At 38.7% G+C, this 72,089-nt stretch overlaps 3 protein-coding genes and 1 long non-coding RNA gene across 5 annotated transcripts; 2 read left to right on the top strand and 2 right to left on the bottom strand.

The window, feature by feature from the left end:
- Window positions 1-336: 336 nt before the first annotated feature.
- Window positions 337-1,801, bottom strand: LOC148101413 (homeobox protein NANOG-like). The gene is made up of 4 exons (XM_087845503.1): window positions 1,771-1,801; window positions 921-1,279; window positions 734-817; window positions 337-594 (listed from the first exon to the last, which is right to left on the bottom strand). Exons 1-4 carry the CDS (start codon window positions 1,799-1,801, stop codon window positions 337-339), a joined length of 732 nt encoding a protein of 243 aa, XP_087701629.1.
- A 24,205-nt stretch (window positions 1,802-26,006) lies between these two features.
- Window positions 26,007-27,486, top strand: LOC148101412 (homeobox protein NANOG-like). The gene is made up of 4 exons (XM_087845502.1): window positions 26,007-26,037; window positions 26,529-26,887; window positions 27,006-27,089; window positions 27,229-27,486. The coding sequence occupies exons 1-4, from the start codon at window positions 26,007-26,009 to the stop codon at window positions 27,484-27,486; spliced, it is 732 nt and encodes a 243-aa protein (XP_087701628.1).
- Window positions 27,487-36,386: 8,900 nt separating this feature from the next.
- LOC148101411 (uncharacterized) lies at window positions 36,387-39,450 on the bottom strand. Of its 2 annotated transcripts, none has more exons than XR_015719562.1 (3): window positions 39,362-39,450; window positions 37,821-37,923; window positions 36,387-36,732 (listed from the first exon to the last, which is right to left on the bottom strand). It is a non-coding gene; the product is annotated as an uncharacterized LOC148101411 (long non-coding RNA). The 2 variants fall into 2 exon arrangements; XR_015719561.1 differs by having other exon boundaries at window positions 39,373-39,445.
- Window positions 39,451-51,315: 11,865 nt separating this feature from the next.
- Window positions 51,316-61,087, top strand: LOC148101410 (homeobox protein NANOG-like). Its single transcript, XM_087845501.1, has 4 exons — window positions 51,316-51,319; window positions 60,016-60,374; window positions 60,465-60,548; window positions 60,833-61,087. The coding sequence occupies exons 1-4, from the start codon at window positions 51,316-51,318 to the stop codon at window positions 61,085-61,087; spliced, it is 702 nt and encodes a 233-aa protein (XP_087701627.1).
- The last annotated feature ends 11,002 nt before the right edge of the window (window positions 61,088-72,089 follow it).

The raw sequence follows: 72,089 nt of genomic DNA, 5'->3' as shown, positions 1-72,089 counted from the left end.
TGAACTGGTGTTCAAATCAAATTTTATTAGTCAAATACACAGTCATACAAAGTACAACATGCAGTGAAATTCCTGTGTCCTGGGGCTGCGGATGTAGCCGCACCAGGAAGCAACCAAAAAAACAAAAAGACAGTGAAAATACGTACATCAGGGACAAGAGGAAAAAAAGGTAACAGGTATGCAGGGGAGAGACGATGTTTGGGTTTGGTGCCTCCAATTTCACAGACAGTCTAAATGTCTGTCACTCGTCACCAGGTCTGTCAATTTTTTGTTGAAGAGACGTGAGCTTCTCCATGATCGTATACATCTTGTGTTCAATGAGAACAGTCTGAGTACTCACAGCCCCATTGCATCGATCATAGTGGCCATTTTTGCTGGGTTTTGAACAGCTGTGTCGTATTCGTGATGCCCGTTGCCTGGTGGAATTGACCAGCCAAACATCTGAGGGGAGTCGGGGAGGGTCCATTGAGGTCCAGTCGCAGAATTGCCCACAGCATGAGAATAGTGGGCCTGATTATTTGCACCCATTCTCATTGAATTTACCTGGTGCTGGGTGTACTGCTCCCTGAACGGGGGCTGTCTCTCTCCCTGAAACTGAAGGGGACAAGGGGACTGTCAGTAAAACGAGAATAGTTGTTTTAAATTATTGGCATTACACTTTTTTAAATACAGTCAATTCCCCAGATAATGACAGAATCATAAACAATTCTGTTTAATAATAGGAGATACTTACATGAAGTGAGACATCCTGATTCACATACTGAGAATGTGAACTCCTCCTAAACTTACTCCGTTTGTTTTGGAACCAGGTTTTTACCTATAGATAGAAGAAAACAGAAAACATTGAATGAATACAATGGACCCAAAATTCAATTTATGATACTTTATACTTATGTTGTAGTAAATTGAAAAACACTCACCTGTTTGTAGGTCAGTCCTGTCATCTCTGCCAGCTGTTTCATCTCCCCTGGCTCATGGTAATGTTTCACATTAAAGTGATGGACAAGAATATCCAACTGTCTCTCTGTGAACACCACCCGGGCCTTTCCTTTAGGTTTCTCTGGAGCAGTGCTAGGATGGTGCAGAGTGGCAGTAGTGTTGCCATCCTGGCTTCTTGGGACAGCAAAATCTTGTTTCTGCTCTGAGACTGAGATGGAAACAGCCTCAGAGGTATCAATAGTCTTTTTGTTAATCTCCATTTTTAGAGCAGTCTCTGCCCATGTAGAGAGTTCTTCCAAGGAAAGACTCCCTTCAGGGCCGCTGCCTGAACTCCACGAGTCTGTGAGGGTAAAGAGACAAGAGGACAAGTAAGAACCAGTCTATATGGTCCACACGGGTCAGTTGCTGATATGTTTTTGCACGACTGACTTTCTAACAGAAAAAATAAACAAAGGTTAAATTGATGAGTCTTAAATCCCAAAAGGTCTCAGACTGAAGAAGTCACAAAACATTTCTCCCATTGAAAACATTACATCCAGGTGAACTGAATCAACCTTCAGGGATTTACTTACCTGATGACTGAGCATCAACACAATGAATCTTAAACACAAAAGTTTCCCACAAAGTAGAAAAAAAAGAAGTCGGATATTTGTACATTCTTTAAAACCAAAAAGGATTTAAAGTGGACTCTGTTCAGCTGTGGAGGGAGAAATGGTGACTTCTGCCATCAGGACTCACAACACAGAGTAAAAGAGTATTTTTGCAAGTTGTCTTAGAGGTTAGCCAACTCTATTCATATTAGCTCACTACGCAACAATGCTGAGTACATACCTGGAGAAAAGTGCATCCCATAATTTTCCATCTTTGAAATCCCAGTGATTGAAACAGGAAAGCTGGAGAAAGTATCTCTGATGAAAGAGCTCCAAACCAAGCAGGAAGGTGAATTAAGACTTAAGAGCAATTCTCCTGGGCTTTTAAGGACGTTTGTGGGTGTGGGCAGGAATGTGGGGTGTTGAGCTTCATCTTTTGTGAGTCTCTTTACAACCAGTCAGGCTGTTTCTACCAACTGGCATCATTTACATTTGTTTAAAATGCTGTTTCTCAGGTCTGAAAAAAGAAAGTACAGTTAGAAAGCAGCCATAAAAAATGAGCTTTACCAAATCCTTTCAGCTCACACTTTATGAAATATGAAACACTTAATGCACTTAATACACTTAAATCAATTAAATAAACACATCTTTACTCATGTGTTTGAAATACATGATGGACTATATAATGTGAACAATTCTCATTTTGTAAAGAAAGCCAAACCTGTTGAGTTGCTGACTGACAGCTGCAGCTGGTGTAAATCATGATTTTATGGATATTTCTCACTGGTGAGTTGAGAACAGTTTAGCTTGTTCTGCTTTCATGTCAACTAGATCTGTGTTAGATGATTTTGATTTAACTTCCTGCTCTGGTTGTTTCAGACAAGCAACCAGTTTGATCTTTGCACCAATGTTTAATTTACTTTCTATTATCAGAAGATTTGTGCACATAGTTTATAATTTCAAATGTATCAGAGCAAATACAGCTGCTCTTTAAATATATTTTTGCATACGTTCTGTATTATTTCATTGAGTATTGAAAACTGATGTTCAAAATGTTTTAAAATAAGCCAAATCATACCAATATTACACACAAATAATGAATTACACCTCTAATTTAGAAATTTTTGATCATGTGGAGAACATTTGGAGTTTATAAGATAGCAAATGGTAGCTTTCACCTTCTTTGAAATTCACCTCTACATTGTAAAAGTCTCTGACACTAAAACACCCACATAAGTCAATGTCAACAAAAGCAAGGCTAACGATCCACATCGACGCTCGTCATAAACCCACAGACACATGCATCTGGCCCCCTCTGGCTCATTCAGAATTAGAGACGCACCCAGTTCAGTCAGTGACCACTAAACATACGCTAATGTGTCTTTTAGAGTTCCTGTATCACACCCTGCTACCTCTGATTAATTATCAAGTCAATGCAGACAGATGGCACCAGGGCCATGAGAGATAAATGAGGGTAAAGGTGTTTGTGTCAACATGTCTTAATTTGAAGTAATTTTAAAGGCACAGAAGTCATATTGTTTGCAGATGACACAAAGTTATTGTGGAAGTAACTTGGAACAACTTCTGAATGAACTAGAAAATAAATTTAGGGCTTGGTTTTTCTATAATAAACTAACACTGGACATGAGCAAAACAAAACTCATACTATTTGGGAGTTGTACAAATTATATCATTGATAAACTGATGATAAATAACAGACTTAAGATCATAAATAAAACCACTTCAACAGAACCACCAAACCCACTTTTCTGCCTTTTTATTAAATACTCTTAAATTTAAAGACGTGGTTGACCTCAGAACTCTACACGTAATTTATAAAGCAACAAACAAATCTTTGACCCACAACATTTAGGACTTGATCAGGGCATGCTTGTGTGGAACCTTCTTTAAATCTCAGTGATTCACCGAGATAGAAAACAACTTGAAAGAGTGAGTGGTGAATCAAAGAGAAGAAATTAAATAAACTTAATGCAAACTGCACAAAAGAATGTAAAACTCAGCGATACATCCAGTGAGCAGCACTTCTCTGGATGAAACAAGCTTCTTGATGTCAGAGGTCAGAGCAAAAAGACTAGACGGCTTCATGCTGATAGGAAAGCAGCAGAGACTAAAAATAACTACTCATTAAAAGCAAACTATACAGAAGACCATCACTGAGAGCACAACATGTCAGAATTTGAAGCACATGGACTAGAAGCAGCAGAAGACCACACTGGCTACAACAGCTGTCAGCTAAGAACAGCAAACTGAGGAAACAGACTCACAAATATTAGACAATAAGAGATTGGAGAAATGTTTCCTGGTTTGATGAGTCTCCATTTCTGCTGTGACATTCTGGGTCAGAGGCTAAACACAAGATTTCATGACTTTCACTTTTTAACATCCTATCAAATATTGTAAATTATGATGTTAGAGACTCAATGAAAGCAAAACAAAAATGCAGACAGTATTTAATCATAGCAAAGTCGTCATTTGTTGGAAGAAAATGGATGGCACTGACTGCAACATTTACAATATATTTAAAAAGTTGACTTTATCAGTCTCCTACTCGAGCCTTCATCTGCCCCACCAACTCTGGGGAAAAGAAGGGAAAAAAAGATGAACATTACATGTTAATGTTTTTCTTATTGTTTTATTTTAACTGAGATTCTCTGAGTCTTATCAAAGCAGCCTCTGTTTTATATTTAAATGGCAAGAAGATAAAATCTACAAGAAATAAAACAGTTAAACAGGATAAAACATGCATGTAGCTTCCATGTTGAAAAACTGTAGATGGTATTGAAGTCTTTTAAATCTTTGTGAAAACCACCAGCATGTGGTTTGGCAAGACCAAGATGGAAGAAATCCTCATCTGAAGCTTTGCTGAACATAAGGATTTCTCTCAGGTCATCACGATTTGGTCTTTATCCTGATCAAGTTTTAAATGTTGTGGGCCAAAGATTTTTTTGTTGCTTTATAAATTATGTGTAGAGTTCTGAGGTCAACAAAGTCTTTAAATTTAAGAGTATTTAATAAAAAGGCTAAAAAGTAAGTAGATTTTAATTTTGAGATTGGACTATCACTTTTATAAAACTTGTGTGTACTGCCAAGCACTGTTTTAATATATAAATATATTAAAACAGTGCTTGGCAGTACACACAAGTTTTATAAAAGTGAGAGACATCTGAAGAGAGTTCTTAGCGCAGGTTATTAGGGGACACACTCGTCACAAAAGCGTACTCTGACCTGGAAGTCTTGGTTGAATTCATTGACAACCAGTTGCAGTACTCTGTTAGCTTCACGCGTACCGATGGATATATGCTAAATGCAGAGAACATTGACTACGCATGAGGAAAGAGGATGTGCGCTTGGTGTTGAATGAGCTGGATCCCTGAGGGGTGGCATTGAGGCACACAAGACGTCTCAGGCGAAGGCAAACTATTTTTCAAAAGGGCTGAACTTCATCTGGCACCTGTACTCCTACGGCAAACTGAAACCATATGGCATCTGAATCAATGAGAGTGTTGATGGTTTGTCGAGAACAATAATCTGTCTTAATGTATACACAACAACTGGTAATCTGAAATTGATCGGGGAGTGTTACGTAGAAGCGGTGTAGAGTTGCAAGAGGTGATCTTGGAACTGAAAATGGCCATGTTATAGGCTTTCAGTGTTTCCTTGTGCCCATGGCTCTTTACGACACCTTTGAGAGGTACCTGGAGGGAGGAAGTACTTCCAATGAAAGAATTGAATACTGGTGGCATTTTCTTCGTAGCCAGTGTCTGGAGTTCTGGTTATTCTTATTTGCAGACATTAGAGACAATGGGTACTTTGATGGTGGGTTTCCGGACAAAAACCTTTTTCAGTTTTTTTTTTGCATGGTTCTTATCCAGGTGAGCTAATAAATTATGTTTTCTGCATGCGTTTGTGAGTGAGAGATAAAGGGAACGGAGGAAGTGATAGAGAGGGAGTAGAAAAAGTATAGTGAGTGATGAGATGTGGACCAGATTGAGGGAATGGAGAGACTTGCAGGAAGAAAGAGACAAAAGAGGGAGAAGAGGTGGAAAGCAGCAGGGAGTAAATGAAATGAAAATTGTGTAAATACTATAATTTAGGCTTAAGAAATCAGCTACCTTAAAGAACAGTTTAACAACCAAGACTAGAGAAAGATCTATGTTCAAGATGTTGACGTGGCATATGTAAACTTCTTATCTATAATATTAACTCTTTACAATAAACGCTATCCCCTGGTGAATATAGCAAAGAAAACTGAAAACATGGCTAACAAACGCATGTAAGAAAAATAATCTGTTGTACAAGAAGAACAATAGATGCTGAACAAACTTATGAAACGTATAAGATAAATTTATAATAATTATGAGAATGAGTAAAATAAATTACTACAGTAAACTTTTAGATAAAAAAATATGAAAAGTGTGGACAGTACTAAATGATATTGTAAATAAAGGAACTAAAAGATTGGAATATCCCAATAACTTTCAAACACAAAATACACTGATCAGTGACATGAAACAATTTGCAAATGGTTTTAATTACTTTTTTTTTCTTGGTCCTGGCTTACCTAAAGAAATTGTAAAAACTGGACACCCTTCTAAAAATAAAACATTAACTATTACTGTAGCAAACTCAGCGGGAGTAGATGAGCCAAGCCAATGGTAAAGACTAATGTAAAATATCACAGCATTACAATCACAGGAGTTGGTGTGTGGAACACCTGTACGTATGAAATTAACAAAAGTAGGGGAGACCGGGGATAGTTGTAACATTTTTGACATTTCTGTCTGTAAATTGGAGCTCTTTTAAGGTAGTGGATTCAAAATGTAATGCAAAGTATTTACATGTCTCGGCTATTAAATAGTGCAGCTATTTTCTCTGCAGCACAATTAACCATTGCATGGTATGGTCTCAAACACAAAGAGTGAAATGTTACAATTAACCCCATAGTCTGGGTTAGTTGTAACATATCCTGGGGTGAAATGTAACACAATGAAATAAGGGTACTAACAAAACATTAACATGTAATCTTTGTTTATTCAACAGATGAATGCACTTAGAGCCATTTATGTAGCTATGTGTGTGTGTGACAGAATGCAGAAATCTAGCTTTTGAACATATGCCAACCCCCCAAAAAAGGCAAATTATGGAATTTTCTGCAACTGAATATTTCATTAATTTTGGTTGGTCTTCCTTGAGTTTGGCCTCATTGGCTCAGTGGGCATTATAACCTACAACTCTTGCACCAATGAACATAACAATGAAGCTGAAAAAATGTAGTTGTTCACCAGCATCGCAATTCCATTACTTTTTATTATGGCTTACCTTGGTGTGGTTTGCAAAGTGCTTCAGAAAGATGAGGAATGTTTCTCGCACCCATCCTGATTTATTTCCACTACCAGTACTTCCTACTGGTCCATCTCTGACACAGTGGTCTGCATAACGAATGTGTGGGAACACAAACAGTGGAGGAATTGTGTTGCCAATGGCATTAACCGCATATACAAAGGTGACCAGTGAACCTCTCTCTGCTGATTTCGTTGCCCAAACTTGTTTAATATAAGTTAAAGTAATAGTGTGGTAAGTTGTAACATCTGCATTATTGTTACAACTAACCCAGACTGTTGCTGTTACAACTGACCCAGACTCCTATAGCCATGAACTAGCTAACATTACAGCCAACGGCTAAAACATTAGCACTAAAGACCTACACAGAATATATCCGCGTAGACATACAAATAACATAATTTAAGTTTGATGAGTTTAACTGCAAAGCAGATAATGCTATTAGAAATTGAAATAAAGTAGAAAAACTTACTTTTTGGTATACAAATTACTTTTTTTCATGTTAAATTGTCTGTGTTTGACCAAATGTGCTGATTTTTCACATGTGATAGCAGAAATGAATTGGGCATGCACAGGATGAGTCACATCATTTGAAACTTAGCCCTGATTGGAGATATTGGAAGTGTTACAACTAAGCCACGTTACAACTATCCCCGGTCTCCCCTACATCAATACAAAAATTCATACGATTGTTTAAAAATAATAAATTGCACAACTATAGGAAATACAAGCTGACCACTAACCATACTTCTAGTCTAACAATCCCACGCCAACTGCTGCTCCACTGCCCTCTTAAGCAGAGCTCTTTTTATTAGCAGATCAGCAACAGGTGAGTGATTATCACAGGTGTAGCTGGCTCCAAGGCAGGGACTCTCCAGGCCTGGTGGGGCAGCACAACTGACACAGCAACACACACGGGGAAACAAGGAACCAGGAGAAGATCACACCACAACCATAAATGATTAAGAAAGATGAAGTGAATATTCTTATGGAAAAATGTCTAGACTTGGAGGGCCGGAGCCAAAGAGACAACATTGTAATTCTGAACTTAAAGGAAGGCACTGAAGGTCGTGAACCGGTGAAATTCCTCGAAGGCTGGCTACCAACTTTGCTGAGTATTCAAACTAAACAGGGGAAAATCAAAATCGACAGAGCCCATCGGTCCATTGGATTATCAAGACCTAATCAACCTCGTGCAATGATTATTAAGGTGCATTATCCGGTAGACAAGATTAGGATCCTCACTGCAGCTAAAGATAATGGCCCCCTGACTTATGATGGACAGATCATTCATATTCGACAAGATTTGGCAACAGGAGTATCCAGAAAAGTATGCGCTTATATATACGCTATCCTGCTATACTAAAGTTTTCCCACGGAGGGAAAAATTACTCCTTCTGTAAATCTGAAGATGCTCTTGCTTTTTTTGGACAATTTGAGTTAAATTGAACACCGACAGCAATTGATTGAATATGATTAGTTCTATTATGGCACTTAAATATTAGACATACTCTTAATTTAAGGATACCCAGCCCATGCTAAGGTGTATTGGAACTGGAAGTTGTACACTTATTAAGGAATGATTCAATTGTCCCGTCCCTTCTTATTTGTCTTTTCTTATGGACTTTATTAAGTAAAACATGTTTAACTTAGAAATATAAATGAGGTTGGCTGGTTCTCTCGGTGGCATGCGGGAGTTTGGAGGGGAATTTTTGTTTCTTTTTTCTTTTCTTTTTGCTTCTCTGTCAGTGACTCTTGCTCAGTTTCACGAGACCAAGTTTTCTTTTTTGATGGATCGCAGGATCGTTTTTTGAGGGGAGGGAAGCGGGGTTTTAGGGGTTGTCTTTCTCCTTTTTTATCATTAATATGCGTGGCTATTGTTTCTGTTGTTTATTTATTTATTTATTTTTTCATGTTTGTGTCTATATAATGTATCTAAAATTACCCGCATTCCCTTTTATGGAAACATCTGTTTGCTTATTTGCAGTAGCGCACTCCGAGAAATGGTTTCCCACACATCATGTTATAATAGAGGGGGAAAAGAAACTATAACAAAAAAGGTTGAGCTGATATGACTGACCTTAAAATAAGTTCTTTAAATGTTAAAGGGCTGAATAATGTTGTTAAAAGACAAAAACCTCTTTCATTCTTGAAAAAGGAAAAAACAAAAATTGCCTTACTTTCAGAAACTCATTTAAATGATTTGGATCACTCAAAACTAAAAAGAAGTTGGGTTGGCCAAGTTTTTTACTCATCATATAATACAAAAAGCAGAGGAGTAGACATCCTTATCCATCGTAATCTGCCTTTAACCATAGAAAAAGTCATAAAAGATAAGGAAGGATGCTACATTCTTATATCTGGTTTCTTATTTAGACAATCTATTTTTATAGGATGTGTTTATGGTCCGAATTCAGAAGATGTCTCTTTTTTTCCCAATCTCTTAACCCATGTTTCAGCCATAGGTTCCCCATATTTGGTTTTGGGGGGTGATTTTAATTGTGTTCCTGATCCTAGGGTTGATAAATCTCCACCAGGGGGTGAATTGTCGCCAAAAAGCATTAGGTTGATAGAGTTTTGTTCTGCTCTAGAAATTTTTGACTCCTGGCGAGTAGCTCACCCCACAGATAGGGATTTCACTTTTTTTTCTTGCCCCCATCAGAGTTTCTCAAGAATAGATTTGCTCCTGTCATCCAGGATGGTGATGGATAGGATGGAAGGCTGCTCAATAAGTTCTTGTCCATTATCTGATCATTCAGTAGTAAGTATAAATATTCACCCACCTTATTTTGAGCCACACACAGCGCAGAAAAAGGCGTCAATGAAAGAACAACTCGATTTAGAGCACATAATACAAAAACTAGAAGTGCAGTTTAAAATCTCCAGGTCCAAAACTATACTTAAGAAGTTAGAAGCAGCCCACTCAGCTTTAAATCAATTACTGACTAAAAATTATATGAATCTGGGAACAAACCTGGCCGTCTCTTAGCAAAAATAGCAAAAGGCAGGACCGATACAAACGTTATACCATCACTGTTTGATAATAAACATGTCAAGCATTATAAAACAACGGATATCAATCGAATTATGAAGCAGTTCTATATACACTTGTACTCATCAGAGTATAGTAATACAGATGGGAAGATGCGGGAATTTCTAGAGAAGGTGCCTGTTGTATCGTTATCAGAAAGTCACAGGAAAGAGTTAAATAACCCTGTGACAGAGGAGGAAGTGCGACTTGCTATTAACTCCCTTAAAGTAGGAAAAGCACCGGGGCCCGATGGTTTCTGCCCAGAGTTGTATAAAAAACTAAGTCACCTTCTTGTAGGACCATTGACTGATATGTTTTTAGACTCTTTTAAGAATGAACACCTGCCCTCAACACTCAGACAGGCTAATATTTTGTTAATTTTAAAGAAAAATAAATCCTCAGATAGGTGTGAATCATACAGACCGATCAGCCTCATCAATGTCGATGCTAAATTACTCTCCAAGCTATTAGTAAGGAGGCTTGAGGGCATTCTCCCACTGCTTATAAACCCCGATCAAACAGGCTTTATCCAAAATCGTTTCTCATCTACAAATATTAGATGACTATTAAATATTATACAATACTCGAATCAGACAAATCATAAAGCCTATGTTATATCTTTAGATGCTGAAAAGGCATTTGACAGAATCGAGTGGACATATCTATTTAATGTATTAGAGAGATTTGGCTTAGGTGAGGGTTTTATTGCATGGATTAAAACTATCTACAAACTTCCAGAAGCTTGTGTCATAACTAATGGTGTACAATCATCAGAGTTTCCACTGCAAAGAGGTACGAGGCAAGCCTGTCCCCTGTCCCCTCTCCTCTTTGCATTAGCACTTGAACCTCTAGCTGAGGCCATTCGCCAGCACCAAGATGTGCATGGTATAACAGTGGGTGGACCAAATCATAAGATAGCACTGTATGCTGACGATATTCTGCTGTTCTTATCAAAACCAGAACAATCAATACCAGCCATTATGTCTACTATACATGAGTTCAGCTCATTCCCTGGTTACAGAATTAATTTTGGGAAATCAGAAGTCATGCCGCTGGGTGATCAGATTAACTCTTTGCCAGATATTTCTAATCCCTTTCAATGGTCCCCCAGTGGCTTTACATACCTTGGGCTAAACATTCCACCAGTTCTTAAAGATTTATGGAAACTGAACTTATCACCAGTTATAATAAAAATCAAAAAAGATTTACATAGATGGAAAAAATTGCCGCTTTCCCTTATGGGGCGTGTGAACTTAATCAAAATGAGTATTCTCCCGCGTTTATTATATCCCCTACAAATGCTACCTTTACTGATCAACCAGAAAGTTTCTTGCGATATAGAAAAAGCTTTTTCAAAATTTATCTGGCGTGGCAAGAAACCTAGATTAAGGACTGGAACTCTACAACTGCCTACAGATAGGGGAGGCTTAGGCTTACCAAATGTAATTTTTTATCATTGGGCATGTCATAGCCGTGTCTTATGGGAGTGGCTACATGCTTATCTAAATTCTCACTCTCACCTAGACTCTTGGTCCACTTTACCTTATTCTCTTTGGAGCTTTGCTGTCTGTGACAAAAAAAAAACAATATTACAAATGGGGATTAAGAATAACCCAATCATTTATAATAATAAGGGTCTGGAGGGAAATGCGTAAAAGGTTGGGTAGAGAAGATTGCACTTCATTTTTGACTCCTTTACTGAGAAACAAAGACTTTGTTCCAGGAATGTCTCGCAGTATGTTCGATAAGCGGCACAAAAGGGATTAAGGGTAATTGGGATTTGTATCAAAACAACACACTGATGAACTTTGAGCAATTGCAGTCAAATTTTAATATTCCTAGAGACCGTTTTTTTTGGCTTTCTCCAGGTTCGTAACTTTGTTCATTCTAAAATTCCACAGTCTTCAGAAATAGTTTTGTATGATGATATTGCGACATTTCTTATTAAGCAAAAAGACAGAACTCATTTTATCTCAGCTTTTTATTCTCTCCTATATACTCTCAGTAGCAACAGATTGAGTGCTATTCATAAATGGGGGAGAGATCTTAATAATCAATATACCGAAGAGGAGTGGAAAGGAGCCATTAACATAGGTAGTTCCACTTTTACTTGCAACCGCTTGCGAGAAACCCAATACAAAATCATACATCGCCTTTATATAGCTCCTAATGTCTTGCATAAGATTGCACCTCATATTTCCCATTTTTGTAGTAAATGTCAAAAAGAAACTGGTACTTTTTTTCATTACTTTTGGGAATGTAAATTAATCAAAAGATTTTGGAGCTTCATATCTCAAGAACTAAGTAATATTTTTAACAATCTGATTCAAAGGGACCCTGGGTATTTTCTTCTTGGCCTACCCTCAAAAGAAGTAACATTGAATCACTTGCAGCGCAAATTGTGTGACAAACTATTGCTGGTAGCTAGGAAATGCATTCTCATTAATTGGGTTAAGGATAAACCTCCCTCTGTGACTTTGTGGTACAGAGAATTATTTAAAGTTATTCCTCACGAAAGAACTGCTGCTATTTTAGGAGGAAATGAGGGTCTCTTTCTCAATGTTTGGTCCCCTTTGCTTTCTTATTTGCCAAATGATTTGTCCCAACTGTTGAGGGGGGGTGGTTGTGTTTAAGATGTTCTCAATTAAATAGGAAGTAAGCATAAAGGACAACAATTCATTCTTGGAGTTTATCTTTTTCTTTTTCTAAATCTGTGGGTAATTGAGTGAAAATGTGTTTTTTTTGTGTGTGTGTTTTTTTTATTTGGTTTTTTTTGTTGTTGTCTTTTTTGGGGTGTTTTTTCCCTCTCTCCTCTTTACCCCATATGTGTATTTGTACAGGTATATAATGACTTTAATATATTCCCTTTGGGGTTTTGTTCTTTTCTTTTTTTTTCTTTCTTTCTTTTTTGTTTGCTTGTTATGTTTTATGCTTTTCTTGATAATGAATAAAAACTGTAAAAAAGAAAAAAAAAGAAAAAAATAAGAAAGACGAATAAAACTCATGATATTCATTAAACTCAAAAATAACACATGATCCCCAGGTCACAGACCCATGCCAATCACATAATGTGCCTTAAAAATCCAGTGCGTCGTATGGTCTAAATGCGGTAACTTATCTTTCTTGTAGAAATGTGCTCCAAATAAAGAACTTTGTTAAAATAAAAAAAATTTAAGAAAATAGTTGTTGTAGCTGATTCGATGCTGTTTTATCTTGTTTTTGTTTTAATATAGGGCTGTTTTAATTTTATGTATTTTGTGTTTTATTTCTATATTTTCGCTGTTTTCTGTTATTCTATTGTTTTTAACTTATTTTCTGTACAGCACTTTGTTCCTGTGCTGGGTATTTTAAAGTGCTTTAAAGTGTTGACAAGATTGTTAGTTAAACAATTACAAGTCTACAAATTAGAGGGGGTAGAGGGGGATATGAATTTAAAATGCAACCTGAACTGAAACCATTTCAAGTTTACACCAAATCAGGTCAGGTGAATTTAGCCAGTAGGTCAGCTTATGAATATGTGAAGACCAGTAGTACATTAAAAAAATTGGTAGGGAAAGACCCTCATTAGAGGTAAACTGTTGTAATAAAGAGCCTCAGTCTAGGGGCTCTTCCATTCCACAAAAAAGAAGAAACCATCTGGTCCAGGGACTTAAAAACTGTTTGGGCAGAAAAAGGGGGATACACTGACATAAAAAGAGAAATCTGGGTAGCACATTCATTTTGATAATATTAATCCTGCTAATTAGTGACAGTGGGAGTAAATTCTACCTCTGGAAATCTAATGCAAATTGTGAGACCAGGGGGGCACAATTCTCAGAAAACAGTAAAGGCAAAGTTAGTGTAATGTTAATTCCAAAGTACCTAAACCCCGAGCGGCTGAGCTTAAAAGGAATGTCAGACTGCTCAAGTGTTAACGCTAAAGAGTTTACAGGGTAACATTCACTCTTGAGTAAATTAATTTTATAGCCAGAAAAAGAGCTGAATTTTTCCAAGACGGATAAAATTGGAGGAAGACTACATATGGGGTCAACTACATACAAAAGGTCATCTGCGTACAGGGATACCTTAAGTTCAACACCTGCACGGATAATTCTATGAAAGGAAGAGAGGGATTTCCGAGCAACAGAAAGAGGTTCTATGGCTAAAGAAAAGAGAAGGGGAGAGAGAGGACATCCCTGTCGAGTGCCACAGCATAGTGGGAAATACTCAGATTGACCTGAGTTGGTGATGACAGAAGCCTGAGGGGATGTATAAAGAAGTTTGGTCCAATACACAAAACTTTCTCCAAACCCAAACCTATTCAGTACAGCAAAAAGTTAAATCCCATTCAACCCCATCAAAGGCCTTTTCTGCATCTAGAGAAATGATCACCTCAGGAGACGTGGGACAATGAGCAGAAAAAATTGTGCTTAGCACCGTACGTGTGCATTCTGTTCCTTTGAGATAATCTGTGGGAGAACGGCCTCGAGCCGAATTGCAAGTAGTTTTGCCAAAATCTTAACATCTACATTTAGGAGAGACAGGGGCCTGTAGGACTCACGAGCCGTAGGCTCTTTACCATTCTTCAGTAAAACTGAAATAGATGCCTTCGTTAAAGTGGGGGGCAGCCAGCCTTTTCTCAGAGATTCATTATATAGATCAAGAAGGAGAGGGGCTAGCTTGTCTTTAAATTTTTTTTAACAACTCAGCGGGAAATCTGTCTGAGCCTGGGGCCTTACCGCTTGCATACACTTGATTGAGCCAAAAACTTCCTCTATTTTAACAGGAGCGTCGAGCTGCAACTTTTTTTTTTTTTTTTTAAAGTGCACATATAAGGAGAGGCGTCCACCAAGTATTTCCTGCCATGGCGTCTACGTCACCATGGTAATGGCACAGCCAGATAACAACATGAGATTTCAAAACATATGTACATTTAACAAGTTACTTTTAATGAACCTCAACATTCAATTACTTTTTTAATTCTTTGTTATTTATCAGACTCCTGAATAGTTTGAGTTTTGTTTTGCTCAGACTCAGTGTTAAATGATTATAGAAATAACCGAGAATTCAGTTAAATTCATTTTCTAGTTCATTCAGAAGTTGTTCCAAGTTACTTCCACAATAACTTTGTGTCATCTGTAAACAATATGACTTCTGTGTCTTTGAAATTACTTCAAATCAAGACATGTTAACACAGAAACCTTTATTTATTTCTCATGGCCCTGGTGCCATCTGTCTGCATTGACCTGATAATTAATCAGAGGTAGCAGGGTGTGATACAGGAACTCTAAAAGACACATTAGCGTATGTTTAGTGGTCACTGGCTGAACTGGGTGCGTCTCTTTAATTCTGAATGAGCCAGAGGAGGCCAGATGCATGTGTCCGTGGGTTTATGACGAGCGTTGTTGTGGATCGTTAGCCTTGGTATTGTTTACATTGACTTATGTGGGTGATTTAGTGTCAGAGACTTTTACAATGTAGAGGTGCATTTCAAAGGTGAAAGCTACCATGTGCTACCTTATAAACTCCAAATGTTCTCTACATGATCACAAAGATCTTGATTATGTAAGTCATTAGTTGTATGTAATATTGGTATAATTTTGCTTATTTGAAAACATTTTCAAAGATGCTGAGTTCAATTGATGTAATTTCAGTTGCCACTTTTAAACTGTTTCATTTAATAAAGTTAATGAAGACAAAACGAGTGGTCATTGGTCATCGTGATATTCAGTGTCAGATTTTTTTAATGGTTTGTCAGAGTTTGAAAAACTTGTTTTGACCTTAAAAAGCTGCTTTGGGGGTTTACACAAAGGTGCAACTGAACGCTTGGAGATCAAATTAGTGTGAGGATGCATTTGCAAAAATGATCTATGTGAGTGGAAAGAACTTTCCACTCACATAGACACTTTCCACTTAATCTTGCTATTACTCACCCACTCACTGAACAACCCAAAGAACGACCAAATGAAAGACCCACTGAACAACTCACTGAACAACCTACTGAACAACGCACTGAACGACCCATTGAACGACCCACCGAACTGAATTTGGTGTTGAATTTTTTTTTTTTTTTTTTTTTTTGCTAATTTAAGAGCAGTTAAAACGGACGCTAAAGTAATGGGTAGGAGGTTTAATTTAAAGTAAAATAGTAATTTTAGGCATTGCAGTTTTGAGATTTTATAAAGTGTGAGCTGAAAGGATTTTGTGAAGCTCATTTGTATGGCTGCTTTCTAACTGTACTTTCTGTTTTCAGACCACAGAAACAGCAATTTCAACAAATGTAAATGATGCCAGTTGGTAGAAACTTGGTAGGGTAAAGTGGCTGACAAAGGAAGAAGCTCAACCCCCCACATTCCTGCCCACACCCACAAACCTCTTTAAAAGCCCAGAATTGCTCTTAAATCAGCCTTAGGATACACAGCACCTTCCTGCCTGGTTTGGAGCCCTTTCATCAGAGATACTTATTCCAGCTCTCCTGTTTTAATCACTGAGATTTCAAAGATGGAAGATTATGGGATGCACTTTTCTCCAGGTATGTACTCAGCATTGTTGCCTGGTGAGCTACATGAACAGAGTTGGCTAACCTCTAAGACAACTTGCAAAAATACTCTTTCAATCTGTGTTGTAAATCCTAATGGCAGAAGTCACTATTGGTTCTGAATAATGTACAAATATCCCACTTTTTTGGGAAACTGTTGTGTTTCAGGCTCAGCAATTTACCTTTTTAAAAACTTTTTTTCCTGTTGTCTCAGAAGAGAAACAAGATTTTGCTGTCCCAAGAAGCCAGGATGGCAACATCACTGCCACTCTGGACCATCCCAGCACTGCTCCAGAGAAACCTAAAGGAAAGGCCCGGGTGGTGTTCACAGAGAGACAGTTGGATATTATTGTCCATCAGTTTAATGTGAAACATTATTATGAGCCAGGAGAGATGAAAGAGTTGGCAGAGATGACAGGACTGACCTACAAACAGGTGAGTGTTTTTCAATTTACTACAACATAAGAAATTGAATTTTGGGTCCATTGTACTCATTAAATGTTTTCTGTTTTCTTCTATCTATAGGTAAAAACCTGGTTCCAAAACAAACGGAGAAAGTTTAGGAGGAGTTCACATTCTCAGTATGTGAATCAGGATGTCCCACTTCATGTAAGTATCTCCTATTATTAAACAGAATTGTTTATGATTCTGTCATTATCTGGGGAATTGACTGTATTTAAAAAAGTGTAATGCCAGTAATTTAAAACAACTATTCTCGTTTTACTGACAGTCCCCTTGTCCCCTTCAGTTTCAGGGAGAGACACAGCCCCCGTTCAGGGAGCGGTACACCCAGCACCAGGTAAATTCAATGAGAATGGGTGAGAATCAGGCCCACTATTGTCATGCTGTGGGCAATTCTGCGGTTGGACCTCAATGGACCCTCCCCGACTCCCCTCAGATGTTTGGCTGGTCAATTCCACCAGGCAACGGGCATCACGAATACGACACAGCTGTTCAAAACCCAGGAAAAATGGCCACTATGATCGATGCAATGGGGCTGTGAGTACTCATTGAACACAAGATGGATACGATCTTGGAGAAGCTCACGTCTCTTCAACAAAAAATTGACAGACCTGGTGACGAGTGACAGACATTTAGACTGTCTGTGAAATTGGAGGCACCAAACCCAAACATCGTCTCTCCCCTGCATACCTGTTACCTTTTTTTCCTCTTGTCCCTGATGTACGTATTTTCACTGTCTTTTTGTTTTTTTGGTTGCTTCCTGGTGCGGCTACATCCGCAGCCCCAGGACACAGGAATTTCACTGCATGTTGTACTTTGTATGACTGTGTATTTGACTAATAAAATTTGATTTGAACACCAGTTCAGCACTGAATGGAATATAAACAACCCTGGACTTTTTTATTATTATTATTTTTATTGTCTTCATGTAGCTCAACATGAAGAGTCTCAGATTTGATCGCTTTCATTAAAGGGGGAGGGGGGTATTCAATATCCAATGGATTTTAGAAATATTAGAATTCAGTAGGCTCCAGCTACTGTATATAGTCAAAATAGCCAAAATACATACTGGGATATCAGAGAAAACACCATCAGAAATTCTGTATATAAGATTAAGAGATGAATTCATCAAAATATGTTTTGTTTCATTTTGTTGTAAAAAAAATATTCTACATGAAGAAAATTCTCTTCCTTTTGTGTGTGAAACTGTGAATAAAATATTAGTTTCACCCATTCAAACTGAACTTTCTACATGTCTCCAAACCTTCTGTCAGAGACTGAACATCCAAATGTTTTAGAGACTTTAGACCTCTATCTTTCCATGTTAACTTGAGCTACAATCTTCTATATTCACAATCAAAGTATGAGACAGATAATCTAAAGAATCTGGAGCTTTCAAGTGGACAAAAAGATTTTCCCAGGAATAACTGAAATAACAACCCTACCTCAAACTTCATTTTACGAAACCTGAGACGATACAGTGGAAAGTTTTTGCCTCTGTGATTATCTTCCTAAGACTCTAAATGTTGGGTTTTCTTTTAATTGTTAACAAGTCTGATGCTGATTACTTGGCAGTAAAGCTCCAAAACATTTTATTGTCACCTTTTCTACTCTCTGCTCTTTGACTACAGAGTCTTGAAATGAAACATGCAATGTTATTAAATCTTTCCCTTACTGAACACCTGAAGTCAGCTCAATTAAAGTGTAGGATGCTGCTGATGGCCATGTATGTTTGTATCAGGGCTGTGTTGGGATCTGTCAAGGAATGTTACGATGGGGCATGGTGGCTGGAGGTTGCCAGGTTCTTGCTCCCAGTGCCACCATGATCATGACTGGGAAGCGTACCAGCAACCAGGCGCCTTGCAGCAGGAGCACGGTGGTGTTCAGCAGAGCCTGAGTGGAGCTGTCAGAACAGAGGAGCTGCAGGAATGAAAAATCAAGTCAATAAATGAGCAGCACTGAGTCTAATAATCCATGTAATGTTGTCTTTGAGAGTTTCTGCAAAGCATTATGACAAAAGGTGTTTTTCAATCTCCTGAATACAGATTAATGAATAAATCATTAACTGAGTGAATGTGGATTGATATTGTACATTCAGCTAAGTAATTTCAAAGACACAGAAGTCATATTGTTTGCAGATGACACAAAGTTATTGTGGAAGTAACTTGGAACAACTTCTGAATGAACTAGAAAATTAATTTAAGAAATTGAAGACTTTTTCTATAATCGATTAACACTGAATCTGAGCAAACAAAACTCATACTATTCAGGAGTCTGATGATAAATAACATAGAATTAAAATAAATTATCTGAAAGAACAAACTTCTTCCGGTGATAATAAATCACAAACCATCATGGTCATTATGAATATATCGATAACCTGTAAAACACACAGAAAGTGTAATAGGGATCATAAATAAAACCACGTCAACAGAACCACCAAATCCACTTTTTATTAAATACTCTTAAATTTAAAGACTTGGTTGACCTCAGAACTCTACACATAATTTATAAAGCAACAAACAAATCTTTGGCCCGCAACATTTTGAACTTGATCAGGATAAAGACCAAATCATGATGACCTGAGAGAAATCCTTATGTTCAGCAAAGCTTCAGATGAGGATTTTTTCCATCTTGGTCTTGCCAAACCACATGCTGGTGGTTTTCACAAAGATTTAAAAGACTTCCAACTCATCTGCAGTTTTCAACATGGAAGCTACATGCATGTTTTATCCTGTTTTACAGGTTGTTTTTGCTTGTATTGCCATTGAAATATTAAACAGAGGCTGTTTTGATGAGACTCACTGAACCTCTGCATTATTTAAAGTTTAAAAAAATATAAAAGAATTAACATATAATCCACGCTTTTTTGCTCTTTTTTGTTTTTTGTTCATTTTCCCAAAGTTGGTGTGCATAGATTAAGGCAAGTAGGAGGGTGATGAAGTCTTCTTTTTATATATATTGTAAATGTTTCAGTCAATACCATCCATTTTCTTCCAATAAACGACAAATTTGATCCCAGCACTGCTCCAGAGAAACCTAAAGGAAAGGCCCGGGTGGTGTTCACAGAGACACAGTTGAATATTCTTGTCCATCACTTTAATGTGAAACATTACTATGACCCAAGAGAGATGAAACAGCTGACAGAGATGACAGGACTGACCTACAAACAGGTGAGTGTTTTTCAATTTACTACAACATAAGAAATTGAATTTTGGGTCCATTGTACTCATGAAATGTTTTCTGTTTTCTTCCATTTTCGGTAAAAACTTGGTTTCAAAACAGACGGAGTAAGTTTAGGAGGAGGTCACATCCTCAGCATGTGAATCAGTGCGTCCCACTTCATGTAAGTATCTCCTATTATTGAAAAGCCCTGAAATGAAAGGAACGGGGTGAATTTCTGGCCGTTTTATTGTAATAATTGGATCTTAGAAATATTTGAATTCAGTCAACTCTGGCTATTGTGAATATTTTAGTCTATCCAAAATACATCCTGGGAAATCAGAGAGAACTCCATCAGAAGTTTTGTATAGTTGCATAACATGTAGGGAATGCCTTATGTTGTCCACTGTTTGCCTTTGTTAGATGAAACCACACTGATCCAGGTCTATTATGTCAGGTAAATATTTTTCAAGTCTCCGTGCCAAAATTGCTGTAAATAGTTTATAATCCAGATTTAATACACTAATTGGTCAATAACTGCTACATTCCGTGTTATGGAACAAATAAACAGAGATGGCGTGCGGGCAGTGTTGGTGGGACTGGATGCTGAGAAAGCCTTTGATTCAGTCAGATGGCTTTTTCTTTATAGGGTATTGAAGGGGCAATGCTTCCATGTTTACAATACTATTATTATGTATCTCAGGTCATGTTGCAATGGTGTAACCCTGATTTGAAAGCAAAGTGGAAATCCATAGAATTGAATGCAACCTCTAAATTTCAACTACCAGCTGGATAAAAACAAAACAAAAACTGGCAGACCATTTTGAAGCTAAAGGAACAGGGATAAGCCACACTCTAAAAATATGGAATAAGGTGATTAAAATATGTGATAGTGAACAAATACTAAAAGAATTTAGATGGTGTGCTCACGATACAGATTTGAAACCAAATGAAAGTGATAAAAGATTCCAGTCTTGGATAGAGTGGACTAACAACATTCCAGTCCTTCACACATAAAATGACACTGCAGAGCTTTCACTCTTTATAAATAAGAAATGGCTTAAGACAAGTAGATTTCTTCAGGTTTTTTCAAATGCGGAATTATTTTAACAAACATTGCAATATCCCAAACTCGGTTGAGTCAGAAATTTTTAAGATGGTTAAATTAGCATATGCTGGTACTCTGAGACTATACATCAAACTATATAATTTGCTACTTCAGGCAAGGAAGGATACTACTCAAAACATTCGATTAAATGGGAATTGGAATCAGGGATCGGTATAACAAACGAGAACTGGGAGAGTATTTGTAACTTTCATTGGTACAAGTTCATTATCTTGGAGAGACCACTTCTGGAAGAATGTTATTCGATTTTTTTCAAAACCCTGACCAAACCAGATATAAAAACGGGACAGGAGAATGCTGGAGAAGAAGTGGATCAGAAGAGGCACATCATTACCATATCTTTTGGGACTGCCCTAACTTAAAAAAATACTGGCTGGGAAATCATAAAACTCTGTGTGAGATTTTTAAGATAAAAATTTGATATTAATTTTGTAAATTTGTACTTGGGCCTGGTTGCTGGCTCGGGCCGGGGAGGGGACACAAAGCTCTTACAAGCGCTATTAGCGGACAGCAAAAAATCAATAACCAGAAAGTGGCTAAATCCAACTCCGCCAACACTTGAGGATTGGTTTAATGTGGTTTTTGAAACATTTAGTATGGAAAAATTAAAAAAGACAAATTCTATAAAATATGGAATAAATGAATTAGCTTTGTGTGCCCCGTCCGCCCTGAATTTAGGTAAGACCAACCCTGAATTGGTGTATCTCCCATGTATTGTACAATGTCAGGTTGACCCTCTACTTCATAATATGTATTGGATGTACTTTATGTAAATAAGTTAAACATGCTGCGTTATGTATACACTGTCAAGCCACCGAGTTCACTTTTCGTTACCTGAAGGTAAAACAAAAGGAATAAGAAAGTCGTTCTCTATTATTATTATTATTATTATTGTTATTGTTATTGTTATTGTTATTATTATTATTATTATTATTATTATTATATATTTTTGGACTAAATAAAATCAGTGCACTATTGTAATAAGTCTATTGTAATTGTCTTTTTTTCAATAAAAATTTAATAATGATAAAAGAAGTTTTGTATAAAACATTAAGACATTAATTGATGAAAATGTTTTTCTTTATTTTGTTGTATCATCCAGTATTTGTAAATAATGTACACAAAGGTTGTCCATGAAACCCCTCAAACAACAACCCTACCTCAAACTTACTTAATTTTTAGAAACATAAGAGATAAGATGCATTGGGAATTTTTTGCCTCTGTGAAATACAAAGTGAATACAGATTAATGAATAACTCATTACCTGAGTGACCGTGGATTGATATTGTACATTCAGCTATTAGCTATTGATGATGATGATAATACACCAGACGTGCCCAACCCAATCTAACACTATATATCTGAAACTATAATGTAATGTGTATGTGTTAGTCCCCGTAGGGAAATTACTCCTCTGCATTTAACCCATTCACCCAGTGAAACAGTGGGCAGCCACCAATGCAGTGTGTAGGGATGGTACCTTGCCCCGCGGTACCTCAGGGTAGCCGTTCAGTGGAGTCAAACCCCTGACCTTCTGATCATGGGGCAACCACTCTACCTACTGAGCTATCCCTGCCCTAATCAACCCTAATCAACAGGCAGGAAGCCATTCATGCCTGCTCAAATACGTTGAGTTTATCATCTAAATGTTACAAACAAACTTGGTAGGTTCAACTACAGTGCTGTCAACCTCTTAAGACATTACAGCCAAAATTTCTGCTGTTGATGTCTGTTACGACCCAAGATCATGCAGGTATTATGTGTTATGTTTGACCCCTCCCACCAGAAGATGTCTGTGGGATTTTTTATTATTATTATTAATTTCATTAAATGAAACTATCTGACAGGGGCAACTGAAATCAAACCAATGCATTTTTAAAGTGTTTTAAAATATGCCAAATTATATCAATATTACTAATAAATAATGACTTAATTTAGATCTTTTTGATCATGTGGAGAACATTACTGAGTTTAAAAGGTAGCAAATGGTAGTTTATATATAATTTATTATAATAAACCAAACCCACTTTTTAGCCTTTTCATTAAATACTCTAACATTTAAAGACTTGGTTGACCTCAGAACTCTACACATAATTTATAAAGCAACAAACAAATATTTGGCCCACAACATTTAGAACTTGATCAGGATAAAGACCAAATCATGATGACCTGAGAGAAATCCTCATGTTCAGCAAAGCTTCAGATGAGGATTTCTTCCACCTTGATCTTGCCAAACCACATGCTGGTGGTTTTCACAAAGATTTAAAAGACTTCCAATTCATCTGCAGTTTTTCAACATGAAAGACATACATACATGTTTTATCCTGTTTTACAGGTTTATTTCTTGTAGATTTTATTTTCTTGCCATTTAAATATAAAACATAGGCTGTTTTGACAAGAATCAGTGAATCTCAGTTAAAGTAAAAAAAAAAGAAAGAAAGAATTAACATGTAATGTACGTCTGTTTTTGCTTTTTTCCTCAGAGTTGGTGCAGTACATCAAGGCTCATGCAGGAGACTGATAACGTCAACTTTATATATGTTGGAAATGTTTCAGTCAGTGCCATTTATTTTCTTTCAACATATGACGACATTTCTAGGATTAAATACTGGCTGCATATTTTGTTTTGCTTTCATTGAGTGTCTAACATTATAATCTACAATATTTGATAGGATGTTAAAAAGTACATGCATGTTGCACTTTGCAAGTCATAAAATCTTGTGTTTAGCCTCTGACCCAGAATGTCACAGCAGAAATGGAGACTCATCAGACCAGGAAACATTTCTCCAATCTCTTATTGTCTAATATTTGTGAGTCTGTTTCCACAGTTTGCTGTTCTTAGCTGACAGCTGTTGTAGCCAGTGTGGTCTTCTGCTGCTTCTAGCCCATGTGCTTCAAATTCTGACATGTTGTGCTCTCAGTGATGGTCTTCTGTATAGTTTGCTTTTAATGAGTAGTTATGTTTAGTCTCTGCTGCTTTCCTATCAGAATGAAGCCGTCTGGTCTTTTTGCTCTGACCTCTGACATCAAGAAGCTTGTTTCATCCAGAGAAGTGCTGCTCACTGGATGTATTGCTGAGTTTTACATTCTTTTGTGCAGTTTGCATTAAGTTTATTTAATTTCTTCTCTTTGATTCACCACTCACTCTTTCAAGTTGTTTTCTATCTCGGTGAATCACTGAGATTTAAAGAAGGTTCCACGCAAGCCTTGATCAAGTCCTAAATGTTGTGGGTCAAAGATTTGTTTGTTGCTTTATAAATTACGTGTAGAGTTCTGAGGTCAACCAAGTCTTTAAATTTAAGAGTATTTAATTAAAAGGCAGAAAAGTGGGTTTGGTGGTTCTGTTGAAGTGGTTTTATTTATGATCTTAAGTCTGTTATTTATCATCAGTTTATCAATGATATAATTTGTACAACTCCCAAATAGTACGAGTTCTGTTTTGCTCATGTCCAGTATTAGTTCATTATAGAAAAACCAAGCCCTAAATTGATTTTCTAGTTCATTCAGAAGTTGTTCCAAGTTACTTTCACAATAACTTTGTGTCATCTGCAAACAATATGACTTCTGTGCCTTTAAAATTACTTCAAATTAAGACATGTTGACACAAACACCTTTACCCTCATTTATCTCTCATGGCCCTGGTGCCATCTGTCTGCATTGACTTGATAATTAATCAGAGGTAGCAGGGTGTGATACAGGAACTCTAAAAGACACATTAGCGTATGTTTAGTGGTCACTGACTGAACTGGGTGCGTCTCTAATTCTGAATGAGCCAGAGGGGGCCAGATGCATGTGTCTGTGGATTTATGACGAGCGTCGATGTGGATCGTTAGCCTTGCTTTTGTTGACATTGACTTATGTGGGTGTTTTAGTGTCAGAGACTTTTACAATGTAGAGGTGAATTTCAAAGAAGGTGAAAGCTACCATTTGCTATCTTATAAACTCCAAATGTTCTCCACATGATCAAAAATTTCTAAATTAGAGGTGTAATTCATTATTTGTGTGTAATATTGGTATGATTTGGCTTATTTTAAAACATTTTGAACATCAGTTTTTAATACTCACTGAAATAATACAGAACGTATGCAAAAATATATTTAAAGAGCAGCTGTATTTGCTCTGATACATTTGAAATTTTAAACTATGTGCACAAATCTTCTGATAATAGAAAGTAAATTAAACATCGGTGCAAAGATCAAACTGGTTGCTTGTCTGAAACAACCAGAGCAGGAAGTTAAATCAAAATCATCTAACACAGATCTAGTTGACATGAAAGCAGAACAAGCTAAACTGTTCTCAACTCACCAGTGAGAAATATCCATAAAATCATGATTTACACAAGCTGCAGCTCTCAGTCAGCAACTCAACAGGTTTGGCTTTCTTTACAAAATGAGAATTTTTCACATTATATAGTCCATCATGTATTTCAAACGCATGAGTAAAGATGTGTTTATTTAATTGATTTAAGTGTATTAAGTGCATTAAGTGTTTCATATTTTATAAAGTGTGAGCTGAAAGGATTTGGTAAAGCTCATTTGTATGGCTGCTTTCTAACTGTACTTTCTTTTTTCAGACCTAAGAAACAGCATTTTAAACAAATGTAAATGATGCCAGTTGGTAGAAACAGCCTGACTGGTTGTAAAGAGACTCACAAAAGATGAAGCTCAACACCCCACATTCCTGTCCACACCCACAAACGTCCTTAAAAGCCCAGGAGAATTGCTCTTAAGTCTTAATTCACCTTCCTGCTTGGTTTGGAGCTCTTTCATCAGAGATACTTTCTCCAGCTTTCCTGTTTCAATCACTGGGATTTCAAAGATGGAAGATTATGGGATGCACTTTTCTCCAGGTATGTACTCAGCATTGTTGCATAGTGAGCTAATATGAATAGAGTTGGCTAACCTCTAAGACAACTTGCAAAAATACTCTTTTACTCTGTGTTGTGAGTCCTGATGGCAGAAGTCACCATTTCTCCCTCCACAGCTGAACAGAGTCCACTTTAAATCCTTTTTGGTTTTAAAGAATGTACAAATATCCGACTTCTTTTTTTTCTACTTTGTGGGAAACTTTTGTGTTTAAGATTCATTGTGTTGATGCTCAGTCATCAGGTAAGTAAATCCCTGAAGGTGGATTCAGTTCACCTGGATGTAATGTTTTCAATGGGAGAAATGTTTTGTGACGTCTTCAGTCTGAGACCTTTTGGGATTTAAGACTCATCAATTTAACCTTTGTTTATTTTTTCTGTTAGAAAGTCAGTCGTGCAAAAACATATCAGCAACTGACCCGTGTGGACCATATAGACTGGTTCTTACTTGTCCTCTTGTCTCTTTACCCTCACAGACTCGTGGAGTTCAGGCAGCGGCCCTGAAGGGAGCCTTTCCTTGGAAGAACTCTCTACATGGGCAGAGACTGCTCTAAAAATGGAGATTAACAAAAAGACTATTGATACCTCTGAGGCTGTTTCCATCTCAGTCTCAGAGCAGAAACAAGATTTTGCTGTCCCAAGAAGCCAGGATGGCAACACTACTGCCACTCTGCACCATCCCAGCACTGCTCCAGAGAAACCTAAAGGAAAGGCCCGGGTGGTGTTCACAGAGAGACAGTTGGATATTCTTGTCCATCACTTTAATGTGAAACATTACCATGAGCCAGGGGAGATGAAACAGCTGGCAGAGATGACAGGACTGACCTACAAACAGGTGAGTGTTTTTCAATTTACTACAACATAAGTATAAAAGTATAAAGTATAAAGTATCATAAATTGAATTTTGGGTCCATTGTACTCATTCAATGTTTTCTGTTTTCTTCTATCTATAGGTAAAAACCTGGTTCCAAAACAAACGGAGTAAGTTTAGGAGGAGTTCACATTCTCAGTATGTGAATCAGGATGTCTCACTTCATGTAAGTATCTCCTATTATTAAACAGAATTGTTTATGATTCTGTCATTATCTGGGGAATTGACTGTATTTAAAAAAGTGTAATGCCAATAATTTAAAACAACTATTCTCGTTTTACTGACAGTCCCCTTGTCCCCTTCAGTTTCAGGGAGAGAGACAGCCCCCGTTCAGGGAGCAGTACACCCAGCACCAGGTAAATTCAATGAGAATGGGTGCAAATAATCAGGCCTACTATTCTCATGCTGTGGGCAATTCTGCGGCTGGACCTCAATGGACCCTCCCCGACTCCCCTCAGATGTTTGGCTGGTCAATTCCACCAGGCAACGGGCATCACGAATACGACACAGCTGTTCAAAACCCAGCAAAAATGGCCACTATGATCGATGCAATGGGGCTGTGAGTACTCAGACTGTTCTCATTGAACACAAGATGGATACGATCTTGGAGAAGCTCACGGCTCTTCAACAAGAAATTGACAGACCTGGTGACGAGTGACAGACATTTAGACTGTCTGTGAAATTGGAGGCACCAAACCCAAACATCGTCTCTCCCCTGCATACCTGTTACCTTTTTTTCCTCTTGTCCCTGATGTACGTATTTTCACTGTCTTTTTGTCTTTTTGGTTTCTTCCTGGTGCAGCTACATCCGCAGCCCCAGGACACAGGGATTTCACTGCATGTTGTACTTTGTATGACTGTGTATTTGACTAATAAAATTTGATTTGAACACCAGTTCAGCACTGAATGGAATATAAACAACCCTGGACTTTTTTATTATTATTATTTTTATTGTCTTCATGTAGCTCAACATGAAGAGTCTCAGATTTGATCGCTTTCATATCCAATGGATTTTAGAAATATTAGAATTCAGTAGGCTCCAGCTACTGTAAATAGTCAAAATAGCCAAAATACATACTGGGATATCAGAGAAAACACCATCAGAAATTCTGTATATAAGATTAAGAGATGAATTCATCAAAATGTGTTTTGTTTCATTTTGTTGTATTTGTTGTAAAAAAATATTGTACATGAAGAAAATTCTCTTCCTTTTGTGTGAGAAACTGTGAATAAAATATTAGTTTCACCCATTCAAACTGAACTTTCTACATGTCTCCAAACCTTCTGTCAGAGACTGAACATCCAAATGTTTTAGAGTCTTTAGACCTCTATCTTTCCATGTTAACTTGAGCTACAATCCTCTATATTCACAATCAAAGTATGAGACAGATAATCTAAAGAATCTGGAGATTTCAAATGGACAAAAAGATTTTCCCAGGAATACCTGAAATAACAACCCTAGCTCAAACTTCATTTTAAGAAACCTGAGATGATACAGTGGAAAGTTTTTGCCTCTGTGATTATCTTCCTAAGACTCTAAATGTTGGGTTTTCTTTTCATTGTTAACAAGTCTGATGCTGATTACTTGGTAGTAAAGCTCCAAAAACATTTTATTGTCACCTTTTCTACTCTCTGCTCTTTGACTACAGAGTCTTGAAATGAAACGTCCTATGTTATTAAATCTTTCCCTTACTGAACACCTGAAGTCAGCTCATTTAAAGTGTAGGATGCTGCTGATGGCCATGTATGTTTGTATCAGGGCTGTGTTGGGATCTGTCAAGGAATGTTACGATGGGGCATGGTGGCTGGAGGTTGCCAGGTTCTTGCTCACAGTGCCACCATGATCATGACTGGGAAGCGTACCAGCAACCAGGCGCCTTGCAGCAGGAGCACGGTGGTGTTCAGCAGAGCCTGAGTGGAGCTGTCAGAACAGAGGAGCTGCAGGAATGAAAAATCAAGTCAATAAATGAGCAGCACTGAGTCTAATAATCCATGTAATGTTGTCTTTGAGAGTTTCTGCAAAGCATTATGACAAAAGGTGTTTTTCAATCTCCTGAATACAGATTAATGAATAAATCATTAACTGAGTGAATGTGGATTGATATTGTACATTCAGCTAAGTAATTTCAAAGACACAGAAGTCATATTGTTTGCAGATGACACAAAGTTATTGTGGAAGTAACTTGGAACAACTTCTGAATGAACTAGAAAATTAATTTAAGAAATTGAAGACTTTTTCTATAATCGATTAACACTGAATCTGAGCAAACAAAACTCATACTATTCAGGAGTCTGATGATAAATAACATAGAATTAAAATAAATTATCTGAAAGAACAAACTTCTTCCGGTGATAATAAATCACAAACCATCATGGTCATTATGAATATATCGATAACTCGTAAAACACACAAAAAGTGTAATAGGGATCATAAATAAAACCACGTCAACAGAACCACCAAATCCACTTTTTATTAAATACTCTTAAATTTAAAGACTTGGTTGACCTCAGAACTCTACACATAATTTATAAAGCAACAAAAAAATCTTTGGCCCACAACATTTTGAACTTGATCAGGATAAAGACCAAATCAGGAAGACCTGAGAGAAATCCTTATGTTCAGCAAAGCTTCAGATGAGGATTTCTTCCATCTTGGTCTTGCCAAACCACATGCTGGTGGTTTTCACAAAGATTTAAAAGACTTCCAACTCATCTGCAGTGAGTTGGAAGGCTGTTTTGATGAGACTCCCTGAACCTCTGCATTATTTAAAGTTTAAAAAAATATAAAAGAATTAACATATAATCCACGCTTTTTTGCTCTCTTTTGTTTTTTGTTCATTTTCCCAAAGTTGGTGTGCGTAGATTAAGGCAAGTAGGAGGGTGATGAAGTCTTCTTTTTATATATATTGTAAATGTTTCAGTCAATACCATCCATTTTCTTCCAATAAACGACAAATTTGATCCCAGCACTGCTCCTGAGAAACCTAAAGAAAAGGCCCGGGATGTGTTCACAGAGAGACAGTTGAATATTCTTGTCCATCACTTTAATGTGAAACATTACTATGACCCAAGAGAGATGAAACATCTGACAGAGATGACAGGACTGACCTACAAACAGGTGAGTGTTTTTCAATTTACTACAACATAAGAAATTGAATTTTGGGTCCATTGTACTCATGAAATGTTTTGTGTTTTCTTCCATTTTCGGTAAAAACTTGGTTTCAAAACAGACGGAGTAAGTTTAGGAGGAGGTCACATCCTCAGCATGTGAATCAGTGCGTCCCACTTCATGTAAGTATCTCCTATTATTGAAAAGCCCTGAAATGAAAGGAACGGGGTGAATTTCTGGCCGTTTTATTGTAATAATTGGATCTTAGAAATATTTGAATTCAGTCAACTCTGGCTATTGTGAATATTTTAGTCTATCCAAAATACATCCTGGGAAATCAGAGAGAACTCCATCAGAAGTTTTGTATAGTTGCATAACGTGTAGGGAACGCCTTATGTTGTCCACTGTTTGCCTTTGTTAGGTGAAACCACACTGATCCAGGTCTATTATGTCAGGTAAATATTTTTCAAGTCTCCGTGCCAAAATTGCTGTAAATAGTTTATAATCCAGATTTAATACACTAATAACTGTCATGACCCTTTGCCTTCTCGGCTGACTCTGTATGGCTACAAGTGTTTTTGTTGTGCTGCGTCTCTCTCTCCCCTCCCACTGCGCTCTACCGGGGCGGAGTCATGGCGGCTCCAGCCCCTGGCTCGGACACCTGCAAGCAATCATCTCATCTCATTCACTTCTTAAGGCGGCTGCTGAAAGTGCTTCTTCGCTGGATTATTGTGTAACACTCGTCAGTGTCATTACAAGTCTGAGCTTTTTCCCGAGTTTCTTTCGTGTCCGCAACTTACCTGTTCTTCCTCCCTGTGCCAGATTTCTCACCAGCCTGAGGACCGCCGTTTGGTGAGCTAAAAGCCGGAGTCCGAGCTACCTGAGCTTCAGTGAAGGATTGTGTACATAGCCCGTCCCCTTCCCGTGCCTGTGTTCCCCGGAGACCCTCTTCCTGTGCCCCCTCACCTGTATATATCCGCACCTGGTGTCTGAGTGTAAATAAATTGTGAACTTAAGCGACGGTCTGCCTCCGAGTCTCTCCTGAGCCTGACAATAACTGCTACATTCCGTGTTATGGAACAAATAAACAGAGATGGCGTGCGGGCAGTGTTGGTGGGACTGGATGCTGAGAAAGCCTTTGATTCAGTCAGATGGCTTTTTCTTTATAGGGTATTGAAGGGGCAATGCTTCCATGTTTACAATACTATTATTATGTATCTCAGGTCATACCCCTGTTGCAATGGTGTAACCCTGATTTGAAAGCTAAGTGAAACTCCATAGAATTTAATACAACCTCTAAATTTCAACTACCAGCCTCAATTCCGGATAAAAACAAAACAAAACAAAAACTGGCAGACCATTTAGAAGCTAAAGGAACAGGGATAAGCCACACTCTAAAAATATGGAATAAAGTGATTAAAATATGTGGTAGTGAACAAATACTAAAAGAATTTAGATGGTGTGCTCACGATACAGATTTGAAACCAAATGAAAGTGATAAAAGATTTCAGTCTTGGATAGAGTGGACTAACAACATTCCATTCCTTCACACATAAAGGGACACTGCAGAGCTTTCACTCTTTATAAATAAGAAATGGCTTAAGACAAGTAGATTTCTTCAGTTTTTTTCAAATGCAGGATTATTTTAACAAACATTGCAATATCCCAAACTCGGTTGAGTCAGAAATTTTTAAGATGGTTAAATTAGCATATGCTGGTACTCTGAGACTATACATCAAACTATATAATTTGCTACTTCAGGCAAGGAAGGATACTACTCAAAACATTCGATTAAATGGGAATTGGAATCAGGGATCGGTATAACAAACGAGAACTGGGAGAGTATTTGTAACTTTCATTGGTACAAGTTCATTATCTTGGAGAGACCACTTCTGGAAGAATATTATTCGATTTTTTTCAAAACCCTGATCAAACCAGATATAAAAATGGGACAGTGGAATGCTGGAGAAGAAGTGGATCAGAAGAGGCACATCATTACCATACACTGTTAAAAAAAACATCCTAAAACTACAGTAATATTCCGGCAGCTGGGGCGCCAAAATATGACCGTGAAATAACAGAAAATAACTCCCCATAAAAATATGGTTATTTCCAGTAATGAAAATACAATTAGTTGCGCTAATTTGACATGGAATCTCGCCTTTTCCAAGTGCCGCTAAACATTAAATTACGAACATGTTAATGTGATTAAACAATGAAATCATCTATAAATAGGGAAAAAAAACATCTTAAAAAAACGGTAATATTACGGCAGCTGGGGCGCCAAAATACGACCGTAAAATAACAGAAAATAACTGTCCCATAAAAATACGGTCATTTTCAGTAATGAAAATAGAGTTTTTTGCGCTAATTTTACATGGGATTCTGCCTTTTCCAAGTGCTTTTAGACATTAAATTAGGAACATTTTAACGTGATCAAACAATGAAATTACCTATAAACAAGGTCAATGAATGTGTCAATATGAATCATAATACGTAAATGTACAGAAATATACAGTTAACAGTTGGTTTAAATAACAATGGATTGTACGCCCTGGGACAGACTGACAGAGGCGAGGCTGCCATATCGCACCATCGGCCTCTCTGGCCATCGCCAGTAGGCGGTAGGTGAAGTGTCTTGACTACGGACACAATACCGAGAGTGTCCGAGTCGGGGCATGAACCGGCAACCTTCTAATCACAAGGCGAACTGCCAACTCTTGAGCCACGATCGCCCTAACTAGCAATGATAACAATACTTATGTGATGTAACACAAGCTTATAGGGATCATGTTATATGCTTTTCCATGGCATTACATTTGAATTCAACAGTTCGATCTTTCAAATAACGGACAGATATTTGTGAAATCTAAATATGCATATGTACAGACAGATACATTTAATAATCATGAAAATTATGTTTCATTACGTTACAGTGATTTAACGTTAATTTACATTTGAAATGTGAAGTCAAAGTCTATTTACATAACTTTAATGATATTCTAGAAGAACAGAACATTACTGTAAAATGCACAGTAAAATACCTTCATTTAGGATTTTTTCCTACGGTCGCAGCCACACCCGCGACCTGGTTGTTGTTAGTTCACATTCATTGGCCGATGCTTAGCGTCATGTTATTATGTGTCCCAACATCCAATGGCATGTCACGTTGTTTTCATGGCCACACCCTCACCCCAGGTGCAGAGGCCAATTTCTGTTCGGAGATTTATATTAATTGTAATTCCTAACTCTACATTTCTTGTTCAAAATTTATAATTAGCACAGCGTGGCCGTGCAATGTTTTACGTTGTGGCAAGCAAAGGAATCTTAACAAAGAAGCTCACAGAGAGAGATTGAGCTTGTCATCCAACCCCAAGCTGGTAGGGGGAGCCCTTTATTAAAACACTTGCTGGTGCTACGATGTGCCTCAAGGTTCAACAACACCACAACAGAAGTCACTCATGGTACAGCACTCCCTCTACAAAACAACAACTGTCAGTGACTCTGCACCACGACATAAACACAACATTCAAGATAACAGTTAAAAGTAACGTAACCATTAACAATAAAACAAGAACATCTAAGCAGCACATGTCCCAAGGCATGATGGGAGAGAACTAGCTGTTCCCCCAACACGTCACCTAGGTGTTCGACCTAGGTTTGAGCCTGTTTTCATTCACAGTTCTTATGTGAGCTGGTTAGACAAATGAAACCCTCTGATTCTCCTGCGGATGTTATCCCTGCATGGCTCTTTAAAGAGGTTTTTCCCTCGATTGGAACCTCAGTCCTTGCCATTACAAATAGCAGTATGACTTCCAGTGTGGTTCCCGGTGGTTTTAAACATGCAATTGTACATCCTTTATTACAAAGAACTGGCCTTGACCCTCAGCTTGCTCAAATTTTAGATCAATCTCAAAACTCCCAGAACATAGTATTTACCCAATTCAATACAATTTTGATATTAATGGTATTATGGAGGTTTTTTAATCTAGTTTTAAACATTTACATTCCACTGAAACAGCACTCTCACAGGTTTTTAATGACGTTCTTATAGAAAATGATTCTGGAACTAAAGTGGACGATTGAAGATTGAAAAATGCTGCCTGGTCTGATGGGTCTCAATTTCTGCAACACTCAGATTTTAGCTCCAGAATTTGTCTTAAACAACAAAAGCATGGATCCATCCTGCCTTGTATCAGGAAATGCTGATAAACCACAACTTTAAAAGATTATTCTCCAAAAGGAATCTTTTTGACAGCTTAAACAGAAAATCAGAAGTTTTCATACCTACAGCAAGTTTGATAAAAAAAAATAATTTTAAGATTTTAAAGATCTTATTTTTCATAACTTTCAGGACAGATTTTTCATAACCTGCAGGAACCCTGTTCAATGTGAGTAGAGAACAGCCAAGTCTCCTCCTCTGATACACCTCCATCTGTGCCACTGAAAACAGATCATCAGACTCTGACTGTAAACATGTTTCCATTTGTCACTTCAGTCTTTACTCTGAAATACAGGAAATGACATCATGGCTCAAAATCTTTGTCATTAAACTTTTTCTTTATTTAACATTTTTTAACTTCATTTAACTTTATTTAACAAAATTAATTCAATAAAAACTTAAGAACAGGGAACTGATTTTTCATTGAATTGTTGAGAAAGAAAACGGAAATCACTGAAAAAAAGGTAACTACTGAACACAAACACTACAGAAGAACAGTTTACAAAGATTCAAATGGAACTATGGGAACATTTTCATTCAAAGCTGCCTCATTAGATCTTTACAGCAGAGTCTATCTGAACTCTGTGGAGCCTGATCTCCAGGGTTTTAAGTTGGACCCTGAAACCAGAAGAGGATGTTTCTCTCTCTTCAGATTCACTGTCATCCTGTGATGGGAACGATTCCAGCCCTGCGTGATCACGCTGATGTTTGCACAGAGCAGATAATGAAGTGAATGTTTTGGCACATTGGTAACAGTGAAACAGTTTATTAGTAACGTGGGATCGTTTGTGTGCAGAGTATGAACTGAGATTACTGAAGCTCTTGTCACACTGCTCACAGCTGTAGTTTCCTTCCATGTGTGTACGTTCATGCTCGTTACGATTACCTGAACGTGAGAAGCTTTTGTCACAGTGTCTGCACTTGTATGGTTTCTCTCCTGTGTGGACTCGTTTGTGTCTTTTAAGGTCACCTGCAGTGGTGAAGGATGACCCACACTGATCACAGAGGTGCTTTTTGACCCCACTGTGAAAGAGTTCATGTCATTTAATTCACCTGATGTGAATATGTAAGTCAGTCCTTCAACACTTTTATCCTGAACGTCGCCTGAAATAAAGAGCATCTCTGCAGACGTCCAATTATATTTTAATTGTTTCAATTAACACACTCAGTTTACTGGGCTACAGTAACTACAATACTACCACCATAATACTACAGTAATACTTATTTAATATTATAGTAACATCTGACTTACACTTAAGTACTACCACACTAATGTTTTTAGGGTATCCACATAGTGCTAAACTACTGTAACACTGCAATAATACTAAGTTAATACTGCATTAAAAACACTGTAATTGTGCAGTTATAACACTCAGCGGACGGGACACAAGAAAAACACTATTACCCCCAATGACACTGTAATTATAACATTAAATGGGTATTTTAACACTAAAAGTACTAAAGCTATATGAAAGCAATGATACTACAGCTACAATACTACAAAACATTACGTAACGATACAACTTTGTTAACCATAAGAGAAGATTAATGAATGGTTTGGTTTTGTACTTAATTTAAGTTTTATATTATTCCATTTACACCTGACAGAGGAATGACCTGCTGTAAACCAAAGGCCATTAATGCAGAAATAATAACAACACCATGATATACCACAAAGCTGCCTGAAGATTAAATAACAGCATCATATCAGTTGTTAGCACTTTTAGTTTTTCATGATCGTGTAAACAAAAATGATAACTGAAATGAAAATCTGAATAATGGCTCAGAGCTACTCTTCGGTGCAGTAGAAGTGCTAACATGCTAACACAATTTAATGAGCAGACTTGTTCCAAACAGTCAGACTGAACTTACAAGGGGAAAATAAAAATACATACCTCACAGTAACTGCACTTGTAGAGTCTCTTTCTGGTGTGTATCTGTTGGTGTCGTCTCAGGTGATGCGGAGCTTTAAAAGTCTTCTCACACAGGTCACATTGATAAGGTTTCTCCTCAGTGTGGGTAAACATGTGGCGTTGCAACTGTGCGTCTGTTGTAAAGTATTTGCCACACTGATCACACAGTACACATCTTCTCCGGTGTGAATGCGTAGGTGTATATTTTGGTACCTTAGCTGGCTGAAGGTTTTTCCACAGATGTCACAGCTGTATGCCTTAATTCTAGATGTCTCTGTAAGTGGCTACTTTGAGTAAAAGCTCTGCCGCACTGATCACAGCTGTACGCTTTAACTCCACTGTGGATGACTTGGTGTGTTTTTAGGGCTTTCTTCCAGGAAAACGACTTTCCACACAAGTCACAGCTGAATGGTCTCTCTCCAGTGTGGATGAGCTGATGTAGTTTTAGTGTAGACTTCACAGTAAAATCCTTCCCACACTCGTCACAGGTGTATTTTTTTTCTCTCTTTCTTCTGTGAGGTTTGTCGGCCTCCTGAGAGCGCTGACTTCTCGGTCCATGTTGGTCCTGCAGTGACAGAGATACAAACAGAGGCAGTGAGTGAAATGCATTCATTGAACAAACTGAAGCTTCAAACTCCCTCCATTAATACTAGTTTTAAACCTGAAGGTGGAGTGTGGCACCAAACACCTTAAAGGTCTCTTATCCCCACCTACTGGTAGTAGTAACACATTACATCCAATCTGGTGTTAAAGATAATTAATGACTGTAAACATTCTAAAATCATGCCCATCCCTCCTGCTTGTACACAAATATTAATGCTAACACACTCAGAATAATAATAAATGTTTACCAGGTCTGTACTTTTTTATATTTCCTGTTGCTGATTCTTATTATATATTTCTGTAATTGTCTAATTTATTCAATGATAATGAATCAAATGTAACAGTTACTAGCTTGGTTCAGTGAAGGATGATGTCAGAGTCTGATTGTAACCTGACGGTTTTTTTACTTTTACTCTCTACATTAAAAAAATTATATCTGTATTTTCTACTCCTTACATTTTCAAAACAGGCTTGTTACTTTTGGTTTAAGGCATTTGAGAGGAGTTATTTCATCACTGCAGGTATCCAAGATCAAATTGATTTGAGCCTAAACAGTAACATGTGAAATCCAATCATGATCATGTACTAATCATGAGAGATGAAAGAGGCAAAACTGTGTGCTTTAGTCAGGGGTTAAATTGGGCCGATGTTTATGTTTTTTGGCACAGAACCTGAACGACTGCAGGTGCTGATAAGGTGCAGTCGCGGTATTTCAACATCTAGCAATACAAAGACAACAAAGAAAAAATGGAGTAATATTTTTTATGTGGCAGGTAATTTCAAATGCAGCGTTTCTATCAGCTCAACAAACATCAGCAAACACACAACTCTTTATGTGCATTTTGTCTCACAGTGTGATTTAAAGACTACTGTAAAAATCCTCTGCAGGTTAGTGCAGGATAAGCAGGTAAGTTTACTGTTTACTGCATTGTATTATTACATTATTATTACATTACATTAATATAGCACAAGGTTCAGTTAGTTTAGCATAAAACATATATCGGTACTTCAGCTTTTAATGGAGTATTTTTTAACACTAGTATCTGCCACCTTCTGTGTTGAGCTCATTGTTTTCTCTGCAGTGGCTGAGCTGAGTCCAAGTAGCTGTTGTTCCTCTGCTGCTCCGTCAGACTCTTCTCCTCCTGCTGATCAGCTGGGACACAAAACAGATCTTTGCTAGACTCCACACTGCACTGAAGTGTCCGATATGTTCATTTGAGAACACAAAGAACAAATATTTAGCTTCTCTGGGTGGGCAACTTGGTAAAAATAAACACAAAAGGTTTGAGCACCAATACCAAATTTAGCAGTATGGCACACCAGTACCAGGACAGCAATTCCTGTTTAAAGAATGCCCTGGCCAAAAACAAACACAAAACAATCAATGGAGCTGCAAAAACTAGTACAGTGTTTCCAAACCACTGTGTCGTGGCACATACGTGTGCCGTGTGGCACATACGTGTGCCGTGAGAAATGATCAGGTGTGCCGTACAAGATTATCCTGTCTGAGTGGGTGTAGAAATCTGAGCCATGATCTGAATAACCCTCATCACTCACACTTGGATTCTATACATGGATCAAGTCCACTGCACTACTTTCAAGCATTCTGAAACCTGTCCTCTAATGTGTGCCTTCCTCCTCTTTGTATTTACTCCTCTTCTCTGTCATTTATTCTAGCTGTCTTACTATTTATAATGTTTTCCAAGCAAAGTTGGTATGGAGCACTCACAATTTAGTTGAATATGTACAATGAAAATAAAAAACTACTCTATTGTATTCTATTCTATTTATCTTTGTTCCTCCATTTCAGTTTTGTTTGCAAACATGAAAATTATCTCACCCTCCAAAAAATTATGGAGCTTAAAAAAATCAGCAGTACTTCTAAATGTGATCAAATTAGAGCACAGATCCCCTCTTAGGGGCCGAGGCTGTATTTGTTTTTAAAATGCATCTCTGGTATCTCTGGCCTATCATTATTATTTTGCTAACAGTTAAGCAGACTCACTCGCTGAATACTGATCAGAATATATCAAATAATTTTTGAAATGATTCTAATAACAGGCCTCTCAGAATGAGGCCAGTTTTTACAGTCAAATGCCCTGTGGGCCGACACAACTTTGCGCTGATAAGACAAAGGCAGCTGTGTTTTAGCCTGGAATACATTTATTTTTATATTTCTCATAAATGTATTTTATTATAGCACTTTTAATGCCAACAAGTTGGAATTTTTGGAATTTAAGTTACTTTAAATCAATGAAGGGTGGCGCTAGCTAGCTTGGTTAGCTAGCTGCATTCAAAAACTGTGCAGGTGCCACAGAGATGCTAACTAGTGCTTAGTAACAAACCAAAAAAATAATAGAAACTCTGATTACACTTAGCTCATTTTAAAGCTGTCTTCTAATAATAACACTGTTTTCTTCTGTGTGTTTCATTAGCATTTGTTGATATTTTCTTGTAAATTAGTTTATAGCAGCTTGACTTGATGTAGAGGCTTTTTCTTTCACAGCGTTCACAAATGACTGACAACAGAAACCGAGGAGAGCAACAGAAAACTTCACTCAGGAGCTAAACTCAAGATTAACTGAACTCACATCAAAGTTACCTTAGTGCTTCTCTTTAGATGAGCCAGGACAATAAACGAAAACACAAACGCAATCAAGTGGGAACTGTGTGGCTTCTTCTTCTTCTTTTGGGTTTTTCTTTGGCGGTTTAAGCTTTAAGGTGCATTACCCCCACCTGCTGGACTAGATGGTTAATATCCTAAATGTCATCATTCCTTTTTTATGGCTTAAACTATTTCTCATGAAAGAAAAAAACTAATTGAGTCTCACTCTTTGTGAGCTAAAACTAGAGATTTAAAAGTATTTTAATAAACAATAAAAAATTAGACAAAATGTTTCAGTGTGTTTTATTCATTAACATAAACATCAGATGGCTTCAGCTTACCATTAGCTCCATTTCTTTAAGAGGTTTTGCTTTCTGCAGGCCACCACAGTATACAAGAATGTGTTGTTTTGCCTGATATAATAAAGGTTACACTGACTCACTTCTCTATCATCAGATCCAAGTGTGACATTAGCCATAATTTCCGAGGAGGGTACTTTGGCAACCGTGGCTCAGGAGGTTGGGAAGCGCATCTGTGACCGGTTCAATCCCTGGGCTCTCTGTCCTGGTCGTTGTGTCCTTGGGCAAGACACTTCACCTGTTGCCTCCTGGTGGTGGTCAGAGGGGCCTGGTGGCACCAGTGTCCTGCAGCCTCGCCTCTGTCAGTGCGCACCAGGGTGCCTGTGGCTACAATGTAGCTTGCCTTGTGTATAAACGCTTTGGGGTCCTTAGGGACTAATCAAGCGCTATACAAATACAGGCCATTTACCATTTTCATCTGCACCATGAAGCCATGAAATCTCTGAATAACAAAGACACACGAGACAGATATGTTTACAATGGGACTTCTGCTCCTGAACTTCTGCGCACAGTGTCTGCAAATCAGGGCTGAACGAAGTCACTTTCATCTTTACTCAGGACTGTAAGCTGTCATCTGTGAGGCGTGAGCAGTGTTTGTTTTTAACATAGTTCACAGTGGAGAACAGCTGTTGACATAATGTGGATCCAAATATCCATAATTGGGGTTGAAAGTCTCCGGTTTCCGCGAGTGTGACGCTTATTTTGAACGATGAAAAAGTAATAAAATATCATTTTAATTTTTCATTTCAGTGTCACAATAATCTTCCAATTTACAACTACAAGTTGAAAAAAGAACTAACATAAATGAAATACACTTCAGCTAAATCCTTATACTTTATTTTCCCAAACCACGTGGAGCCGAGGTTGCCGACCCCTGTTCTAGGGGAATGATTCTCGCTTCAGGTGTGAGAGGTGTGAGAGACCACAGATGTTGAACCCCACACATGGGCTCGTTCGGGGTTCAACTCCCGGACGAGCCCATGTGGTGTTATATAAACTCTATGAACATTAGATCTTACATATTTTTTGGTCAGGTGCCATTTGAAACACATTCAACTCTTTCACAATGTGTCTGCACCTGCTTTGTGGAGGCAACTAATTGATTTGATAAGAACTTTCCAAAAATCTCATCCAATTAATTCTCCTTTACAGATTTTATAACTGTCACTTTTTACAATAAGAATTCTCCAACAAACGTTTGGAAGAAAATTGTTTTTCTTTCATTTGTTTTGACCCCAAACTAAACAAATGTAATGCTTCTTTTCATCAGCACAATAGTTTTTTATTTCAAGTTGGTCTATATTCCCCACATCCTGTTATGTCCTTATTCTCTTTGGGAATCACAGATATGAATATAATCAATTGATTAATTAACCATTGAATTCCACTGATGTGTTCATCCACAGCCTCAGGTCTTTGTCACTGTTGGAGGTGCTGGATGGCCCGGTTCTTCTGGATCCATCTCTGTCTGCCTCTGGCTCCTGGGGGCTGTTATTGCAGCTTCCCACCCTCATCAAGTACAATTGTGACAAAGAAACACACATACTGTCTCTAACAGACACACCACAAGATGATTGCTGGTTTATGCATCTGTGGATTTATCTTCATGTGCAGCGGTTCTTTGTAAAAAAAAAAAAACCCAATAAATCAGCAGACGTAGTGAGACGTAGACTGTGACAACACGAGCTTGACACGGGGTCTCATACTGTGATAGTGAATATAGAGGATTGTAGCTCAAGTTAACGTGGAAAGATAGACGTCTAAGGTCTCTAAAACATTTGGATGTTCAGTCTCTGAAGGAGGTTTGGAGACATGTAGAAAGTTCAGTTTTGAATTGGTGAAACAAATATTTGATTTATAGTTTCTCATACACAAGGCAGATAATATTCTTCATGTACATTATTTTTACAAATACTGGAAGATACAACAACCTGAAACAAAACACATTTTCATGAATTCATCTCTTATTATATACAAAACTTCGATGGTGTTCTGTCTCTTAGTAAGTACTTTGGATCGAACAAACTGTATTTAAAATAGCCAGAGTCGACTGAATTAAAATAAAGGGCCAAATATTCACCCAGTTCCTTTTATTTACTGGAAGAGATCAAATCTGAGACTCTGGTATGTTGAGCTACATGAAGACAAGAAGATTAAAACTTAATACAAAAGCTGATATACATTAAAATATTTGTAATTAAATGGTAAATGGCCTGTATTTATATAGCGCTTTACTAGTCCCTAAGGACCCCAAAGTGCTTTACATACCAGTCATCCACCCATTCACGCACACATTCACACACTGGTGATGGTAAGCTACAATGTAACCACAGCCACCCTGGGGCGCACTGACAGAGGCGAGGCTGCCGGACACTGGCGCCACCAGGCCCTCTGACCACCACCAGTAGGCAACGGGTGAAGTGTCTTGCCCAAGGACACAACGACCGAGACTGTCCAAGCCGGGACTCGAACCGGCAACCTTCCGATTACAAGGCGAACTCCCAACTCTTGAGCCACAATCGCCCGTATTAAAGGAGCATTAGCTGCTGGCAAGGCTCTAATTTGCTCCTTCAAAGCTTGTGCTGTGAACTCCGGAGTTGCTGTGTCGTACATTCATACCAGCAACAGGGTTGAATTCATAATGTCCTTTGCCTGGTGGCATCGACTAGCCAAACATCTGGGGTGAGGTGGGGAAGGTCCATTGAGGTCCAGCCGCAAAATTGAACACTGAACCAAACCTGCACAAAACACGAGGGCACAAGACACAAAACCTGAGAACAAAACCATAAACTGAAACACAGGATAACTAAAGAATCAGAACATAAACCACAATATAGATAAATACCAAAATACAAGAAACTGAAGATGCTGGGTGAAGTGACCCAGAACTGTGACAGACAGATATGGAGGAAGAGAGGATGTTCTGCCAATTCCCAAATAAAATAGAAGAACTTTATATGCTTTGTTCACATGTCACCAGTTCATACGAATTTTCACTATATGAGCAATTTAGTCTCCAATTTCAAAAATACACATAAGGAATATATCATAACATATAAAGTGTATTTTGTATAAACAAGCTGGTCCATTGGTGAATTAAATAAGCACGTGGGGAAGCAGCCTCACAGCAGAAGCATACTCCCAACCTATAATAGGATTGTGTCATTCACTATTACATATAATGTATTTTTTTGGTCTGTTATGTTTACAAATGTTAAATCACAAGTGAAGAGAGACCACACCATGAATCATGTTTAAACAAGTTTATTCATCAAATTTATTAATGAAACAGACATAACATTGTGTCACACAGAAAAATACAGGTTCAAAGCACCACAACGTTAGCCTGACATCAGACAGAATTATCACATGATGTTAAACAGAAGCTGTGACTGGGCAATGATAATGAAGCAGTTCATTTCAAGTTGTAGATTCAAGCTGCTCTTCATACTTTTGGCCAATACAAGCTTCAACACTTCAGAAAGCTTCATTTGGCCATCACTAACAGCAGTACTAGACTAGAGTGCAATCAAATACACCTGCCTTCAGTGAACCCAGCCCAATCACAGCCACTGGCTCACAGCAGTTGTGAAACAAACCCACTCACACATTAGTGGCCATTTCCCACAGTAAATGTGGAGGTGAGTTAATATGCAGGTGATACCAGTCTACCATCTTACACAGCTGATTACAATTTTTTAAACGACCTCTTGCAGCCTCACTTTGATATCACTGGTATAAAGAAATGGAGAACCTGCCACCCAATACTACAAACAGGTCATTATCTGTGAGATTACACTTTCTTTTCTTCAGACATCAGTGGTTAAAATGATAAATTGCAGACAATGATGAATATTCAGAAAGATAAGGTGGAAAGTTTTAGTAGAGCTCATTTATTTGACTTTCTAAATGCTTTTTTCAGTTTTCTAAATAATGAATCAATGAATGTGGATCAATGAGGGGAAAAACTAATTATTCTTTCAGTCCTGTGCATTCTTGCCTATACCAACTCTAAGCCTTAAAATCCACTCAGCAGTTTACCCTGGTATAATTGGCTTTTCTAAAGTCACCCAAGGCACCACAGATGAGCTGAGCCATGTGGACCATATAGACTTGTGGAGTTCTGGTAGCAGCCTTGAAGGAAGTCTCCCCATGGCAGAGCTCACTGCATGGATGGAGAGTGCTCTTAATAAGGAGACCAGGAACAACATCTTTGAGACTGATGAAGCTGTTTCCAGCTCTGTCATGGAGGAGGAACAGGGTTTTGCTGTCCCAAGAAACCAGAATGTCAAAAACACTCACATGTAGTCAAAAGAAGTACGTCTTTCTGGCCTCACAGACTTGTGGAGTTCTGGCAGCAGCCTTGAAGGGAGTCTTCCCTTGGAAGAACTCCTACATGGGCAGAGAGTGCTCTACAAATGGAGATGACCAACAAAACCTTTGATACTTCTGAGGCTGTTTCCAGCTCTGTCTCAGAGGAACAACAGGGTTTTGCTGTCCCAAGAAACCAGGATGACAACAACACTGCCACAAACACTACGTGTGAGAATGAAGGAAAGACCAAGGTGGTTAAAGGAAGGACCCGGGGGCTGTTCTCAGACAGCCAGATAAAAAAAACTCTTGACCACTGACCTACAAACAGGTGAATTTTTTTCAAGGTTACTAGAATGAAGCTGAATTTGTTTTGAAGTTTGGGTCTATTGTACTAATTAAGTATTGTCCATTTTCTTCCATACTTAGGTGAAGATTTGGGTTGAGTGAATGCTCCTTTTATTACAGACATTGTAATGTATATCACTGCATTGAATGTAGATGTAAGGCAGTGACTGGAATAGGTCACAAGGTGTCGCTGTTTAGCTGCATATACATTGTAAATTTTAGCAATTTTGACCATTTGTCCTCTGCAGGACACCGTAGTTCAGATTTCTCGTTCGCGCGGGCGCCATCTTTGTTCAGTGCTTACTGTGATTTGCAAAGGTAAGCACTGTCAGAGGTGTACTGCATTGGTTTTTTGTTTAAAAATAAGTGTTCCACTGTGTAAAATGGCGGTTTGCTAAGCATATATTGTGTTTGTTGGGAGGTTCATGTATTGTCTGATGAGAGTATGAGCAGTTTGTGTGCATGTTTCATTTGGTAATATCTGCCGCAATTTCAGGCTACATTCCCGCTAGTTAGCAGAGCACTCATTCGGGAAAAGTAATGCAAGATGAAGCATTAGCTTTCCAGCTACAGTTTGCTGGTAGTCCAGCTATGTTAGTTTTGTCTCATACACATTCCTGAGACCGAGGAATTTTGTAAAGACATGATTATTTTTGCTTAATGTGTTTTTTATATATTTGTTGTTGTCTTTTACTATGTCGATAATCACGCAGTGCTTACTGTGATTTGCAAAGGGCCAGCAGCAGAGTTGGAGTGGTGCTTGCCCCAGCATCTGAATAAACGGCGCGGTCCGAGCCACAAATTCAACGCCTGTGTCCGACTGGTCTCTCTACTGTGCACCCCAATCCAACACAAACTTACACAACGCAGAGTCCGGGGTGTAGGGAGGCCCCTGCACTGGTTGGGTTACATAAACAACCCCGGACTTCACAGTGAGAGTTTCTACACAGAAAGTGGAGAGCCTTGCTAACAGCATAAAGATGGCTGTAGCTGCTGTTACTGCCCCTTTTATTTGTGAATTCTCATTCTGGAGCCTCAGGATGAGGATTTTTGCCATACTGGTCTCACAAACAACATGGCAGAAATATGATGCGTGGAGGTCTGATTGTGAAACCACATGCTGGTGGTTTCCAGAGAAATTTAAAGCACTTCCACATCATTGTGTTTTTCCAACATGGAAGCTAGCTGGCACTGGCAGCATATCAGGTTTGCTGTGGATTTTATCTGATGGCCATTTTAAATGTTCTGTTCATGTTTCTTGACATGACAGAGGCTGTATTTGAAAGACTGTGCACACATGTCTTAATTACACCTGTTAATATTTTTATGCTAAACATGTTTTAAGGCTGGAGGTTTGTCCAGGGTTTTAAAGAAATATATTAAGGCCAATGATCTAGACCTGCATCTTTTCTGCTATAAATATTGACTTTGTTAAATGAAGCACTGTCTGTTTCTTGACTGCCACCCTTTCTAGTCCCAAATATTGAAATGCATAAATTTGTTAAAACAGAAATCTTGTGCAGTGTCTACACCTGCCAACTACAAAGAAGCATGAAGCCTGTCATGAAGTCAAGCTTCTTGTTCAAAGCCTTTACGTGCTTCCTCCAGGACACCGATATGGTTAGCAGATGTAGTTCAGTGGAAAGAAAAGAATTCCTACAAGGTCAGTAGATCTGTAACACAGTCTGGATTTCTTTAGAATGGAAACGTTACTTTTCAGAGACACAGAGCTCAGAGAAAACTAGAAAAGTGGCTTGTCCATACCAAAATAATCTAGATGGATAAACTGCACCAAAGGCAAGAGGAGAAAATATTGACACAGTACTGTGCAATATTTAACTTCTACAACTTCAGCTACACCAACACAAGGGAGGAAGTGGCCTTTCTTTACTCCCCCACCCTCTTTTACTGACCCAGTGTTTGAATACAAACAGGAAGCTCCATCACTGACAAAGGTGTTCAGGTAAGGCAGGACCTGCTCCTGTCGAGCCACAGTGCGTTAACTTCTCTACGTCATGTGCTGGTTTTTCTAAACTTCCTCCTTCAGTTCTGAAAACAAGTCTTCACCTAAAAAAAATACAAGAGAAAAAGAAGGAATGATTATAACTATATGGTCCACATGGGTCAGCATATTTACTGTTATGCTTTGGCACAAGTCACTTTAGAACATTGAATGATACCAAAACAGTAATTAAATAATGGCTAAATTGCTCACTCTTATACAGAATAGCATCATACAAACACTCTGCATTTGGCTGCATTCCTAAAATTTCCCACCAGATTTCACTTCAACATTGCTCACTGGGCAACAATGCTGAGTACATACCTGTTGAGATTCTGAGAGATTCAGATTGATGAAAGCCATCCGAGTCTTCCAGTCTGTCATTTTTGCAGCTTCACAGACTAAAAGACAAAACTATTTTAAGTATCTCTGCTGGAGCAGGTGGTTTGTTGCAGAGGCTTTGAAGCATCTGATTAAACCATCGTGTTTTGCAGCATCAACAACCGCACTGATGTCAGGCTCAGTGAGAGTTGAAGACATGATAACCAGTCATGTGTTCATAAACTGCATTAGGATGTACCTGTTCCACTTCACCCACTGAACACAGGAGAGTAGGCACTGGAAAATCTCTTCTCCTGACCAGAGTCTGTGGCCATAGAGCAGCTCTTGATGTGTGTGTGTGCCTTCCTTGTGAGGTGCTGTGGAGAGAAAGAAAGAAATTGACAAAAAAAAAAAGTAGGCTTTAAGAAAACAACCCTCCTAAAACCAATGTGAATATAGACTGCTCAAAAAAAATAAAAGGTAACACAAATAGATGAGACCACAGATGTGAATTATTAAAATATTCTTTTTAAATACAAACGCACATTCAACTCTCAGCAATCAGCATCAAAGAATCCTCCTGCAGACAAACAGCCCCAAACAGGACATGTATGCAAATCTCATCTATAAACAACAGGGCAGCTTATTGTGCACATCCACCAGTAAATGAAGCTTTTAACTTCACTTCAGCAATCATTTAACAGCCAGGGCCTACCTCCATGTCTGGATCCATATCTGCGGACTTTATTCCTCTGCATCATTGATGACATGCTCCATGTAGAGATTCTTCCATAGATGGATTTTTGTTGGCAAATTTCTGCAACTTCAGAAACAAATGAAAAGCTGCTCATAAGGTGAGACTGGACCTGAATACTTGTGTGACGCCTTCCCCAAAACAGCAAATCACCAAGAACTTAAATGTTTGGCAACAAAAGAAAACTAAGGGAAATAACTCTCAAGCAAAGCACACAAAAGAACCAAAAACTCAGCAATCCCAAAATACAAAGCCACACATCAATGCTCTCTGCTCCAACTGACACTGCATGAACAGGTGCCTCAAATAAGCAATCAATACCGCCCAAATCACATGACCCACCATAAACTATCACAAAATACTTTCAATACAAACCTCTTAAACATAACCATCAGAAACCACACAGTTAACAACAGCATGAAATCTGTATATTAATTTCAGACAGGCCTCTTACAATCATGATCTACAGTATTTGATGGGATTGTTAAAAAGTGAATCTTTCTGAAATCTTGCTGCCATGTTCTTCTTCTTTGGGTTTGGCAGACTAGATGCATCAGTGGGTTGTTACTGCCATCTACTGTTCATTATTTCCCAAGTCAGTCTTCTTCTGATTAATCAGGCTGGACTCGAGCTAGAAGCACAAAGTCAGTCTCAGATCTCTACATTGTCTTATATAGACGAGCACTGTGTAGATATTGTAACTGTCTTTGTTTTAGTTCAGCAGTGCAGGTTCAGAAGTGTGTGCATGTTGATCCAAGCTCTCTGAAACTACAACAGGCAACAGAAACTACAATAACCACTTTTTATAACGGAGGTGTGCAGAAGAGCATTATTGAATGCACATCAACAAGATGCAGCAGACGACCACACCAAGTATTACTCCTGTCAGCTAAACAAAGGAAGCTGAAGCTACAGTTCAAACAGACTGAAGATTGAACAAATGTTTTCTGGTGTGACGAGTGTCCAAGATCTGAAGGCAAAGGAAGATCCAACCCGGTGCTACCAAAGTGTGACTAATAAGGTTGCCAGACCATGTTCTGAATAAAAGTTATTTTCTTGAAAATGTGACATCATCAGCAGGAATTCTGGCTGTAATTTCTTCAGTGGCTGACGGCACTGTAGTTGAACACACCAATATTTACTGTAATGTTTAGGTTATAAACTCCAAGTATTTCAGCAGGCATGAATGACTTCCTGCCTGTCATAGTTTCAGATACAGAGTATTATTATGTGTCGGGCACATCTGGTGTATTATTGTTTTATCCAATAGCTGAATGTTCACTCAGTTAACGATTTATTTATTAATCTGTGTTAATTTTGTATTTGCTTGCTGAAATTCAGGAGAGTAAAAAAACACCTCATGGCATAATGCTTTTCAGAAACTCTCAAAGGCAACATTACAGGGATTATTAGACTCAGTGCTGCTCATTTGTTGACTTGATTTTTCATTCCTGCAGCTTCGCTGTTCTGACAGCTCCACTCAGTCTCTGCTGGACACCACCGTGCTCCTGCTGCAAGACACCCGGTTGCTGGTACGCTTCCCAGTCAAAGAACCTGGCAACCTCCAGCCACCATGCCCCATCGTAACATTCCCTGACAGATCCCAAAACAGCCCTGGTACAAACATACATGTCCATCAGCAGCATCCTACACTTTAATTTAGCTTACTTCAGGTGTTCAGTAAGGGGAAGATTTAATAACATTGCACGTTTCATTTCAAGACTCTGTAGTCACAGAGCAGAGAGTAGAAAAGGTGACAATAAAATGTTTTTTGAGCTTTACTACCAAGTAACCAGCATCAGACTTGTTAACAATTAAAAGCAAACCCAACATTTAGAGTCTTAGGAAGATAATCACAGAGACAGAAACTTTCCACTGTATCATCTCAGGTTTCTTTAAATGAAGTATTCAAAGTCTGAGGTAGGGTTGTTATTTGAGGTATTCCTGGGAAAATCTTTGAGGTCCATTTGAAAGCTCCAGATTCTTTAGATTATCTGTCTCATACTTTGATTGTGAATATAGAGGATTGTAGCTCAAGTTAACATGGAAAGATAGAGGTCTAAAGTCTCTAAAACATTTGGATGTTCAGTCTCTGACAGAAGGTTTGGAGACATGTAGAAAGTTCAGTTTGAATGGGTGAAACTAATATTTTATTTACACTTTCTCTCACACAAGGAAGATAATTTTCTTCATGTACAATATCTTTTACAACAAATACAACAAAATGAAACAAAACACATTTTGATGAATTCATCTCTTAATCTTATATACAGAATTTCTGATGGTGTTTTCTCTGCTATCCCAGTATGTATTTTGGCTATTTTAACTATTTACAGTAGCTGGAGCCTACTGAATTCTAATATTTCTAAAATCCATTGGATATTGAATACCCCCCTCCCCCTTTACTTAAAGCGATCAAATCTGAGACTCTTCATGTTGAGCTACATGAAGACAATAAAAATAATAATAAAAAAAAGTGTTCAAATCAGATTTTATTAGTCAAATACATACAAAGTACAAAGTACAACATGCAGTGAAATTCCTGTGTCCTGGGGCTGCGGATGTAGCCGCACCAGGAAGAAACCAAAAAGACAAAAAGACAGTGAAAATACGTACATCAGGGACAAGAGGAAAAAAAGGTAACTAACAGTAACAGTAAAAAAAAAAAAGGTCTTGATGGGCCTTCCAGGGACATCGGTATGCAGGGGAGAGACGATGTTTGGGTTTGGTGCTTCCAATTTCACAGACAGTCTAAATGTCTGTCACTCATCACCAGGTCTGTCAATTTCTTGTTGAAGAGCCGTGAGCTTCTCCAAGATCGTATCCATGTTGCGTTCAATGAGAACAGTCTGAGTACTCACAGCTCTTTCCATTGCTTCGATCATAGTGGCCATTTTTTGCTGGGTTTTGAACAGCTGTGTCGTATTCGTGATGCCCGTTGCCTGGTGGCATTGACCAGCCAAACATCTGAGGGGAGTCGGGGAGGGTCCATTGAGGTCCAGTCGCAGAATTGCCCACAGCATGAGAATAGTGGGCCTGATTAATTGCACCCATTCTCATTGAATTTACCTGGTGCTGGGTGTACCGCTCCCTGAACGGGGGCTGTCTCTCTCCCTGAAACTGAAGGGGATAAGGGGACTGTCACTAAAACGAGAATAGTTGTTTTAAATTATTGGCATTACACTTTTTTAAATACAGTCAATTCCCCAGATAATGACAGAATCATAAACAATTATGTTTAATAATAGGAGATACTTACATGAAGTTGGACGCCCTGATTCACATGCTGAGGATGTGAACTCCTCCTAAACTTTCTCCGTCTGTTTTGAAACTAAGTTTTTACCTAAAGACGGAAGAAAACAGAAAACATTTCATGAGTACAATGGACCCAAAATTCAATTTCTTAGATTCTAGTAAGCTGAAAAACACTCACCTGTTTGTAGGTCAGTCCTGTCATCTCTGCCAACTCTTTCATCTCTCTTGGCTCATAGTAACGTTTCAAATTAAACTGATGGACAAGAATATCCAACTGTCTCTCTGTGAACACCACCCGGGCCTTTCCTTTAGGTTTCTCTGGAGCAGTGTTGGGATGGTCCAGAGTGGCAGTGATGTTGCCATCCTGGCTTCTCGGGACAGCAAAATCTTGTTTCTGCTCTGAGACTGAACTGGAAACTGCCTCAGAGGTATCAGTAGTTTTGTTTCGCATCTCCATTTTTAGAGCAGTCTCTGCCCATGTAGCGAGTTCTTCCAAGGAAAGACTCCCTTCAGGGCCGCTGCCTGAACTCCACGAGTCTGTGAGGGTAAAGACACAAGAGGACAAGTAAGAACAAGTCTATATGGTCCACATGGGTCAGTTGCTGTTTTGGCACAACTGACTTTCTAACAGAAAAAATAAACAAAGGTTAAATTGATGAGTCTTAAATCCCAAAAGGTCTCAGACTGAAGAAGTCACAAAACATTTCTCCCATTGAAAACATTACATCCAGGTGAACTGAATCAACCTTCAGGGATTTACTTACCTGATGACTGAGCATCAACACAATGAATCTTAAACACAAAAGTTTCCCACAAAGTAGAAAAAAAAGAAGTCGGATATTTGTACATTCTTTAAAACCAAAAAGGATTTAAAGTGGACTCTGTTCAGCTGTGGAGGGAGAAATGGTGACTTCTGCCACCCTTCTCCCCTTCTCTTTGCTTTAGCCATAGAACCTCTTTCTGTTGCTCTGAAATCCCTCTCTTCCTTTCATGGAATTATCCGTGCAGGTGTTGAACTTAAGGTATCCCTGTACGCAGATGACCTTCTTTTGTATGTAGTTGACCCCATATGTAGTCTTCCTCCAATTTTATCTGTCTTGGAAAAATTCAGCTCTTTTTCTGGCTATAAAATTAATTTACTCAAGAGTGAATGTTACCCTGTAAACTCTTTAGCGTTAACACTTGAGCAGTCTGACATTCCTTTTAAGCTCAGCCCCTCGGGGTTTAGGTACTTTGGAATTAACATTACACGAACTTTGCCTTTACTGTTTTCTGAGAATTTTGCCCCCCTGGTCTCACAATTTGCATTAGATTTCCAGAGGTAGAATTCACTCCCACTGTCACTAATTGGCAGGATTAATATTATCAAAATGAATCTGCTACCCAGATTTCTCTTTTTATGTCAGTGTATCCCCCTTTTTCTGCCCAAACAGTTTTTAAGTCCCTGGACCAGATGGTTTCTTCTTTTTTGTGGAATGGAAGAGCCCCTAGACTGAGGCTCTCTTTATTACAACAGTTTACTTCTAATGGGGGTCTTTCCCTACCAAATTTTTTAATGTACTACTGGTCTTCACATATTCATAAGCTGACCTACTGGCTAAATTCACCTGACCTGATTTGGTGTAAACTTGAAATTCAAAAAAATGTTTCCATATTTTTTCACCTGCCTCCCTTACCTACTCATCACTGAATAGTGTTGCTTCAAATTCCGTAGTGCTCTCTACACTTAAGATATGGTTTCAGTTCAGGTCGCATTTTAAATTCATATCCCCCTCTACCAGATTACCATTGTTAAGGAATCATCTATTTCCCCCTACCACTACCAACAGGGCCTATTTGATGTGGCACGAAAGTGGCATAAAAACCATGAGAGTCTTTACAAAGATAATGTCTTTCTTAGTTTCACAGAACTATCCTCAAAATGTAACCTACCTCCTTCTCACTTGTTTCTCTATTTGCAAATTAGACTGTGTCTCATCACTGTTTCCAAATTTCCCAATTCTCCCTGCTGATCCATCATGGGTTGACCTTCTGGTTGTTAGGCCTAATCAAAAATCACCTCTATCAAATATATATTGTATGCTTATGGTGACCAAATCTGATTCTTCAGGTAAAATCAGAACCGCCTGGGAGCGTGAATTAGGTGTTGAACTGTTTGAATCATGGTGGGATAAGGTGAATCTCGTCATGCGTTCAAGTACACGATGTGCTAGGCTACAGCTTATACAGTTTAAAGTAATAAATAGAGTCAATTTCTCAAAATCCCGTTTATCTAAATTTTTTCCTTCAATTATAGACCAATGTGACAGATGTCACTCCTCCCCTTGCAATCTAAGCCATATGTTTTTCTTCTGTCCAAGTTTGAACCAATTTTGGACTGATTTCTGTTCTGTACTTTCAGGGGTTTTTGGAAGTCAGATCCGAGAAGACCCTTTAATTGCCATCTTTGGAGTTCCAAAGATCCCTCTTAATATAACTCCCCAGCAAACTAAGATCTTAGCTTTTTTTTCCCTTCTTGCTAGATGCTGTATTTTACTTCTTTGGAAATCTCCCACGTCTCCATCTGCATTGCAATGGCTTAATACTGTCCGGACATTCTTGAGGGTGGAGAAGATATCACTCACAGTGAAAGGTAGTTCTGAAAGATTTATCCACAAGTGGACACCCTTTGTGGAATATCTCAAATCTTTTCCTTAGAACAATGCAATTTACCCACCCTGCGACTAGATTGAAAAGAATTTGAAATGTACTCTTTTTTTTTTAAGGTAGGCATAGGCACTGAAGAAGTTTTTTGTCCGGAAACCCACCATCAAAGTACCCATTGTCTCTGATGTCTGCAAATAAGAACAACCAGAACTCCAGACACTGGCTGCAAAGAAAATTCCACCAGTATTCAATTCTTTCATTGGAAGTACTTCCTCCCTCCAGGTAACTCTCAAAGGTGTCGTAAAGAGCCACGGGCACAAGGAAACACTGAAAGCCTATAACATGGCCATTTCAGTTCCAAGATCACCTCTTGCAACTCTACACCGCTTCTACGTAACACCCCCTGATCACTTTCAGATTACTATTTGTTGTGTATACATTAAGACAGGTTTTTTTTCTCGACAAACCATCAACACTCTCATTGATTCAGATGCCATATGGTTTCAGTTTGCCGTAGGAGTACAGGTGCCAGATGAAGTTCAGCCCTTTTGAAAAATAGTTTGCCTTCGCCTGAGACGTCTTGTGTGCCTCAATGCCACCCCTCAGGAATCCAGCTCATTCAACACCAAGCGCACATCCTCTTTCCTCATGCGTAGTCAATGTTCTCTGCATTTAGCATATATCCATCGGTACGCATGAAGCTACCAGAGTACTGCAACTGGTTGTCAATGAATTCAAACAAGACTTCCAGGTCAGAGTATGCTTTTGTGACGCGTGTGTCCCCTAATAACCTGCGCTAAGAACTCTCTTCAGATGTCTCTCACTTTTGTAAAACTTGTGTGTACTGCCAAGCACTGTTTTAATATATAAAGATATTAAAACTACGGAAGAGTAGAGCTGCCACCCAGGCAAAAGAAAAATACAAGTGTATCACATTATAACGTGAAAAGTTTATTGTTCTAACAAGATACTTTTCCTGTTTGTACAATATACTATCATGTTTGTACAATATACCTTTCACGTTTGAACAACATAATATCACGTTATTACAATATACATAATTATCACGTTCGTACAATATTATATTTATATTGTACGAACGTGATAATTATATTGTACGAACGTGATAATTATATTGTACGAACGTGATAATTATATTGTACGAACGTGATATTTATATTGTACGAACGTGATAATTATATTGTACGAACGTGATAATTATATTGTACGAACGTGATAATTATATTGTACGAACGTGATAATTATGTATATTGTAATAACGTGATATTATGTTGTTCAAACGTGAAAGGTATATTGTACAAACATGATAGTATATTGTACAAACAGGAAAAGTATCTTGTTAGAAGATACTTTTCCTGTACTTGTTCTAACAAGTATCTTGTTAGAACAATAAACTTTTCACGTTATAACGTGATACACTTGTATTTTTTTTTTTTTATATGCTTCCGTATAAAACAGAGTCCAATCTCAAAATTAAAATCTACTTACTTTTTAGCCGTTTTATTAAATACTCTTAAATTTAAAGACTTTGCTGACCTCAGAACTCTACACATAATTTATAAAGCAACAAACAAATCTTTGGCCAAAACATTTAGAACTTGATCAGGATAAAGACCAAATCGTGATGACCTGAGAGAAATCCTTATGTTCAGCAAAGCTTCAGATGAGGATTTCTTCTACCTTGGTCTTGCCAAACCACATGCTGGTGGTTTTCACAAAGATTTAATAGACTTCCACCTCATTTGCAGTTTTCAACATGGAAGTTACATGCAGGTTTTATCCTGTTTTATTTCTTGTAGATTTTATCTTCTTGCCATTTAAATATAAAACAGAGGCGGCTTTGATAAGACTCAGTGAATCTCAGTTAAAATAAAACAATAAGAAAAACATTAACATGTAATGTACATCTTTTTTTCCCTTCTTTTCCCCAGAGTTGGTGGGGCAGATGAAGGCTCGAGTAGGAGACTGATAAAGTCAACTTTTTATATATATAGTAAATGTTGCAGTCAGTGCCATCCATTTTCTTCCAACAAATGACGACTTTGCTATGATTAAATACTGTCGGCATTTTTGTTTTGCTTTCATTGAGTCTCTAACATAATTTACAATATTTGATAGGATGTTAAAAAGTGAAAGTCATGAAATCTTGGGTTTAGCCTCTGACCCAGAATGTCACAGCAGAAATGGAGACTCATCAGACCAGGAAACATTTCTCCAATCTCTTATTGTCTAATATTTGTGAGTCTGTTTCCTCAGTTTGCTGTTCTTAGCTGACAGCTGTTGTAGCCAGTGTGGTCTTCTGCTGCTTCTAGTCCATGTGCTTCAAGTTCTGATATGTTGTGCTCTCAGTGATGGTCTTCTGCATAGTTTGCTTTAAATGAGTGGTTATGTTTAGTCTCTGCTGCTTTCCTATCAGCATGAAGCCATCTGGTCTTTCTCCTTTGACCTCTGACATCAAGAAGCTCGTTTCACTCAGAGAAGTGCAGCACTTCTCTGAGTGAAACGAGAATGTTTAAAGAAGATTCCACACAAGCATGCCCTGATCAAGTCCTAAATGTTGTGGGTCAAAGATTTGTTTGTTGCTTTATAAATTAAGTGTAGAGTTCTGAGGTCAACCACGTCTTTAAATTTAAGAGTATTTAATGAAAAGGCTAAAAAGTGGGTTTGGTTTATTATCCTTATTCTATGTTATTTATCATCAGTTTATTAATGATATAATTTGTTTGACTCCCAAATAGTATGAGATTTGTTTTGCTCAGATTCAGTGTTAAATCATTATAGAAAAACCAAGTCTTCAATTTCTTAAATTCATTTTCTAGTAGATGTAGATGTTCCCAGTTATCCAGGTCATCGTAGTCTTAGGATTTTAGAAAGAAAATGACCTTTTTAGTTGCTTGCAGACGTTTCACCTGTCATCTGATTGGCTTTTTCAGTTCAAAGTGGTAGAGAGTCACAGATTTAAGCCATATAGTGTTGCCCCAAGAGGGACAATAGACCCCATAATGATCCTCTACCTAGTCACATGAGCCAAGGTATGAAAACGGGTGTAGGTCATATTCAGCCAAGGTTTCAGGTGAACTCATTTCACCTTAAGTTCATTCAGAAGTTTCAAGTTACTTCCAGAATAACTTTGTGTCATCTGCAAACAATATGACTTCTTTGTCTTTGAAATTACTTCAAATCAAGACATGTTAACACAAACACTTTTACCCAAATTTACCTCATGGCCCTGGTGCCAACTGTCTGCATTGACTTGATAATTAATCAGAGGTAGCAGGATGTGCTACAGGAACTCTAAAAGACACATTAGCGTATGTTTAGTGGTCACTGGCTGAAATTTTCATATTATATAGACCACCTTGTTTTGTTTTAAACACATGATTAACTATGCAGACCTTGATAAATTGACTTAATTTCACTTGCCACTTTGAGACAGACTCATTTATTAAAGTTAATAAAGACAAAATGAGTGGTCAGCGGTCATTGTGATATTCTGTGCCACATTTGTGAATTTCAATTCAATTTTATTTATATAGCGCCAAATCACAACAAAAGTCGCCTCAAGGCGCTTCATAGATACAGAGAAAAACCCAACAATCATATGACCCCCTATGAGCAAGCACTTTGGCGACAGTGGGAAGGAAAAACTCCCTTTTAACAGGAAGAAACCTCCGGCAGAACCAGGCTCAGGGAGGGGCGGCCATCTGCTGCGACCGGTTGGGGTGAGAGAAGGAATACAGGATAAAAGACATGCTGTGGAAGAGAGACAGAGGTTAATAACAGATATGATTCAATGCAGAGAAGTCTATTAATACATAGTGAGTGAGAAAGGTGACTGGAAAGGAAAGGAAAAACTCAATGCATCATGGGAATCCCCCGGCAGCCTACGTCTATTGCAGCATAACTAAGGGAGAATTCAGGGTCACCTGGTCCAGCCCTAACTATATGCTTTAGCAAAAAGGAAAGTTTTAAGCCTAATCTTCATAGTAGAGATGGTGTCTGTCTCCCGAATCCAAACTGGAAGCTGGTTCCACAGAAGAGGGGCCTGAAAACTGAAGGCTCTCCCTCCCATTCTACTTTTAAATACTCTAGGAACAACAAGTAGGCCTGCAGAGCGAGAGCGAAGTGCTCTAATAGGGTGATATGGTACTACAAGGTCATTAAGATAAGATGGGGCCTGATTATTTAAGACCTTGTATGTGAGGAGCAGGATTTTGAATTCAATTCTGGATTTAACAGGAAGCCAATGAAGGGAAGCCAAAACAGGAGAAATATGCTCTCTCTTTCTAGTCCCTGTCAGGACTCTTGCTGCAGCATTTTGGATTAACTGAAGGCTTTTCAGTGAGTTTTTTGGACATCCTGATAATAATGAATTGCAGTAGTCCAGCCTGGAAGTAACAAATGCATGAACTAGTTTTTCAGCATCACTCTGAGACAGGATATTTCTAATTTTAGAGATGTTGCGCAAATGGAAGAACGCAGTCTTACATATTTGTTTAATATGTGCGTTGAAGGACATATCCTGTTCAAAAATGACTCCAAGGTTCCTCACAGTGTTACTGGAGGCCAAGGTAATGCCATCCAGAGTAAGAATCTGGTTAGATACCATATTTCTAAGCTTTTCAGCACCGAGTACAAGAACCTCAGTTTTATCTGAATTAAGAAGCAGAAAGTTAGCGGCCATCCAGGTCTTTGTCTTTAAGACATTCCTGCAGTTTAACTAATTGGTGTGTGTTATCTGGCTTCATGGACAGATAGAACTGGGTGTCATCTGCATAGCAGTGAAAATGTATGCTGTGTCTTCTAATGATGCTGCCTAAGGGAAGCATGTATAATGTCAACAGAATTGGTCCTAGCACTGAACCCTGTGGAACTCCATAATTAACCTCAGTGTGCGAAGAGGACTCTCCATTTACATGCACAAATTGGAGTCTATTAGATAGATATGATACAAACCACTGCAGTGCAGTACCTGTAATACCTACAGCATGTTCTAATCGCTCTAATAGGATATTATGGTCAACAGTATCGAATGCTGCACTAAGGTCTAGCAGGACAAGCACAGAGATGAGTCCACTGTCAGAGGCCATAAGAAGATCATTTGTAACCTTCACTAAAGCTGTTTCTGTGCTGTGATGAACTCTGAAACCTGACTGAAACTCTTCAAATAAACCATTCCTCTGCAGATGATCTGTTAGCTGTTTGACAACTACTCTTTCAAGGATTTTTGATATGAAAGGAAGGTTGGAGATTGGCCTATAATTAGCTAAGACTGCTGGGTCTAGAAATGGCTTTTTGAGTCAAGGTTTAACTACAGCCAGCTTGAAGGCCTGTGGTACATAGCCGATTAGAGATAGGTTGATCATATTTAAGATTGAAGAATTAATTAATGGCAGGACTTCTTTGAGCAGTTTTGTAGGAATGGGGTCTAAAAGACACGTTGATGGTTTGGAGGAAGTAATTATTGAAGTTAACTCAGAAAGATCAATTGGAGAAAAAGAGTAACTTAACATCAATGGTACTAAGAGTAGCTGTAGATATTACATCTGTGGGATGATTATTGGTAATTTTTTCTCTAATGATAAAAATTTTATTTGTGAAGAAGTTCATGAAGTCATTACTAGTTAACGTTAAAAGGGATGGTTGGCTCAAAAGAGCGCTGACTTTCTGTCAGCCTGGCTACAGTGCTGAAGAGAATCCTGGGGTTGTTCTTATTTTCTTCAGTGACGAATAGTAAGATGTTCTGGCTTTGCGGAGGGCTTTCTTATAAAGCAACAAACTATTTCTCCAGGCTAAATGATGATCCTCTAAATTTGTGACACGCCATTTCCTCTCCAGATTACGAGTCATCTGCTTTAGGGTACGTATTTGAGAATTATACCACGGAGTCAGGTACTTCTGATTAGAGACCTTAGTTTTCACTGGAGCTACAGTATCCAGAGTCATACGTAGTGAGGAGGTGAAATTATTAACAAGATAATCTACCTCTGTTGGGGTAGCGTTCAGATAGCTGCTCTGGTCTATGTTGGTACAGGGCACTGACGATGATAACAGTGGGTGGATTATATTCTTAAACTTAATTACAGCGCTTTCAGAAAGACATCTACTTTGATAAAGTCTGCTCTCCACTGCTGTGTAATCAATTATTGTAAATGTAAATGTTATCAGGAAATGATCAGACAGGAGAGGGTTTTCAGGAAATACTTAAATGTTTGTGCATGAGTACAAAAACCATTTTTGCCTCAACAAGCTGCTGTGGGGGTTTACACAGAGGTGTAACTGAACGGCTGCAGGTCAAATTAGCGTCAGGATGTTTTTGCAAAAATGTTTTTTTCTACTTTGTGGGAAACTTTTGTGTTTAAGATTCATTGTGTTGATGCTCAGTCATCAGGTAAGTAAATCCCTGAAGGTTGATTCAGTTCACCTGGATGTAATGTTTTCAATGGGAGAAATGTTTTGTGACTTCTTCAGTCTGAGACCTTTTGGGATTTAACACTCATCAATTTAACCTTTGTTTATTTTTCCTGTTAGAAAGTCAGTCGTGCCAAAACATATCAGCAACTGACCCATGTGGACCATATAGACTTGTTCTTAATTCTCCTCTTGTCTCTTTACCCTCACAGACTCATGGAGTTCAGGCAGTGGCCCTGAAGGGAGTCTTTCCTTGGAAGAACTCTCTACATGGGCAGAGACTGCTCTACAAATGGAGATGAGCAACAAAACTACTGATACCTCTGAGGCAGTTTCCAGTTCAGTCTCAGAGCAGAAACAAGATTTTGCTGTCCCAAGAAGCCAGGATGGCAACATCACTGCCACTCTGCACCATCCCAGCACTGCTCCAGAGAAACCTAAAGGAAAGGCCCGGGTGGTGTTCACAGAGAGACAGTTGGATATTCTTGTCCATCAGTTTAATTTGAAACGTTACTATGAGCCAAGAGAGATGAAAGAGTTGGCAGAGATGACAGGACTGACCTACAAACAGGTGAGTGTTTTTCAACTTACTAGAATCTAAGAAATTGAATTTTGGGTCCATTGTACTCATGAAATGTTTTCGGTTTTTTTCCATCTTTAGGTAAAAACTTGGTTTCAAAACAGACGGAGAAAGTTTAGGAGGAGGTCACATCCTCAGCATGTGAATCAGTGCATCCCACTTCATGTACGTATCTCCTATTATTGAAAAGCACTGTTTCTGCTTCTGTCATTATCTGGGGAATTGACTGTATTTAAGTGTAAGTGTAATGCTAATAATTTAAAACAACTATTCTCGTTTTACTGACAGTCCCCTTGTCCTCTTCAGTTTCAGGGAGAGAGACATCTCCTATTAGAGTATCTCCTATTATTAAAAAGCACTGTTTCTGATTCTGTCATTATCTGGGGGATTGATTGAAGTATTCTTGAAGTATTCTTATTTTACTGACAGTCCACCTGTCTGTGATTCAGTTTCAGGGAGAGGGACAGCCCCCATTCAGGCAGCAGTACACCCAGCACCAGGATGTAAACTCAATCTCAAATGGTGGAAACCATCAGGGCCCCTATCATCATGCTGTGGACAGTTTTGCTCCTGGACGTCAATGGACCTTCCCCAACTCACCCCAGATGTTTGGCTGGTCGATGCCACCAGGCAACGGCCAGTATGAATGTAACCCTGCTGCTGGTATGAATGTACATGAAGAATACTGTATGCCTTTTGTATGAGAAACTTTAAATAAAATATTTACACCCATTCAAAACTGAACTCCCCTCCCCCCCCCCCTTATTTATAGAGTTTTTACATGCAAGTTAACATATCAGGCCCAATAAAGCAAGTACCACAGATACAAAGATATATCTCAATAAAGATTAGGCCATTCAAGTTAGGATGATAACAAATAAAATAAAAATAAATATAAAGGAAAGGGGAAAAAAAAAAAAAAAAAAAAGAAAAAAAAAAGAGAGAGAGCGAACAAAACAAAAGAAAAAGCAAAGTAAAAAGAACAAACAAAAAACAACTCCCCCCCAGAACCAGAACAAAAGAAAACCCCATGGTACTAAAGTTTATTCTGTTGGAAGTGTTTTCAATGAACTGAAGTAAATAATAAAAGGCTGCCACATCTGTGAGAACTTATTAACATTTCCTCTGAGTCTGAATTTTATTTTCTCCACTTTTAAAAAGAACATAACATCTTCCAGCCAACGTGATCGGGCTGGAGGGTGATGAGCTTTCCAAGACAGCAAAATTCTACATTGTGCCAGCAGTGAAGTGAACATAACATCCAGCTGTTTATGACTAAGGTTTAGGGTGGCATCTTCAGAAACACCAAAAACACCAAACCAGTGGGCATGGTTGGAGTGTAACGCTCAAAACATGAGAGAACACTTCAAAATAAAAAGTCCAGTATAACTTAAGTGTTGGGCAGGCAAAAAACAGGCGTTGCATCTGTTGCACAGGTCAGGAATGCTGGGGTATATTTTAGATAATCTAGATGTTGAGAAGTGTAATCTGTATACAGTCTTAAACTGAATGAGGCTGAAGAATAAATTTTGTCAATTATTTTATCCCAGTAACCTTCCCCAAACGTAAGACCCAGTTCCTTTTCCCAACTCAAAGCAATTATTTGGTTGAGTAATTGCCCGATGCCATAATTAAAGTATATACTTGTGATATTAGAGCCTTACTGTGAGGCTTCAACTGGAATAAGTCTTCCCACCAAGGCTTGAGAGGCTGACTTGGAAACTCTGGCAAGATAGAAGATGCACAGTGTCTTATTTGAAAGTAGCAGAACAAATGATACAAGGGCAAATCATACAAAGAACAAAGGTCACTAAAGCTGAGAAAAATGTTATCTTTAAAAAAGTCAAAAACATTTGATACCTTTTCTTGCGCATATGTAAAAGGAGGAGTCCACCAGCAATGGGGAGGGGGGTGGGGGGTGGGGGGGGGGGGGGTAGAGAGAGAGGTAGTTGTTGCAGATTAGGGTCAGAGCAGAAGCAGAGACTGAATTGAAGTGACACTGGAATTGATACCATATTTTTAGAGAGCCAATTACAACAGGGTTGTCTGTGAATTGTAACAGGGAAACAGGAAGGGATGAAAATAATAGTGCTGAGAGTGAGAAAGAAAAACACGATTGAGTCTCAAGGCAACACAAAGTAGCTTGAGGATCATTCAGCCAATAGATATACTTTAGAATGTTGGCTGCCCAATAATAAAACATCAAGTTGAGCAGAGCAAGACCCCCCCTGAGCTTACCCTGTCGTAGTGAGGTAATACAAATCCTGGGGGTCTTATTTGCCCATATAAAAGACGAAATCATTCGATTCACAGATTTGAAAAAGGATTTAGGTAAAAACAGTGGGATACACTGAAAAAGATAAAGAAATTTGGGTAGAATATTCATTTTTATAATATTAATCCTGCCAAGAAGTGATACAGGAAGGTTTGCCCTCCTTTGAAAAGACAACTTTACATAGGTCAGCAAAGGGTTAAAATTTGCTGTTTGCAAAGCTTTAAATGAACTGGTAATATGCACTCCTAGATATCTAAAGCCTGAAGAAGCTAGTTGGAAATCAAAATCTGTTTGTCTAAGCTCTTGTGCAGCTGGGTTTATGGGAAAACATTCACTTTTTTTGTATATTAATCTTGTACCCAGAGAAAGAGCCAAAATGTAGAAGTATTTTCATTATAGAGGATAAATGAATTGTTGGATTTGTAACATAATAATAAGTCACCTGCATATAAAGCAACCCTATGTTCTGTACCACCACGAATAACCCCTTGAAACGGAGGAGAGGTTCTGAGAGCCACAGAGAGAGGCTCTATTGCTAAAGTGAAAAGTAAAGGTGAGAGTGGGCAACCTTGACATGTACCACGTGACAGAGTAAAATACTCCGAAACCAGTGTTAGTACAAACAGATGCCAGTGGCGTAGTATATAAAAGATGAATCCAAGATATAAAATTGTTACCAAAATCAAATTTCCTCAAGACTGCAAAAAGATACTCCCATTATACTCTATCAAATGCTTTTTCAGCATCCAATGAGCTTACCACCTCATAACGGTGCTATGATTTTTGGAATATATTATATTAAGAAGGGACCGTATATTAAAAAAGGAATGTCTTCCTTTAATAAAGCCTGTCTGTTCGTCTGATATAGTAGAAGGGAGAACTCTTTCCAAACGGGTTGCTAGCAGTTTGGATAAGATTTTAAAGTCTACATTAAGAAGACTTATTGGTCGATAGGAGCTACAATAGGTAGGATCCTTTCCTTATTTATGCAGTATGAGATAGAAGCCTGTCTTAGTGTCTGAGGGAGAGAGCCTTGTTTCAATGACTCCTTTGTTAAGAAACTGGTTCATATCTGTTTAATTAGAGGGGAACTATGATGCAAACAGAGCACTACAAAATGACTCAAAAATTGAGTTGATTTCAGTTGGATCAGAAGTCAAAGTTCCCGATTCATTTTTAGTTTGCAAAAGTTGGCGAGATGCCGATTGGTGACGTAGCTGGTGGGCTAGCACACGAGAGGCTTTATTATCATGTTCATAATAGTTGCCACGGGACTGTAATATCAATTGCTCTGCATCATGGGTCGACAGGAGACTGAACTCCGATTGCAGGTTAAGATGCTGCTTATATATTTCAGGTGAGGGAGTTTGAGCGTATTTGCGGTCTAGAACTTGAATTTTGGCAGAAAGTAGTTAAGAAACCATCAATTGCAGATGAGATATAGTCACAGAAAGCTGAATCAGACAAGAGTAGAGAATTCAACCTCCATGGATGCTGAGGTCTATAGCCAGGGGACAATACCATATGCAGGACTGATGGAGCATGATCAGATATAACAATTGGAATATATTCAAAGTTCAAACTTTAGAAGCCATGGAGCCATTTATAAAAAAGTAATCGATGCGAGAATATGTGTGATGAACATTTGAAAAAAAAGGAATATTCTCTGGCTTGGGGATTAAAAAAAAACCCTCCAATCAATGTATCCATTTTGGGTCATAAAGTGTGAGAAAGCCCTGGACATAGCAGATGATGCTTTAGAGCCAGTGGCAGATTTGACTAAAGCTGGGTCAATAACGCAGTTTAGATCACCTTGAAGATCAGGAGGTGCGTCTTTAAGTAAGGAATCATCCTCAAAAGATTATTAGCAAACACAGCATTGTCAAAGTTTGGGGCATAGACGTTCACTAAGACAACTGGCTTATTCATGAGGGTTCCTACAACAATTAGATATTGTCCATTTTTGTCAGCAATCAATTTAGTGAGAGAAAAATGTATTTTATTCCTAATTAAAATTGCCACTCCTCTGGCTCCAATATCAAAATTTGAGTGAAACATATGACCTATCCATGGAGGTTTAAATCTTTTATGATCTTTGACTCACAAATGAGTCTCCTGGAGAAAAACTACATCTGCATTGAGATGTTTTAAGTGGCTGAGAACCCGAGATCTCTTTACCGGACACAGGAACAATAACTCAGGGTGTAACAACCACATCTGTGGGCCATAGTTCCCCCCCACCCCACCCACTAGGTCCCATTTCTGAACTAAGGTGACCGCAGTATAATCCCAACAACTTCAACCTCCTAGCCCAAACTCCTGCTACATAGAAACTCCATATAACCTTAACTTTGAAGTATATATCCCAGTATAAATCGAACCTTCTAGGGATCAGTGAACATCAATTCAAAATATCACAAAAGAAACATAAGAACTAGGTGTTAAAACGGTGACAACTAGTATACCATGAAATAACAGAAACGCATAGAGCTTGCCTGCCTTCTCTGTAATCCTCCGATTGCCTGTAAGTCAACAAGGATTCAAGTCACTTCACTCGCAGCTGTCAGTCACTGTGGCCTTTGAACTTTAGTCTCAATCCTCAAGCCCTGCACGAACTTATCGGCTTCTGAAGCAGACGTAAACCACATTTTCTCCCCATTTTCTCTCAGGATTAATAAATGGGTATGGTGAAGACACACTCCTGTAGAAGACACACTTTAGTGATCGGCCTGTCCAAACAACCAGTCTTTGTTTAACACGAACCTGACATACAAGTCCTTTACCGTCAGAAATTGCTTCCACAATCCTTCCAGTCACCCAAGAGTTACGAGGCGCAGAATCATCGACAACGATAACCACATTCCCAGTAATCAAGTTCCGTCTGATTCTCTGCCACTTCTGATGCTCTTGAAGCTGGTGCAGGTACTCCTTAACCCAGCGCTTCCAGAACAGGTCAGACATGTACTGTACTTGCCTCCATCGACGTCGTCCATACACGTCCCCCTTCTGAAACACTCCTGGTGGTATCAATGGCTTGGTCTTAAGCAGCAACAGATGGTTAGGAGTCCAAAAAAAAAAAAAAAAAAGGCCTCCAAATCATTAGGATCAGTAGAGGGTTTGGTTATTGGTCTACTGTTCACAATAGCCTCTGCCTCACAAAGAACTGTACAAAGGCCTTCTTCGTCCAAATTCTGCACTTTCAAAATGGAATTTAACACCTTCCTGACAGACCTTATGAGACGTTCCGAAACACCGCCATGATGAGAACCAGCAGGGGGGTTAGAAATCCACTTTATGCCCTTTTGCAGCAGCATCTCATGAATCTATGCCTGATTGCATCCTTCCACTGCCTCTTTCAACTCACGTTCGCCACCCACAAAGTTTGTACCATTATCCGATCGTATCTCCAATACCTGACCCCGCCTTGATATAAATCGATGGAGCGCATTAATAAAAGAGTCTGTGCTCAAAGATGACAACACCTCTAAATGCACAGCTCTCACTGCCAGGCATGTAAAGATAATTCCATATCTGTTTACTTCACACCTTCCACGCTTAACTTGAAAAGGTCCGAAACAATCTACTCTAACCCGAGAGAATGGAGGTTCATCTGGTGAGATGCGATCTTGTGGAAGGTCTGCCATCCTCTGATATCCTGGTGCTGCATGAAGTCTGCAACACACAATGTATTTGGCCAAAATCCTCCTTATGGCAATGCTTGCACCTGGAACCCAATACCTTTGCCGCAATTCGGACAGCATGTGGTTACGTCCACCATGCCCTATTTTCTGATGTACATGTTGAAGCACCAGGTCAGAAATATGCAGATCCCTGGCTATAATAGCGGGATGCCTTGCATCTTCAGGCATAGCTGCTCTACTAAGCCTACCTCCCACTCTCAACACACCATTCTCAAGCTTAGGATTAAACCTATAGAGCTCCCTACTCTTCTTTACATTTTCACCCCTCTGCAACCTACTGATCTCATCTGAATATCTCCTCCTTTGACAAAAGCAAAGAACTGCATTCTCTGCCTTGTTAAGTTCTTTTACCGAGAGAAATCCTTTAGCAGCATGGTCCTTGACAGTTTGCAACTCTCTTTTAAGATTTTCCTCAACATTTTCTTTAGTCACGCTAGACGCAAAGCTCTCTTTCAGCTGTTTCCTCTTTTTACTAAGTTCCTGCAGCAAACCTTTGAATCTAAGAATCCATGCAACCATCTTTTTCAGACGAGTCCACGAAGAAAAATAAGTAATGAACTTCATCGCACCATCTTTGTATTCATTTGCATCAACAGCATTAACTAAAATGGCCATTTTAATCTCTGGATCATTTACAGAGATCTTTCCAAAATCCAGGAATCATCCTTCAAAAAGGATTGCACCTTAACTCTCCTAGAAGCTAGATCAGCAGGATTATATGATGTATTAACATATCTCCACTGAGAAGGTTTGGACACCTTAAGTATCTCGGTCACCCGGTTTGCTACAAATACTTTAAACCTTGAGGTTTCATTTCTGATATACTTTAACACCAAGGTACTATCAGTCCAAAATACTGACTCCTGCAAATGTATTTGCAGCTCTTTTCTCCACATCTTATCCATTCTACTCGCAACTAAGGCAGCTGTCAACTCCATGCGAGGAATGGAAGTTTGTTTCAGTGGAGCCACTCTTGCTTTACCCATTATAAATGCACAATGCACTTGATTCTGGGTGCTGCGCAACAACAGGTAAGTGACTGTGCCATAACCCTCCTCGCTTGCATCTGCAAAGTGATGTAACTGAGCAGAAGCAACATCTCCAAAATTAGAAGGTTTAAGGCACCGGTCAACCTTAAAATGTGCAAGAAGGCAAAGATCATTTAGCCAAACTGTCCATTCTTGTTCAACAGTAATTGGCAACACATCATCCCAATCCCAGTGATTTCTGCACAGTTTCCGAAGGATCAACTTAGCAGACAGCACCACAGGTGCCAAAAACCCCAATGGGTCAAAGATTGAGCTCATAAGGGACAATATCCCTCTCCTTGTGGGAGGATTGTTTTTAAGTGTGATCTTAAACTTGAATGCATCTGATTGGATACACCACTGTACACCCAGTGCTCTCTCTACTGGCAACACGTCACTATCCAAATCCAAATCCTTAACCTCCTTGGATCGTTCCTGCTGAGGTATGGCAGCGAGTACTGCTCTTCTGTTGCTAACCCATTTGGTGAGCTTAAAGCCTCCTTTAGCACAAAGAGCAACAAGTTCTTGTTAGAGCAGCACTGCCTCCTCTTCAGAACCAACAGAGATAAGGCAATCATCCACATAAAAATTATGTAAAACATTGTTGACAACCTCTAGTCTGAACTGATCTCTGTTGTCCTCTGCACATTTCCTCAAGACAAAATTCGCACAACTTGGGGATGTGCGAATTTTGGCTCCGAAGAGATGTACTTTCATTCTATATTCCACCAAATCCTGACTATGATCTCCGTCTGGCCACCACAGAAACCTTAACAGATCTGAGTCATCTCTTTGTACTCTGACCTGATAAAACATGGATTCAGTGTCTACCATGAGCACCACAGGTTATTTTCAGAACCTAGTAATGACCTCAACTAGCAAGCTAATGAGAACTGGGCCTTTCAGAAGTTGTCCATTCAGAGACACTCCCTGAAATGAAGCACCACAATCAAAAACAACTCGCAACTACTTCTTCTGCGGGTGATGCACCCCATGATGTGGAATGTACCACAATCCTCCATCACAGCGATCAAATTCTTCAGCAGGCACCTTCTCTGCATACCCTTTAGAAATGATTTCAGTCATAAAACTGGTGTAATCGACATGAAATGAAAAATCCCTAATAAACTTCCGTTTAAGGCTCATAGCTCGCTGTTCTACAGCCTTCCTATTATTTAGCATTTTTACCCGATTGCACCTAAAAGGTAAACCAATGGTGTAATGACCATCAACCAACTTAACAGAGTCCATCACTGACTTCATAAACTGCTGATCTTCTCTAGACAACGCAAACTGCTCATCCTGAATACATTCTGGAAAATCAGCCTTCATTTGACGTTCCCACAGCTCATCCAATCTTGCCACGGAAATGCTTGTCAGTCTTACAATCCTCTCTGAGAGGACCATTCACCATCCAACCCAGCATAGTTTTTACTGCATAGGGACCTCCATCCTGACTTCTAACAACATCCCATGGCTCTAAAGCCTTGGGCACATTGGTCCCGATCAACAGGTCTACCCCGGAATTTATCTCCAGTATCTTAATATGGCGCAAATGTGGCCATCTATCGAGATCTTCCTGTCGGGGAATATTACATTGATGAACAGGCATGCTTTTCTGAGTAAATAAGTCAGGCAAGTCACAGTAGTGATCTAAATCCAAACCAGCTACTTCCAAATCTGAAACAACATAACTACTGACCATTTTCTCCTGACCCATTGTCCGCAAAAGAATGCCAGTTTTCCTTCCTGAAAGATTCAGCCTATTCATGAGCCCTTGAGTACAAAATGAAGCTGAACTCCCAGGATCTAGAAAAGCATAGGTTATCAGTGACTGATTACCTTTCTTGGACTTCACTCTAACTGGTATTACGGATAGAGCACTATTTTGCTCACCGGCCCCAGTAACACCACTGCTTTGCACTGCACATGAAGGACCTTCATCTGGTGGTTCTCCCCCTCCTAGAGTTTGCACTGAAAGCCTTTCCTCTGCTTGGAGTGGATATGTAAGAGTGTGGGGTGTTTCTGTTTACAGACTTTACACAAGAGATGTTTCCTACAGTCCTTGCTTCTGTGCCCAATGTGCAGACAACCAAAACACACACCATTCTCTTTCAAAAAAAGATAATCTTTCACAGTGCAACTTTCTTTCAAATGAAGGACACAAATCCAACATATGCCCTGCTCCACAAAACAAGCAAACCTTGGTCACAACTGAACCACTCTCTCGCCTCAACACTGGCTCAATCTTCCTTCCACCTTGGCCACTGTAGTAGCAAAACTACTCCACTTAGCCTTAGGGTAAAACTGAGAATTACCATTCCTCGCCTCTTTTCTGATGACTGTTGGAGGATCCTGTATATCTCCAAACAATGGGTCACTTGCGATCTTAACTTGCCTTTCAACAAACTCAACAACATCGCAAAAAGCACTTTACGTTGAAACCTCTCCTGCAGATCGCAGACAACATTCCTCCACTTATCCTTGAGCTTATAAGGCAACTTTTTTATAACTGCTTGCATATTAGCAGAGACATCCAACTCATGCAAGGACTCAACGTCTCCCATTGCATTACAACATTGCCTTAATAAAAACCCATATTCCTGCAAAGCCTTCACATCATCAGATTTTATAGTTGGCCATTTACTGACCCTTTCAATGTAGGCAGCAGCAATTCTCAGCGAATTGCCAAAGTTCTCTTGGAGCAAAGATTTAGCTTTAGCATATCCATACTCAGCAGGCATATACTGACAGCTTCTGACCATTTCTCTTGGATGGCCTCTAGTATATTGCTCGAGAAAATATAAACAATCCTCAGCACTGTGAGCTTGACTCTCCACCATGTGCTCAAAAGCTCTCATAAATGTTTGATATTGCAAAGGATCACCATCAAATAACTGAATGTCACGCCTTGGTAGCAAAAACAGAGACTGCTGCTCAGCCAATAAAGTTCTAATTTCATTTTGTTTCTTCAAAACTGTGACTAGATGACCATGACCCTCACTACCTTGCGCTGTATGTGTAAGAGGTTTTGATTGTGCGTGAGACTGCGACATCATCTAAGTAGTTGAAACTGCACCTGGAAATACTTGATATAACTTAGTCTGACTGTTCCAACAAAACGACCGTAGGCTAAGAAATATTTTTAACCTTGGGCCTCACATCCAATACATGCTCTTGATGATCACTTGCATTAACACCCTGATATGGTCGCTCTGGTAACACAGGTTTGTACGTCGGAGCATTAGGATTTAAAACGCCTAAACTCCCCTGTTCTTGCTCTAAATACAAATTCATTCCATTAGATTCACCATTAACAGCACTTGAGACTCGGGACATTTCAGAAGCTTTTAAAACATTCACCTTTTCTGCTGAGGCTGCCATTTCAGTTTCTAAGTCAAGCAGCTCCTTTCTTTTCTTAAGCAGTTTCTTGTTCTTCCAAAGCATGCCTTCCTTTCAACGACCTCTGTCAAACAAGTAGGGCAGCCATATCAGCCTCTGCCATTACGCGTGCTGACAAGGCAGATGAAACCATTGAGCTACTGAGTGATGATTTACTTTTCCTACAACTTTTGTTTCCAACATTAGAGATGCTATCACTTGGATTAACATCATCTATCACAGCACCTTTACCAACATTCCCGGTGTGCCTAGAAGCACCCGAACCATTTCCAGCAGGTAATACATCAGAAGACTCAACACCAGGTGGATTTAAATGTGGCAAATCAAGCTCAGACACCTGATTTTTACTCTGAGGGTTTCCCTTTGCATCATGAAGCCATTTCTTTATCTCTTCCATAAACTCAGTATTATGTGCTCGCACACTTCTAAACCAAGCAGTTTGTTTTTCTTGCTCTTCTTGAGGAAGCAAAGGAAACAAGGTTTCATGCAGATGATTTGCCTCATTAAGCAACACAGACAAATTCTCTAACTGAGCCTGAACAGTGGAAACATTATCTTCAGATTGCTTTAATTCTTTAATAACCTTTAAGACCTTTTTAATTTTATTAATCTTAGTGTGACGTTCTGTTTGAAGCCTTTCAATCTGATTCGCCAAAGCCTTAGCAGTCGGTTTCGGCTGTCTTTTCTTTCCATCCACATCACCACATTGTATTAATTGGTGTGTCTCCATTTTTCTTCAAAACATTACAAAATCCAAATGCTGAACTGCACCTATGCCACACAGCTTCATTCCAACACATCAACTTGATGACATTCCCTTCAATAAACCTTAGACAAACACCATTAACAGGAGCAATATCCCCCACTATCTGCCTATTAAACCTAACTAACTCAGCCTAGTCTTCCGTACATACTAGCGGTGGGTATTTATGTACCTCCATACTGTCAGCTGTGAGGAAGACAAACTGTCTTAAACACAAACTGCGGCGGTACTCCCAAGCCAATGGCTTCAGCCGCCTGATGCACAATAACTAGAAAGCAAATCAGTACAACGCCTTGTGCAGCTGTACTGCTAAAACCTAACAGGGGAACATGACTCCTGACAGAAATCTATTTTGTGTAGCCAAAGGCTTAATCTAAAAGCTGCGTGGACAAAGGCAACAGCAAACTATAAAACTCTCATCAATAAAACTCTTCTATATATAAATAATCCAATAAAACCTACAAACCTTTTCTGTTGACAATTTGTTGCGGCTCCTCCAACCTATGGCCGCGGCAGGCTAAACATGGGGACACAGAT

The sequence above is a fragment of the Neolamprologus brichardi genome, chromosome 9 (genome assembly GCF_056152115.1).
Source record: "Neolamprologus brichardi isolate AB-2024 chromosome 9, ASM5615211v1, whole genome shotgun sequence".
Classification (NCBI taxonomy): domain Eukaryota; kingdom Metazoa; phylum Chordata; class Actinopteri; order Cichliformes; family Cichlidae; genus Neolamprologus; species Neolamprologus brichardi.
This window is presented reverse-complemented; position numbering and strand designations above follow the sequence as displayed.

Bases quoted from the DNA above. Each gene is read 5' to 3' on its own strand.
- LOC148101413 (XM_087845503.1), bottom strand. From the start codon at position 1,801: ATGGAAAATTATGGGATGCACTTTTCTCCAG. The intron at 1,280-1,770 runs GTATGTACTCAG...TTACCCTCACAG, and splicing joins TGGGATGCACTTTTCTCCAG to ACTCGTGGAGTTCAGGCAGC. The intron at 818-920 runs GTGAGTGTTTTT...TTCTATCTATAG, and splicing joins CAGGACTGACCTACAAACAG to GTAAAAACCTGGTTCCAAAA.
- LOC148101412 (XM_087845502.1), top strand. From the start codon at position 26,007: ATGGAAGATTATGGGATGCACTTTTCTCCAG. The intron at 26,038-26,528 runs GTATGTACTCAG...TTACCCTCACAG, and splicing joins TGGGATGCACTTTTCTCCAG to ACTCGTGGAGTTCAGGCAGC. The intron at 27,090-27,228 runs GTAAGTATCTCC...TGTCCCCTTCAG, and splicing joins ATCAGGATGTCTCACTTCAT to TTTCAGGGAGAGAGACAGCC.
- LOC148101410 (XM_087845501.1), top strand. The intron at 60,375-60,464 runs GTGAGTGTTTTT...TTCCATCTTTAG, and splicing joins CAGGACTGACCTACAAACAG to GTAAAAACTTGGTTTCAAAA. The intron at 60,549-60,832 runs GTACGTATCTCC...TCTGTGATTCAG, and splicing joins ATCAGTGCATCCCACTTCAT to TTTCAGGGAGAGGGACAGCC.